This window comes from Anarrhichthys ocellatus, unplaced genomic scaffold (genome assembly GCF_004355925.1).
Source record: "Anarrhichthys ocellatus isolate YVR2014 unplaced genomic scaffold, GSC_Weel_1.0 scaffold6, whole genome shotgun sequence".
NCBI lineage: Eukaryota > Metazoa > Chordata > Actinopteri > Perciformes > Anarhichadidae > Anarrhichthys > Anarrhichthys ocellatus.
In genome coordinates, this window is record NW_022280036.1 from 398,779 (window position 1) to 470,867 (window position 72,089).

General features: G+C 41.8%; 1 protein-coding gene and 1 long non-coding RNA gene across 2 annotated transcripts; both read left to right on the plus strand.

The window, feature by feature from the left end:
* The first annotated feature begins 32,709 nt into the window (after positions 1-32,709).
* tssk6 (testis-specific serine kinase 6) lies at positions 32,710-36,692 on the plus strand. Its single transcript, XM_031846339.1, is given in 2 exon segments — positions 32,710-32,961; positions 35,973-36,692. Coding segments are annotated over 2 exon segments (972 nt in total).
* Positions 36,693-47,645: 10,953 nt separating this feature from the next.
* LOC116383116 (uncharacterized) lies at positions 47,646-49,242 on the plus strand. Its single transcript, XR_004212752.1, has 7 exons — positions 47,646-47,978; positions 48,055-48,156; positions 48,232-48,297; positions 48,384-48,473; positions 48,565-48,670; positions 48,922-48,998; positions 49,071-49,242. It is a non-coding gene; the product is annotated as an uncharacterized LOC116383116 (long non-coding RNA).
* The last annotated feature ends 22,847 nt before the right edge of the window (positions 49,243-72,089 follow it).

A 72,089-nucleotide genomic window follows, 5' to 3' on the forward strand; every position in this document is an offset into this window, starting at 1 on the left:
CACCGTTTCGCTGAAAGCAGGCTCTGTGTATGAAATGTTAAATCAAATTTCAGTGAAATAGATAAATCGATAAACTTGTTAGGGTGCGGCGCACATGTGACAGGGTTGACAACAAGTGGACAACGCCATCTAGTTCATGGCGAGAATACAATTGAAAAATAGAAACACCAAAGCTGATGCAGAGGTGTTTTGGGAGTGCCATGTGTTTGTCACAGAAAACTGTCTGCTGTGTCTTATTTAGCTAAGCTGCACATGGATGTACAGTGTGTCCGTGCCTTAACAGTTACATGATACTAGGTTAAATTAAGTAATGTTAGTTATGCTTTAACAGTGTTTGTGTCATTGATGATTAGTGCGGATTAATGGACCTAGGAGCTATGAGGCAAAGAACTGTAGAACACTTCAGGCTTACTTCCTCTATACGCTCAGTGCAAAGGAAAAGTGAGAGTCAAAGATCAGAAACTCTTTGATGTCCACAGAGAATTTCCAAATGGATGTTAGACCTTGCAAGAGTTGCCTGGGGAACGCACTCCAAAGACCAGGTGCTGTTCATGGCAATGATATATATTGAAGAGAAGATGGACCCAAACTAAGCTCCACTTATTTTATTCCAGACGTTTCCAAATGGCGTGGTGTAAAACCTTAAACTCTTCAAGCCATGCAACTATGTAAAGAAGTAAGTTGTAACATTGTTACACCAAAGTGTTGTAACATGAAGGGACAAGCTAAGCTAATTTGTGTCTGGTCTGACTGTTGGCCCAGCAGAAGACGGAGTCTGCCACGTAGCTGTAGCAGTACTCAAAGTACTAATACTTAGTTACGTTTAGGCAACGAAGCTACTTAGTTAGGTGTACGAAAAGATCAATCACTACGGAAGCGCCATTAATGACTCCTTCTTTCACATGGAGAACAAACAGGGGTCTCCTGAGTGAAAGGTTGCTGTTTGCTGGACCCATCCACGTCCACTCCCGCAGACAGCCATGAACACGCCAAACAGGCGGTGGAAGGGTACGCCCAGAGATGGGCAGTATTTCTATTACTTATATTTCAAATACGTATTTCAATTGCTTTTGAGTATTTTGTAATTTGTATTTGATCGGGCCGATAAAAATCTAATGTAATTTGTAACAAAATACTTTAGAGTGGAGTAATTTTGTATTTAAAATAGGCTACTCAAAATACTTTCTCCACGAATCAAAAAACAGTTCACGAGTTCAGTCTTCAGATCTTCAAATTCAATGGATTGTCTGATTGTCTGAGTGTGACAGATGTCAACTAGCTTGATGTATAATTTATGTCTGGGTCTGGCTACATAGCCTATTGTATATACATGGTGATGGTTATAATATCAAGCTAGCGATCGATGCTAACATGCTAATGATGCTAGCATGCTGTCTAGGCTAGTGCATAGCCAGTGTTTAGCAAGTTAACTTATCAGTCAAGTAGCTAGCTACTGTATATAGGAAGAGGGAGATTGGGAGCTTGTATGTTCATGATAACCTTATCAAGAGACGTCTGACCATCTAATCTTGCATTGTATTACAAGTTATAACCTGGGGACACCAGAAAAGACCTGCTTTCTCTTCAGCAGTACCCACTTATCAAGCTCCTTTTTGTTCAATTTAACACAACCCTCCCCTCTTCAGCTCCGGTTGAGAGACTGTTCTCGTTTGCAGGAATAATATTCCATCCGCACAGGAAGCGGTTAACACCAGAAATGTTTGAAAAGTTAGTTGTTCTTAAAGGCAACTAAACTGGCTACTCAGTGGTTGGGTCTCAAGAACCAAAATGGAAGGATTATTATGTCATAAAGATGTCAGTGTGAACCTGTATGAGACACTTAACACTGTAATATAGAACTATGTGGCCTACCATGCCACTGGCCAATGTAAGAGAGAAATGAGTAGGCTACCAGTCCACTGGCCAAGGTACAGTAAAAGAGAAGTAAGTAGGCTACTCACTTGTTAAGTTACCTGTTCGCTTTTGTATTGATTTACTATTTACCTTTTATTCTTATTAATTCTTCTGTGCAGAACTTGATGTACAGTAATTTATTTAGGCTCTTTACCTGTGTACAACTAGTTTTAATTCTATATTTTGCTTTTATAGTATACATAGGCCTAATGTGTGAGGCTATTCATATGTGATGAATATTTTCCTGTTGAAGTTTATGGGCTGTTAAGTCCCATTGATAAAAATATATACATACATAATCAATCAAGTTGTTGTCTTTTAATATCTTTGCTTAGTTACACAGACATTCTGTGACTGTTGTTCCTTTTTGTGGGCTTCACCAGAGCTTTCTGTCCATTATATAGCCCAAACCTGAATGCTCTGCTATACCAAATTGTGAGAAAACGGAAAATCCAGAAAAAAGTATTTCCTATATTTTAAATACAAAATACATGTATTGTATTTTGTTACATTTTCTGGCACCAGTATTTTGTATTTTATTTTAATACATTTATTTGAGGGGTATTTTGTATCAAAATACATTTTGATGTATTTTTGCCCATCTCTGGGTACGCCGAGCGTCATGGTTGGACACGTAGGGTCGCTGACCAAGCTGCTGTATTTGAAGAGTTGGAAGTGAGCACACGCCAGCTGGGTTCAGGTCTCATGTCGAACTCTGAACTGAGAGGAGAACAACTATACACGTATTAATAACTGGGACTGTTTAACGGTGGCTTGAAATCTTCTCAACAACGTAAAGATGCACAGCCAGAATGTAAAAAAAGATTTCTATCAGAATCCCACATTGCATTTGTTTTCTTGGTAAATCACTTGACGCTGATAAAACCTCCAGCACAACTTTGACGTATTCACAGACATCGGGTGGATAGCCTTGAGCTGGTGTAAGTGTTACGATTAGATAGAGGGACCCAAGAAGCCACAGAGCTCTATTGTACTCTTATGTCTTCTGTCAAAGCAGACTGGCCGGCCAAGGCCAGTTTCTCCAGGCGCAGGAAGGAAAGACAGTCAGGAATCAGAGGAGTGAATCGGGCGGAGGAGGGATGGGCTGATAAGGACAAGAACTGGAGGAAGGAGAAGGATGGAGGAGTAAACTATAAACAGAGAGGTGGTGCTTGTCTGCTGTGGTAACCGGCAGTAATGGCTGTGCCCTCTTTCATGTTGGTTGCATTGTCGGGAGAGGGGGCTTGGAGATTTATTTGGACGTCAGTATCAGGGGAGGGGGACCTTCAGGACATGGCCTGACAGGATGACCCCTGACCTCTCCTCTTGCCAGAGATCCCTGCTGATCCCATGAAATACCCAAGGGGCCTAGAGACTAGCCAGTGTGTGTCAGGGCCCTCAGCAGTGTCAGATAGCTTTGGGCCTTTTTCAAATGTATTTTTCAAAAGGGGGGAAATCAATAAGTTGGGTCAGAGAGAGGCGGCTGCAGAAACATGAGCCTGTGATATTTACTTTGCTGTAAGGCACAGCATGTTCACAGCACTTGTCAAAGATGTGCCTCCAAGAGCATGTTTGGTTGTGAAACAGAAATAAGTCGATAAATGGACCTGAAGTCACTATTTTTTTGTGGCTCGCAGTTTGTACACGGAAAAGCTTATTTTCAATATTTTGCCTGTACTATTCAGTAACTGATTTTAATGTTACTGAAATATATACTGAGTGAAAAGGCAGAATCCTGCTTTTCTATTAAGGTGGTTGGTTGTTCTTATATGCATACAGTGTAGAAACTGGTAATCCACTTTGTAGCACACTAGGTAGATGTGTTGCATATTTAAGGATAATACTGGTTTTATTCTGTATTCTTTTTGTCAAAAATCATAAAAAAAAACATCCAATGACTTTCCTTTAGTTTTGCTGAATACGAAATATATGGAATATTACCAAACATTTAAGTTAATTATATCCACAAAATAATCATATTCTTTAATTCACAGCAACAGTCACAAATAATAGCAACTTTGTTAGCATTATTGAAAAACAGAATCATGAAGCCAATTAGTCGTGGACTCCATGTAGCCCATACTGTATATCATCAGCTTTGTTCGGACCCTTTACATAACTCACTAGTGCCCTTCAACGCAAGCTCAAGGTTCATGATGCACGGCTGATGGCTACCATGCATGTCCTGGTAACCTCCGGCGCTTTGGTTGAGGCAGATACTAGTCCTTTAAATTTGGTTGTTGAAGAATTGTGACCAAATTCTGTTGAACTTGTAAAATCACAAGTACTCAAGAAAAATATTTTGGTGTCTGCCAGAGATGATTTGGTCCTAATCTTCCCTGTGTGGAAATACGTTTTAATCCTCCTGGTACACATTAAAAACTCAGGCAGGTAAATGAGCAGTGTGGCGGGCATTGCAGCCACTTGTCTATGCCTACACACTGTTAAAAGCAAGTATCTCAGTGCTGAGAAATTTTGGCCAGACTAACATGATCAAAATCAAATCTCCTCTCCACGTATTCACAGTGAAGATAGAAAACAGTTTAAGGTGGGTTGTGAAATTGCAATGACAGCGGTGTTATTCTTCCTCACCCAGGGTCTCCCCACCATGCATCTTGGATTGCACTCTGGCCAGAGACAAAGCGGGTAATTGGATTCACATTGTGTCTGCGAGGGGAAGCGGGGAACAAACTCAACCTCTCCCCAGGCTGGCCCATGGCGGCCAGTGTGATGGTGATATTGTACTGACCCCCGCCTATCGAGGGTCACGATGGGGAATTATAGTGTCAGCTGTCAAGCTGAGACCCATATTCTGCCCAGAGGTAAGGCACATTCACAGCTCCGGAGGACTAAACCCGGCTCTCTGACACACTCACGGAAACACAGACACTCTTTTATCTCTCTCTTTATTTGAGTACTCATTCTCTCTCACTGCACAGCCCTGCTCTCATTGGGTTTATGGGCCTATTGTTGCCCTCCAGGGGTGAGAGAGGGGAGAGAAATTACCAGCTACAGCAGAGCTTAGCCACTGAGTCAGAGTGACAGACACTGAGGGCCGATAGCTGCTGGTACATCAGTTCATACTCTGTATAACAAACAGAATACTGGCAAAAAGACAAAAATGGGCCCTCAAAGGGCAGTGGTAAATACTGTTAGTGGCAAACAGATCATTGTTATTTTTCTCCAAGCCACCACAATGTTGGTTGTACTTCAGTTCACATTTTTGTGTGGAGTTCCACACTTTTAAAGAATTACCGTGAACTGAAGATCAGATGCCAAATTCATTCATTTAAGAAAATTGTTTGGCAGAGGTGGTAAGCCACCCAGGTCCTACAAATTTTTCCAAAAATATATTCCATTTGTTGTATGAAAGAGCATCAAACAAGAGTTTGCTTCATCTTTCGTAGCAACACATCGATTCGGCACCAAGCTTTGTTCAAACACACCAGACTTCAAATTGAGACAAACGATGGCCCCTATAGCGGCCATTGTGGATATAGGATGACAAGATAATGATAACTGTAGCAGTAACACAAGTAAAAACATGAAGTGAGAGGACTAGCTGAATAATGTCAGTTACTCAGGAACATCTATCTGAAGCCCCTTTCCCTCATGCACCACAAAGCTGAACTTATCTCGATCATTAAATGGAGTTCACCCTGCCCGTTCCCTAGCGTGATGTGCGTGTAATGTTGGATGAGGCCCATGTGTGAATAGAGCAGGTCATTGTCCTGAGAATTCACAGGGAGCGAGTTGGCCTGTTGATGACGTTTCTATCATGCGGCTGCCGCGAAACCGGAAGAATACAAACATCCGAGGGTGAAGAAGAAGGGTCATTTACACAAAGGCGGCAACGAAAATGTCAGTAAGAAACTGGAGAGACCACATTCAGACACTTCTGTCAAAGAGTCTACGCAGAACAACCTCGCGGAGCGGCAAGAGGCTTGGAAAATGATGGACAACAAGATAGATGAATAAACACATAAACAACATGGTCCCTTGGGTATATATATATGTATGCATAAATGATCACCCACCTCTGCTCTGCCCCCCCCCCCCTCCCCAGCAAAACATTTGATATGCTTATATGCATGTAATACATGTATAGAGTTTTTAAAAACTCTCATAAATAAATAAGGCATGTCTGAGTTAACGGCTGACACCATAAATGTGGTGTCTCCCTTCTTTCAAAGCAGTCTAGCATTCGACCACTGAAATAAAGCCTGGAACACTTAGTGTCTAACTAGTGCTAAAAGTATATTTGTTGTGATTTAAGTGGGCCATGCCCATGAGGGTTAGTTAGTTAAAGGGTTAACCAACTTCTTTGTTTTACTCTCAGGGAACTTAATTACTTGAAAATGTATTTGAGTCATTGTCATACACAGACCTATTTAAATTTCAAATAAATCTTTCACACTAGTGAACGAGTATTTAATAATACATGGGCAGTGGTTGGTCTTTACATACGTATATATATACAGTTGTGTGAAAAAGTGTTTGCCCCCTTCCTGATTTCTTATTTTTTTGCTCGTTTGTCACACTTAAATGTTTCAGATCATCAAACAAATTTAAATATTAGACAAAGATAACACAAGTAAACACAAAATGCAGTTTTTAAATGAAGGTTTTTATTATTAAGGGGAAAAAAAAATCCAAACCTACATGGCCCTGTGTGAAAAAGTGATTGCCCCCCCTGTTAAAACATAAATTAACTGTGGTTTATCACATCTTTGGAAAGCTGAGTTCAATGTCTCTAGCCACACCCAGGCCTGATTACTGCCACACCTGTTCTCAATCAAGAAATCACTTAAATAGGACCTGCCTGACAAAGTGAGGTAGACCAAAAGATCCTCAAAAGCTAGACATCATGCTGCAATCCAAAGAAATTCAGGAACAAATGAGAAACAAAGTAATTGAGATCTATCAGTCTGGGAAAGGTTACAAAGCCATTTCTAAAGCTTTGGGACTCCAGCGAACCACAGTGAGAGCCATTATGCACAAATGGCGAAAACATGGAACAGTGGTGAACCTTCCCAGGAGTGGCCGGCCGACCAAAATTACCCCAAGAGCGCAGCGACGACTCATCCAAGAGGTCACAAAAGACCCCAGAACAACATCCAAAGAACTGCAGGCCTCACTTGCCTCAATTAAGGTCAGTGTTCATGACTCCACCATAAGAAAGAGACTGGGCAAAAATGGCCTGCATGGCAGAGTTCCAAGACGAAAACCACTGCTGAGCAAAAAGAACATAAAGGCTCATCTCAGTTTTGCCAGAAAACATCTTGATGATCCCCAAGACTTTTGGGAAAATACTTTGTGGCCTGACGAGACAAAAGTTGAACTTTTTGGAAGGTGTATGTCCCATTACATCTGGCGTGAAAGTAACACGGCATTTCAGAAAAGGAACATCATACCAACAGTAAAATATGGTGGTGGTAGTGTGATGGTCTGGGGCTGTTTTGCTGCTTCAGGACCTGGAAGACTTGCTGTGGTAAATGGAACCATGAATTCTGCTGTCTACCAAAAAATCCTGAAGGAGAATGTCCGGCCATCTGTTCGTGACCTCAAGCTGAAGCGCACTTGGGTTCTGCAGCAGGACAATGATCCAAAACACACCAGCAAGTCCACCTCTGAATGGCTTAAGAAAAACAAAATCAAGACTTTGGTCTATAGTCTATAGACTCCAAAGTAGCCTGTATAACCATCCAACTCCTGTCTTACTGTATCCAGTTTGTTCTTAAGTCAGTCAAATATAACTGCAAATTATCACATCACATATTTCCTTCTGTTATTAATTGTGTATGCATGATTTTAGTTTTCTTTTTGGACAGAAACTTGTGTTGCTGTTATATAGACTTTTAAGTATAAAGAGGCTCTACTTGTACACAAACATGCGTTCTCTCTCTCACACACACACACACTGCTGCGAGGTAGTTGACCTCTCCTCACAGCCAGCCATGTGCTTAAGAAGAACCTGTCTCCTGTCCAGTTTTTTCTATCAGCTCTCCCATCACACGCTGACACCACACTTCAAAGAGGCATGCTTTTGATGCTAACCATCAATATGCATTTCCTCCTGCACCACTTTCTCCCCAGCATTCCTCCTCTGTGTCCTCTCGCCGCAGTAATTGCCTTCAAAGCCAATTAGCGCAAATTATTTGCGACCGCGCTGGTGGTAAAAATCCAGCGCTTGTCGGCAGAGGTGTCCTGGAGGTCAGATGTATTAGCTCAGTGGCTCTCATTTTCTGTAAGCTCTTTCCGGTCTCTACTTGTACAAATAGGCTATCAGTATAACCCATGTCAACCTTCCTACATTAATCTCCAAATGTGGCGCAGGAGGGGTTCTGTAAATGCATTATTAGAAGAGCAGCAGCTCACAATTATTCAAGGCTCACAGGGCATGCTGCCCTAAACATGTGAGACTGGTAAGTATGTTTAGTTAATTTGTTGGGCTCTGTGTTGGCGGTTTGCATCCGCAGCCTAAGCCGATGTTTGGCTAATGCTGCCAGGGCCATTTCACTGCGGCGTCTGCCTGTATTCCCCCCTCGGAAAATACATGTTTTACTCTGTGAGCCAGATCAAAGCTGAGACGCTGGGATCAAAGACCAGCATCATGCCGCTTTGGTCACATCTGTGTTGTTTACATGAATGCTAAAGGCACTTATATCAAATATTACCAACTTTGAAAGATATATGTGTTGAATCAAAGTATTTTGATGTCACTTTTGAAGTACATCAGTGCATTCGGGGATAATTTTGAAAATCTCCCCACAATTTCACAACAATTTTGTAAGCCTTAAACAAGATCAGAGGACTGAGCCCTGGTAGAGTATGCATCTGTTTGCATCCCCCACCCCCCAACCCACATATTTCCAAATTCCGCCACATCTTCGCTATCAACAGCGCGGCCCCCTGTAGGTATGCCTCTGAAGAGCTTAGCCGGGCTCCCAGTGTTCATGCAATGGACTTAACTCTGCAGGATCAAACACTTCCCATCAGTCCTTAACCATATAAGATATAAGAATAATGAAACCGAAGGGTGGGGTGTGTGTGTACTGTACCTCGCTCAGGCTGTTGTTTATCTGTTGACCTCAGATATTCTCTCCTCGGTAATCTCCCCCAACGGGAGGCTGAAGAGGAGGTGAGGCAGCTGAGGGGGAGTGGTGGGTGGAGGAGGAGGTGCGGGGTGGGCTAAGGAGGGAGGAGGTGCAGGGGGTCCAATGACCTGTGAGCTGGCCTGCTGTTGGGCTGGGGGCTATACACCCACCCGACGGTCAACCCCCCTTTTACCTCTAACTGGATTATGGACCTTGCCATTCCCCTTGCAAAGCAGCAGGCCCAGACCAGACCCCCCCGCCCCCCCACACACACCCACACACATATAATTAGGGGTTCTTCTCTGAAACAGCAGTCACCCCTCCTTTGGTTGTTGGAGGTCTTCTCACTCTGTCTCTGAGCTCTCCTCGGTCCCCTCCAGGTACAGTGAGCCCCCCCCCCCCACACAACCCTCCCTTTCCCCTCTGTCTCTCTGCCAGCAGCTGACCCCTGCCAGAGTGGTATGTGTTGGAGATAAGTATGTCAGGACTCAGGAGGAATGTACGGTTCAGTGGTTTGTGTCTGGCTCTGTTTCACCACCGGGACTCACTAGTGAACCAACACCAAAAAAAAGTCCTTTCCACATACATAAAATGAATAAACTGACCACTAAAAATAACCTTGTTTCAAGTTTGATTGTCATGTTACTTATGAATGCAAGTTTAAATTGTAGTATTTCATCATCTCTTAGCATAACAAGTCGATGGATTAAAGAAACACTTCTACATCTTGGGAAATGTGCTTCTTCACTTTCTTTCCAAGAGTGAAATGAAAAGATGGATCGCAATCTTCTGCTGGAGTCAGGATGTGGTTAGCCTAGCTTAGCATAAAGACAGGTTTCACCCTGCTTCCAGTTTTCAGCCTCAGCTTCCAGCCACCATAAAACCGGAAAGTGTATCAAACCATCACAAAAAATAATAATAAAAAGAATAACATCACAAACAATGTCTTGAAATTACGCAGGATTTCTCAAAGAATCAAAAACAAATGCTGTTTTGACACTTAACAAAAGAACCCTTCAGTGACAGTCCTTTACCAAATGTATCACTTTGTCTGATAGTGGTATCAAGCCATGCAGGTGATTTCGGTTTTACAGTGCAACAGTTATAAAGTCATTCAATGTTGTGAGCAACACACAAAAAAAACCCGTCCGCCTCCATTGTATTAGGGTGGTAGATATCTCAAAACGTGAAACTATAAAATGAAAAACTTTTTTTCTGTAACATGGATTTACTGGCACTTTATGAAAACACGAACGAGGTAAATCAGGACTACAAATGAAGTCAAACAACTGCAGTATGAACTTGCCTCCTTCCTCCTCACTTCCCAGAGAAACTATGAGGAGAAATAAAACTGCATTCCCGAACGCAGGGATAAAAGATACTCAGACCGTATATCATATACTCTTACTACCCACTCCCGGCGCAGGAGAGGTGTGCAGCGTGGTTCAGTTCAGCAAGCAGGTCAGCGCTTCAAGGTCCTGCGCTGGCTGACTGACAGTTTGCTCTCACGGGGCTGAGTGGCCTGAGCATTTCATGTGTAAACCAGCGCTGGTCTGGCTAGTTTCAGATGTCATGAGGAGGAGCTGGCAGGCGGAGAGCAGCCGCGGCAGATGCGGTCCGACACTCCCGGGCCCCACGGCCAACGCACCAACACAAATGCCTGCTCAGGCAACCGGAAGAGGTGACAAAACACATCAGGTAACTTTGCCTTTCCGGATGGTTCCCACCCACTCCTGTCACAGAGGCCTTCACGTCAGACGATAATGGTCACTGAAAGTGACAGGCACCTTTTTCGAGGCAGGACGTGTGCAGTGGAGACGTTTAGCTGGTTGTTAACTGGTGCAGCAGATGCCAACTGGTAGCTACCAGTGAGAGAAAACAGAGCTGTAAATATTGATATTGTAACAAGGCTGTGCTCCGAGGTCATTAATGCGATTAGGTGTTCTTGTGCTCGACGGACAGATGTCAGCAGAAAAGGAGAGCATAATTAAGAAAGAAAAGCTCATTAGTGGCCCTGTTGATGTTAAACAGGACAACAACATAGGGTTTGACCACTTGTCATATTCAGCTGCGTGCAAGGCAATTACATATTACGGCTGGCTGAGAGGACCAAAAGTCAATATAATAGTATTCTATAATTTTTACATTTACCTCTGAAATGTTAAATGATACGAAAACTAAAATAATGGCTGAAACCTCAGAACGTGGCTTTAATATCCAACAGTGCAAGGAGAATATTGTTGAATATTGTTGTGAACAAGTAAGAGAGAACCCTAGTTGAACCCTAGTTGTGACATATTCACATCAAAGCCGAAAAACTAGCCTCTCCATTTGCCACTTTCTGTTTTTTTAAGATTTCTTAAGTAATTTAAGTGAGGATTCCAGGTTTTGGGGAAAACTTTGTATGTTAAAAAGTTGAAAAAAGCCTCACTGTAATGAATTGCTTTACATTTGCGGTGGATTTACAATAGTATCATGCAGTATTTCATAATAACTGTAACATACAGTTAAATATGTATTCTTTGCATGTAAATTAACAGTTAATGCCATCTGTTTTACCATAGCGGCAGATAACTGTAATTTATCAGCACAATAGAGTATTTTCTGTGAAGTGGTAGAAATACGCTTCTCCAAGTTCAGTGAGTCGCTTTTCATCAACATCGTTGATTAAAGGCTAATGTTTATGCTATGACAATGGCATATTTGTATTAATCAAACTGCTCATGGTCCACTAATCATTTTTGAATGACAAGATGTGACCGGCTGTTCCTGAACAGCTTCAGTAGTAATCCTCATGAGCACAGCCATGTGGATATCAACCGCAGAGCCGAGGTAAAGTCACGCTTATCACCATAAACTGACAGTATCCAGTATTGTTTTGTCGTCATGATTATTGAACTGTTAACATATCGGATAATGTTTCATTTGGTCTGTTTCAGTACATCAGGTTGCTAAAATTGTCGAAGCAAGCTCTGTGACGTTAGCTAGCTAACAGCATAGCCAGCCAAGTTAATGTTAGCTAGCTCGAGCTCAAGTAGCTGTAGTAACGTTAGCTTGCTAACAGCATAGTCTGCAAAGTTAACATTAGTGAAGTTAATCGCCAATTACAGATGTAACGTTGGTTACCTAACTTTATTTATTTGTGCTCTTATAGAGCCGACTGGGAAGAACGGGATGATGTTTAAAAGGGAGTGGAGACCTGGAAATGCTAAAGTGTGTCTCTAAGATGATGAAGAAGTGAGTCAGTCGAATCCTCTCTCACTGTTCGCTCTCTTTCTCCGTCTCTTCTGTTTTCACCTTCACTCTGTCATGTAGTAGTTCATGCTGGTCACATTTTCTGGAAGTTATTGTTCTTCTAAACATGTAGTACCTCTTCATTTTGGGATACAAATGTTCCTGATATTATTTGTCTTACAAAGTCAGCTGTATAAATGATTGAGTACAAGAAATAAGAGCATTTTTTGTTGTGGGGAATTAAATGCAAAAGCAGTAGATAAATAAACGGTAGCATGCTGGTATATACTGTAAAATTACCGTAATTCTACTATCACATGCTGTAATACAATATATTGTTAACATTAACTACAGTAGATGCGCTGTAAAATAACAGTAAATTACAGCTGCCAGTATGTTCCTGTTATTTTACAGTGAAATTGTTTGAAGTGATGTTTCAACTGCACAACTGGAGCTGTGGGAATTCTAATTACTTGACTCAAGTGATGTCATTTGAGCCAGCAGAAGAAGTGATCTTACTGGAACTCTGTAGCTCACTGCTCATCTCTGCTGCAGGATAGAGGCTCCAGGATACATCAGGCGCTGCTAGCATAACATATCCAAATCTGTGAACGAACTGTCTGTGGTTGAGTTGCACTGTGGGTAATGTAGGTGCCAGGTTTGACTGGGAAGAAGGATGAGGTGCAATAAAAAAGTTCTGGTTCTGCTGCATCGATTGCTTTCTTTTTGTCTTTTTACCTGTCGATCGAGTCTGAGTGCAATCCTAAATAGATGGAGTTTCTAAGTTTGAGACCTCTAGAGACTATGTTGTCTGTATATCGACACCATAAATAATATCAATATTTGATAAAAAAAAAAAATCTCAGGATCCATTAAATACAAATGAGTGGAAAAAAATGAATAGATCTCTTCTTTTTTTAATATTTCGTGAGCAGTTTCAATTCAAATAGGTCACTTTCTCATATCCAAATTGGAAAACTAACATATACTTATAATATACTTACAGAGACACAAATAATAAAAAATATCAATGTGCCAAAAGTATATTTTACCACATTAGTGTGAATAACTGTTAAGCAAATATGATCTATGGTCTAATGTTACACAACACATCAGGTCACAATGTTAATTCACAATTGTCTTAAACAGAATATCAAGTAAATATCTTTAAAAAAAACAACATATAACAAGCAAGAAGATACCAAACAAGTAAGAATGATCAAAATACCAAACAAACATGTCTTATTGTTGCTGATATTGTGAATTTGGTGCTTCACGGGGGTCCATGACTGAAACATTGCCTCAACTGCAAACAATATGATTTCCTTTTCCAACACACCTGTCTTAAAGGTGCCAATTAGACAACACGTATTACGATAAGCACACACTGACTGTGATTACTATAGTATGTACATGAGATTCATAATGTGAGTGTTGACAAATTTATGGTTTATTGACCAGCCCTAACTCATAATATACGTAACTGACAACATGCCTGAGCAGAAAAAATATTTTTCTCATAGCTGCAGAGGAATTTTGGAGGGCTTCATTTTCCAAATAGTTTAGTCATTTGTCATTTTAGATCACAAAATCAAATCTCCAAACAGCACCGAGCCTGTACAGCAGAAAATAAAGAAATGGGGGATATTAGATGATAATTAGCTACAGTTTTGTTCTCTCGTTGAGTTTACTAGAGGGGGATTACATGCTGGAGCAGGGGGGGGGCATACCAAATCCAGTCATTAATCCTGTTGGCTTCTTGAAATTTCACATCACAGCCAGGGCCGCGGCCGTCAGCGAATCCCCTCCGCTGTTGCAATTGGTGACATTACACTGAAATATTTAACACTTGTGCGCTTCATGCTTTTTAAATGCGCTGAAGCATATTTTGTGTAGTGCTTAGGAATATTAAAGCATAATTTATATTTCAGGAGTTTGACACTTTGACATTTTGGCACCTCTGTTTTGAATTTCAGCATGCGGTTTGACATGTTTGTATTAATAACATTGTGATCTCGGAGGGCCATGGCCTCAGGCTACTTGAACAAGACTACTAAAGAAAGGGATTTCAAAAGGAATCGTAGAGCAGCCTAGGGACTCGTCAAAATCAGCCCTGATACTGTTGCCCTGATAAAAATCCATTACCCACAAACGTGAGGGGGGATGGTGGTTTGTGTGTGTGGGTGTGTGTGAGAGAGAGAGAGAGAGAGAGAGAGAGAGAGAGAGAGAGAGCCTGTGAGTTTTTTCAGTATATTAATATATATTGTATTGGACCTTATTGGACATCTTTTTTATTCACTCCAGGCTCTCACCACTCCATTCTGGTAACATCCTCTATATTGCTTTTCACACACTTTTGTCATGAAGTAATCATTTTAAGCAAAAAACATAGGTGTCTCCCTGGGTGGCACACTACACAATCACTTCCAGTGCTGGTTTATTTTTCTCTGTTCGGCAATTTCTCTTTAGCCACTCTACGGCTGCTTGAATTTTGACCTTTTTCATTGGAATTGTACAGTTAAGAGATGAATCATTTCATTTCTACAAATATTTCTCAAAGGCAGAGCTGCTCTTGGGGGCCAAAATGGGAAGTCAGTATCAGGATTTTTGCAGAATTGTAAATTATTTATTTTTTTCACGCCTTTCATATGTAATAATATTGTAAGGTATATTTATTGTGTTGCTGCACATTACGTATCAGTCATTTTCCTTAAGCTCCTATTTCGGAATGTCTGAGATGGTTTCAGCTTGAAATCATAGTTACAATTACAAGTCTGGTTTTATAGCTCTGATCATTGTTTCTGTTGGTTATGATAACCTTGTATTTGTTGTCTTAACTCGTTGGACCTGTTTTTGCAGTCAGATCAGGTTGTACACAAGCAGTTCAGAATATTGTTTAATCCATTTTTTGAGAAGGACGTAAAAACGACAGAGCACACTCGTAATGTCACTAATAATCTCTCATTGCACAGAAAGAATACATACTACAATAAGTATTTAGCAGTACAATAAGTATTGTAGGTCAAAGTTGAAATTGAAGTTTCTGTGATAGATGTTTACTATGGACAGTTTGGGTCATATGACTTTTTTTTTCTTTTGAGATCATTTTGTGTACCAAATTCTATGTCAATCTATCCAATAGTTTTTGAGATATTTCAGTCTAGATCAAAGTAGTGGACCAACTGATATTTTCATTGCTTGAGACATGGCGCTAGTGTGGCTAAAAGCTGTTAATCACCAGTGCAATGTGAAAATGCAATGTGCTGTGCATGAATATGAAAAACCTGCATGCTAATGTTCTGCCTGACAACTAAGCACACCTGGTGAATTATCCAAAAGCCATGTTTCATTTTCATCAAAATAGATAAATAAATCCAGACAAAGCATGCCCAAGGGCTATCATTAACTACACAGTACAAAAACGTATATAACTTTTTAAATTTTAAGCTAACACTAGCTGTTGTGGCTAGCCCCTTTCCGTGACTAAAATGTTAGCAAGTGCATATCAGCTTGGCTACACTACCAGCTTCCTCGTATCCTACCTACTGGGCGATCTCAAGCCATATATTGTCCTTTATTTGGTTGTTGAGTTGACGTGGTGTTTGTCGTACAATATTGGATGTTGAGAAACCAAACTGATTGGACGTTACCAAATTTTTGCAGCAAGCTAACTATGACCTGGAGGTATGACATCAGGTGACACAAAGGATTTCATTGGTCAAACATATATTTCTGCAGGTGGAAATCAGCTGAAATCTGTCTGTCCCAACATTTTTTCCCCAGCATATATGTTCCGTAGGGGTGAGCTAGCAACGCTGATAACGTCGCTCGACCGTCAGCATAGTCCCAGAAATGTAGCACCCAGCCTCCGGTTCCCCTTCAGGTAAACACTGTGAGCCGTAGTTCGCACTGTTAGCTATGAGCTGCTGGCTCGCCGTCAACATGTCGGGAGCCATTAAGAAGCAATCCAAATGCTCCCAATCTCAGATCTTGCACCTTTAAATTTTTACTCAACCAGAGAAATGATTTCTGCCTCCAAAACAGCCCTGCGTCAGACAAATATAAAACCTCTTCATTCAGTTATTAACCCAGATATTCTTTCACTTTACCATTACCTGCCTATTATCCATTTACTGGCAGTGGGTATGTAGGCAGCACCGGTCCTGTAAAATGACTTGATCTGAAAGATGAAACATAAGAATTAATATGCAGTTAGTACTAGACAGAAGTGTAACACAACACATAGCAGCAGAGGGGAGTGCCAGTCAATCATTATTGGGTTATCGCCCTGAAGTTGTGGAGACATGCACTCTATACGTCAATTAAATATCATCAAATATTCCTCTGCCAGACACCTCTTGGGTGACATTTATCACCCAGACATGTGATACTTCCTCGGCCCAGTATTCATATTGGACTGAGGTGAGCATACTGATATGATTTTTGGATGACTTTATAATCATAGGAAAACTCATTTGTCTTATGCAATGGGAGTGAAAGGGGTATAACGCACTCCAGCTTTAGGTTTTAATCCATATATTAAATTCATTTTATTCACAGTTAATCAGTGCAATAGTGACTATTTCACATTTTAATGTTTATATTGTATGCAATGGGAATGTATGTCCATACATTCCCATTGCATACAATATAAACATTGTATGCAATATTGTATTGTATGCAATACAGTATCTCAGAACAACTCATAAACTATATATTATAATGATCTCATATGCAGTCGACAGTGTCATTTCTAAATTAAAATGCCATTAGTACTGTAAACAGGTGCTGTGTTGTGAGTACAATGGAACCAAATGGGCCTGCATCAGATATTTCATAATAAGCCATATTGGTCATTATAATGACATTTTCATGTTTGATTAAAAACTGAGCCTTTTGTTATACAAACAGTATTTCTGCTGGCTACAGTTTTCCCATTAAAGCAGAGTTTTTAAAACTGTGAGGGAAGCCGTAGTAGAGTTGGAGGGGGGGCACGGAGGGAGAGACATGGGGCAAAGATATGGCTACGTGAGGTGACATGAACATGTTCAAGCCAGTTTTTCTCAAAACAATGGGCAGTTAGTAAATGTAGTACGGCCCACTTACTCGGGCCAACCACCCACATGAACAGCTCATTTCAGGTACTTTTATTTCCGCAGTTTGTGTCAAAATCTGTCCTCCTCTGATACATAACCAAAGGTGTTGTGCTGCTGGAATGCAACAAAAGGATGTGCCGCAACTTTTTTTCTCAAAGTGAGGAAATATTCGCAGCCTGCGTAATACGGTTGAAATCATTATACATTTTCTTAAGCACTTGAAGATCCAATCATCACTGGCGCGTACATCATGCAAAAGAGCCAATAAGAACAAATGGATTGGTCAAAGTTGTTATGTTGACATTTAAGGTGTGTAGATTAATAATGGCGTAAATTCTAACCAGTGTGTGAAATACCCGGTGGCAATCGGGTCCTACGCAGACTCAGTACGCAGTACACTATATTAATGAATGCAAACCAAGCCAATCAAAGAGGTTATATTTTTCTATATTCACAATGTGAACAAATGTTCTGCTATTTCAATAATGAATTGTGAAAAGTAACATGTTTTAAATGTTTTTCGGCTTTCAGGGGGTCACAAGTGTTCGATTTCGCACACTGATTCTACCTTAAAAGTTGTGAGCAGCACAGAGAATTCAGCTCTTTTTTTCTCAGTCTACAGCTAGCTACCTGCCTGCACTGCAACTTTTCTTCAGAATGGATGTTTATGGCTCCATTTGCTAATACAGAGGAAAATACAGAGGAAAAGTTTAAGCTCCGATCTCAGAGGGTGCACAAGTAAATTAAATAATTCAAAACACAAACTACATGTGCTCTTTCGCCAAAATGGCTGAATTCCCAGCTAATATAACCTACAATATCCACTAGATGTTTGGCTGACTGACGCGTAATAAACTTGGTGGAACTTTTCAGTCTGCCTAACATTTGATCGTGAGCTCAGTTACTAATGTATGGTAACAGTGGTTACATAACCTTTAAAACGAGCCACAACATAACCGTGTGCGCCGCGGGGTCGGCTCCAGTACTGAAACAAATAGCGCATCGGTGGTCATAAATCAGAGAAATATGAACACGCAAACACAGTCCCTTGGATCTGTTGTGAATAAACGTCTATAGATATGCTTAGAAATGTTAAACAAAAGACGCTCCATACAACTCCAGAACTTGCCTGAGAATTGTCATGTTTGAAGTTTTTTTCCTGTATCAAAGTAATCCAGTTATAGCTGTCTGTACATTATTGGATACAATACAAGTTAGTGGTGGTTGTCTCAATTTTGAAAATCGCTGAATTAAAGGACAGGTTTGCATTTTTTCAAGGTGGTTAAAATAATGCCCACATGCCCATATGTATAAAGTGTCCATACATACATAGTGGCGAGAGAGATCCTTTTCTAAAGCTTGTTTAATGTAATGGGGGAGAAAATCACATCACCCCATCTGTGCAAAAATCAAGCAGCTATCTTTCTAAGTAGCGGCCTCTTTATTGCAGGATTCCCTCTTTGACGGTGTGTCCTTGCTGTGCAGCAAAAAGAGGGAATTCTGGACTGGAGAGCAAACTGACTTTTATGAATAGCTCAGTAGTGTCAAACATTACGTTAAAATATAGAATAGGGACTTGTGACACTGTGAGAGGAGTAGTGAAAAAGTAAATGAGTGTTGAAAGGTGAAACAGCAAATATGTCCTTCCAGCTGAAGCTACTCCATCCTTTCTTCCAAAGTGAACAAAATACCTTCATGTTCCAGTTTTTCTCTCACTACCTCAACATGTATCCAATCTTATTCTTCATCACTATAATCTAATAAATGTCAAGCTCACATAGATATTCTTGTTGCCATTTTGATCATGTGTGCTGCTGACTGACTACCCTCTGAATGTGAAACCACAGGGGTCTCAGACGGTCATGACCATCTGCACTGTTCTCCATCGCTGCACAAAGCGGCCAGCTCCACCTGATTGTCTCGTGGTTATCTCGGTCTTGGCGCTGCACTGAATTGTTAATGATTTACAAATCTCCCACATGAGGCAATAAATGGTTTGCCTGTGTAAAACATATAGCAGCTAACCGCGCTATCTGCCAACATGGTGAGTCACGACGCTGGCCCTGAAGTCCAGCTTTACATCCGACTCAAAATACCACATTAGCTCCTAACAAACCAAAAGTTTTTTCCTCGCTAACAGATTAACTCCCTCTCTTCTTGAGGCAGCACCTTTAACCCAGACAGGCTGCTGTAGACGTCAAAATCCAGCCTTACAGTCAGGACACGGGCTCTGGGTATTGAAAACATAGATTGGTTTAATTGAATTTCCACTGTCCTCCAGTCCAAGTCACCAGAGTAGAGATAATTCCCTTATCCACATCAATGCAGGCCCTCTGCTGGGCTCAGTGAAAGGGGCTGTGGACCTGCTGTTTGCTGGCAGGATCTGCCACAATCACTTACACAAGCCTTGTTAAATACCCCCACGATTTCCTGCCTCTGCTCAACCCGCACTTATGGTGAACTAAAGTTAAAGGAACCAAACAACAGAAGCGGAGACAAATTACCGTGGATCATAGTCCGACTACAGTGCAATTTGGAGTCTTAAAATGGCTTAAGCTGGCTGAAGTAATGCCACGAGATGCTGGACTTGTGCTCGTTAATTCCCTCCCACACACACACACAGCCAGCCTACCCGGCTGGCTCCTTCGTTATTTCTCCTTTACATGCAGTAAACTCTCAAGTGAGCACACAAACTACTTTTTTACTCCTGTGAACTCAGCTGACAATCACCAATGCAAAGAAAAACGCATAGTTTAAAAGCTTTGATATTACCAAATGTTTTTACTGCATCTGTTTATATTTTCCTTATTGTCAACAAATTCTATTAAAACCACCTAAACCAACTTGTTAGTCTGTCTCTCAGTACTTTCTGATTTCCCTGCCCTGTCTGTTGGTTCCTACCAAAGTGCTAAATCAATAATAATGGCTCACAAATAGGTTATGTTCATTTTCTTTTCTCAAAACGAAGCTGACTAATTTCCTTAAACAGCAGGCTGCTGTAGTTTTTAGCAATCAATACTAAAACAGGCTTAAATATGAAAGCTACTTATCAGCTTTAATACATATTAAGTGCACTTGTGAGGTAGACAGAAAAAAGGACCTTTGAGAACACGTTCGTTGCTTTTATGGAACTATAACTCTGCAAATAAGTAATACACAACCAACAAATTTGAATTTGTGTTGAAACATACATGGCATAAAGAAAATTCATACAGAAGAATACACAGCCTAATTACTGCAGTAAAGAAGTTTCCATGGGATTCTAAAGACTGATGAACAAGGGGTAACTTTCACTATGTTAAAACTAGTAATAACACTTTCATATTTTTAACAAAGGTGTGTCCCAATAGACACACATAGATGCAGGGATGAGGTTCTCTACTGGTCAACCTCGAAAGTAAGCATCGCACTGGTTTCCACGAAAAAAAGCCAATGGAATGTTTCCATTGGCTTTTGTATTATTGCTGAAAATAAGCTCTGTGGCAACACAAGTTTGGAATATTTGCACATTTTATTCAGCAAGATAATCTTTACAAATGAACACCACCTTTATGATCTTTGAAGTAAAAAGCTTTAATGTTAGGCTTTAAACAAACTACACCACGATCTCATAAGTATCAACAGTTTGTGAGGGTGGACTTTTCAGCGTGATGACAATTTGTATTCTCATTCAGCCACTCGTTTGCAACCGTTTTTTTTAAGACACTTAAAAATTCAGTTTTTACTGACATATTTTATATGTTACGACTCGTTACCACAAGGAATAAAATATTCTGTGTTCTGTTCATGCTCAATAGCACGACCAGAACACAGGATAAGGTGTAGGTGAGACAGTCTTCACTTATCAGTAGAGGTTCGGTACAAGAGGAGGCAAAGGAAAAACAGGCAGAGATCAGAGAAACCAGGAACATGAAGACGGGTAGCACAGAGGAAGACTAACTGGCCCAGGGACAGAAGAACACAGGGTTTAAATTAGGGCTGTGTATTGGCAAGCACCTCACGATACAATACGTATTGCGATATATTGCAATACGATACGATAGATATTGCAATACTCTGTTATTTTATGAAAATATAAAAATAGAGCTGGAAATACAACTTGCTGTGTACCACCTAGATAGTAATAGGTACATCACATATTGATAACTCAGCAGACGAATTGCGTCAAAACTACTTCAAAAGGTATTTGTATTGCAAATAGTCACTCAGCAGAGAACACACTATACTGAAATGCTCTTGCCATAAACCATTATATGAAAAAAGTACATATTGTATTCTCATTGTGTCACTGAACACTTTCTTTACTAAAATGCACTTTTTCACAACTTCATTTGAACATAAAATACATAGTGTATTATTTTCTCATTGTGTCATTGACCACTCTTAACTTAGATGTAGTATAAACATCCTCTGAAATAAAGTGCGTTGGTCCTTCCCATTTATGTCCCATTCCTCCAGGTTCAGTCTTTAGTAACTGCGATGTCACTGCCTGTTTGGCCCTCGTGCTGTGGTGTCGTGATGTGGTGTGACGTAATCGTAACATTCGACTCGGTGGTCTAGTCGTCTAATGTTGCACGTCAGGGCTACTCTCTCTGCAGGGGCAGCCATGTTTTGACACCTTTCTTCACCTCTTCGTAAACCCTGGGCACTACACCCATCATGTGTCGACAGGAATGATCATATAGCGCTGCTCTACAGTATACGGCCGCTTGCTTGTGAGACGCAATGTTGTCATTTTGGACAGATCATGTGACAGGCCGGGAGGTCGCTGGCCTTAGCTTAGAAGGCAATAGGGAGAAGCGGAAGTGCCTTCTGTAACAGGAGCTGAAGTGGAGATTGTTTGACACACATGGATTCGAGGCAATTTAACATATCAATACACTATCATTTAAAAAATGATCGCGATAGTAAGCTTTATCGGTATTTTTGAACAGCCCTAGAGGAGGCAAAGGAAAAACACCACTGGGGAAGTGTTGGTGATTAGACACAGGTGGATCCAATCGGGGGCAGGGCAGACAATCACAGTGGTGGGAAAACACACAAAGGGAACTGACCTGAAACGAGAGGAGAGGTAAGTAACACAAAATAAAACAGGAACCACAGACAAATGATGAAATAAGAAAACATAACTTAAGAGGCAGGACAAGATATGACAGTGTTAACCACAGACCTTATTTCAGGCATCCAACCTAAAACCCATTGACTTAGAGACTCATTCCTGCAGCACTCTATCAGTATATACTGTACACCATCTTTATAGTATAATAAATAACAACACTGTTTAATTGACAGGAACTACATAGTATTTGTGCCATCGGACATCAAATCAAACTGCAACTTTAGAAAATGCTACCGCCAATGAAACTTACTTAGATACAACTGTATCTGCAATTGTTTTTTTCCCCCCATTTCATTTTTCCATTTCTTATTACAGCATATATGTTGTCAAACTTCTGAAAGTGTTCTTTTTACAACGTAATTTCTATACTTTTTCCTTTTTTTAATGTGGCGACTGTGGCTCAGTGGTAGAGCAGGGTCGTCCTTCAGTCAGAGCATCGGTGGTTTGATCCCCGTTCCATCCCCGGCGATGTGTCCATGTGTCCTTGGGCAAGACACTTAACCCCAAGTTGCTCCCGTCTGTGCCTACGGTGTGTGAATGTTGTATGAATATTAGTTAGACTCCTGGTAGCCCCTGCCATCAGTGTATGAATGGGTGTGAATGGATGAATGATGACATGTAGTGTTAAAGCGCTTTGAGTGGTCGGAGGATAGGCTATACATACAGTCCATTTACCATTTAAATGCAACATATGTTTGGTCAAAATGGTTAAAATGTTTTCTACACATGCTTGCTGTTTTGTCTATTTGCAGGCACTTTCTTTAATTGTCCATTAATACCTCTCAAACACTGTTCACTAGTGAGTATTTGTGGCAGCAGGATGCTGATGCAGGTACATGTCACCTGTTTTTAATTGTAAGTTTAATGGAGCTCTATGGCTCAGAAGAAGATCAAGCAATACTTGTTTGTAGGATCAGTTTATTGTTGGTTTAATTAAACAATAAAAAAGGTCTTATCTTTCATATCCGGTATATTATCTTCATTTTTTTAAATGTATTAAACAATATACTGTATGTTCAGTACAATAACTTTGACTAGTAGAACAGATAACATTTTGATTCCTTGGTATTCAGTTTGTGGTTTTCGACACTTTGATTCAAGCCATCTTCCATTTGAACTTGTCCATTGATATACCTTTCAGAGTAAAACCTACCTAAGAAAAAGAAATGGCAGTAATTAAATTCTTTGAGCTGTGGCTGTATGAAATTATAAATAAAAGTTTTAGAAGTTTGAAAGAGTTCACTGTCGAAAGCCAATTTAGTGTATGTCACAGTCTTTCATGCAGACCAGTGGAGGCTCTTTGTGTGTCCAACGTTTTGAAAAGTGTCATGTCTTACAAAGTTTCTATGAAGCAGTGTCTCTCATTGGATATGCTATCGTCTCTGGTGTGCATGATGATTTCTCTCTTTTGTTGGCTGCTGTATAGAGACAGGTTTAAGTGCCTTGGTGGAACTCCTATTCACCCCCATGTTCAGCACTCTCCCATGGCCTCTTCTCCATTTCCAGTGCCCAGAAAAAAAGATGTCATTGTGAACCCTGACCCCACATCCACTCTCCACCAGGAAGCCAAACACATGCCTGAACAATTAACTCCTGCACTGCCATCAATTTAGCACAGAGGGAAGAAAAGATGAGTCAGTCAGGTTCAGGCAAAAAAGAGATGGGTAAAAACATGAGGATAAAAGGGTTTTCTTAAGAAAAGGAGAGAAAAAAACATGTTTTTAGTCCCTGAAAAGTAACTGTCACAGGAGTGACAAGGAGAGACTATTAAGAGCCTCCGTTCATTCAGCGGTTTGTCTGAACTGTTCAACAAACAATTACAGGGAGTCACGGGGGTTATGTTTATCTTGAGACCAGGCCTGTGAGGAGCTGCCTTAAAAGCCATGTTGAATTTAAGAGGCAAGTACATCTGTTTCATAAACTTGTGATTTTGTGTCTCACTATTGATTTCTGTTCAACGCAGCAGTTTATGGTCAGCAGGAGGCTGATGGCAACGTGACCCGCTGTCTGTGCAGGTCACACTGAAGCAGCGCCTACTCTCCGGATTAGACCTATGCTTTCAGCTCATATTGGTCTGTGTTAGAAATAAGATACAAGTTATAACCATCCATCTGGTGCAAAAGATGTATATAATGCAAGAAAATAAGCTCATTTCTATTGTGGGACGGATGCATGGGAAATTCAACCTTTTATCATGGTGCCCATACCAATCAGTAGTTGGTCACAAGAGCTAGATCAAATTCCTATTTACATTCAGTTTATTCATTTGAAACACTGTCTACCACAAATGTACGTATGTCTTGATTTTGATGTTTGATTTTCCTTTATTTATAAATATTGGCTAAATCCCTGTGCAGCCTGACCGACCCGGTACCGGCTGCACAGCCTAACAAGCTAAGTCTGAAATGTCCTAAATTTCCAGTGTACATACAAATTAAATATTATCTCTTCGGAAGCAACAGGTTTAACCTGACACAAAGCTTTTTAGTTTTTCAACTGAGCAACAAATTACTTATTTTTTTGTAAAAACGGTTAATATCGACACTAGCCCCATTGGTACCTGCAGCCCACAGCTATTCCAGCTCCTCCGTCTGCCTCTCTTGGATTTGCTTTTTCTTCTCATAACCCCCCCCCCCCCCACATCCCAAGCCCTTCCCCCACCCGCCCCACCCTCTGTTCCCCCTTGACCCCCCACCCCACCTGCCAATTAATGCCAATCAGGCCAGCGGTGGGCTGATGTGGTTGGAGGGTTTGGGACTGGGACCACCTGGCTATCGCTGACAGCTGTCCTCTCCTTCCTACCTGTCAGGACCAGGCCTCTCACAAACACCTTGTGTTGTACACCACAGAGGAGCCAGAAGACCGGTCCGCCAAACCTGCATTTGCTTTGGTTTATTAATGCTGGAACAGTCTTTCACTCAATTTGTGCGTGTGTGTGTGTGTGATCTTTTAATTTTTTAGACTTTTATTTTGAGGATATCTTTGAGAGGTGTGAGATCATCTGGACCAGTCGTCTTTTCACAGGTGGTTAATGTAGGTTAGGACTTGAAGGTTAGTGTGAGGTTACTGTAGTTACATTAAAGTTTAAGGTTAAGATTAATTAAGATTTCGGGTTAGATTCAATTTAGAAATAGTTGTAAAAACTAAAAATGATGATGTAAAGAGTTAAGGACGAAGGCGTAGGTGGAGGACGTAGGCGGGGCGAATACACCACTTAATTAACTATAAGGCAATTTTGCTTCAAACCTTTTCATACCAGCTCCAATGTGAATTTGCAACAGTTGTAGGCTCTTTTATATGACCTAAGCTACTCTAAGATATTTCATTGAGTTTCCTTTTAGCGCAATGTCCTCAGTGAATTTGAGTTCCCTCTTACATAGTACACTGTACATGTCTAGTGCTTTAATTGTGAAAGGTAAGAATGGAAGGACTGCATCTGGTATGCGCTGCATTTGTCAATGTTGAAAGACAAATAGTGACCTTATCCTTGGATATTTGAATTCTTGAATCCATAAAAGGAGTCTTGGTTCGAAGCCTCTATGTTGTTGTACAATATAGTGTGCATACGTCCGCTCACTCAGCACTGACCATCAGTGAGCTGTTGCCCTGGCAACTTTAGTCCAGCCTTGTGCTCAACTCTGATCAGTTATGTTATTTCATTAAGCTAAAAGCTAAGGAAGACAATCTGAACAGCTTATTTTAGGATATTCTATTCTGAAACAGTAGACCTATGTGTAATAGCTATAATAACCAGTTGTGTTGTGGAGCCATGTGAGCAGATGTGACTCTGATACTATGTGACTAGTGCACCACTCGGACCAACTGAAACTGGAACTGGTGAAGTGTGGCTACAAAATCCACTGCCGACAGATGTACACCCACAGGTCTTCATTCCACGGCCCTGCCCCAACTTCCTCAAGTCTGTGCACTTTTTAGGACTGACAAAAACAATAACGTGAACTCAGGCAACAGAGGAGTCAAATGCATACAAATGCATACAAGTACACACCAGGCAAGCAGGTAGGATTCAATGATCCAATCCAATGCAGGCAATGGTCAGGAACTGGACTAATAGCTGAAAAATACAGTGTGATGAATCAGATCTCGCCTAACGTCCGCTGTGTGAACAGCTGGAACAGGTGATGGCGAATGTTGGCTCATTAAATCAGTTATGGTTCCTTTGATCGCTCTAACGTTACTTGTTGGCAACAGAAAGGCAGTTTAAACGGCCAAAGAAGTCCAAGAGGGCAGGACAGGTGAGCAGGCTGGAAAGCAAAGACATGAAGCCACATTGACAATCTGGCGTTAAATCAAATGGAATGTGCATCTCCACCATCTACTACCGCAAACATAGGGAGTTAGTTCATTGAGATAATGATGATGGAAATAAATATTTGCAGAAAAACGTTTAGTAATAGAAAACCATGTTGAAGAAATCATGGAAATGAGACATGTATGTGTGTTTCATGTATTTATTTGAGGAAGGTTACAGTCATTTGTTCACACGGATCTGATATTTCATAAGCTGCTGAATGTAAAAACTGCATTATTTGGTGTGTTTTTTCTTTTTAAAACTTTTTAATGCGGAAATTGAAAAACCTAATGCAACATAGATGCAGGAAGTTTTAACTTCTATATACTATACTATACTCTCCCCAGTATTTATGTGAAGGCTATAACATGAATACCAGTGTTTGTTGCAGGAAATAACTTTTATTGTAGTTGTATTTATGTGATTATTATCAAAATGTCTCTCACATTTGCTGTTGGAAGTGATATTTATTCTAGTGCTACTGTCCACGTAAGGTCTACAAATAGATCTATGAACTGTAGATGCTGATCTAAAGTAATATTCATTCAATGATTTAAAACAAAAACCAGTCTTTCACCCAGGAGATCGCTGTTTGTGCACCACGTGAAACAAGAAGTCAATATTGATTTGTTTGTAACTTCCTGCTCAAATTCACCATCCTGCTCAAGCAACAAATGTATATTAATCTGTGGTAAAAAATAGTCCCCAACAAATGCGGTATTTCCTCCTGTTTGAGTAACGTTTGCTAAAAACTACAGCCCACTGGTTATAGAAAATTAATACATTTTTCTTGACTCATTTTTAAAGATGTATGTCTTCAGCAGAAACCCAATGGGCTTGGGGCTGAGAGCCACAGAAAGGATAGGGAAGTCAAAGTATTGAGAGACGGACTAATACAATACATTATACATTGTTTTAGTTTTTACATAAAATTGCTTGATAAATACAGAATAACTGCAGCTTTAGGACAGCAATAGAGTGATTTCTTTGAAATGCCAGAATAAAGTTATAATATTCCGTATCACACAGTACCATGTCACATGTATGTGTATGTTTGTGTTTGTAAGGGGGGAAAGAGAGAAAGTGAAGCCTGTCACAGTGCCTCACAGCCGCCTCACCATCACCCAGGAGTCTCTGCTGCGACCGTCCTTTTTAGAACTCAAGATCCTTCCAGAAATTGCACCTGATCTCAGTGTTAAATAATGCATCAACATTTTTTTTTGTAATGTAAAAAAGCTGGCTTTTAGCAGCGTTAGTGGGACAGTAATGCCACCTGACAATCACTCCCAGAAGTCTTGACTGTGGCCTGCAGGAAAAGAGTCAGGCTCCTCGTGATTGACAAGGACAAAAAGAGTAGTCCCACTTCTGTTTTTGAATTGTCAACCACAGCCATGGGATTTGAGAGTGGAGGATGAAACCGTGACTTTGACTACAAGAAGCAAAGGACTTAAAGCATGACAAGTGTGATTACAATATCCGTGGAAAGTCATTTAGGGCGCCAAGGTAAGAGACAGCCTCAACAAGACATTCAATTATTTATAACACTGGGGAGAGTGGGCACTTTCAAGGCCAAACAGCTTACAAGGTGTATTCTCAGATACTTTAGCAACACCAGCTTCACTATTTACACATGCGGTTACAATAAAACAATTTTATATAAATAGTTTGACACCCCAGCTATTTGAAGTTGGCCCGTCATGACACTGATGGATGATGTAGCTTCTGTCGTAGAGGTAAGTAATCAATGAAGATGAAGGTGCGATGCAGGCCTGATAGGAAACCTGTGAACTCCAATCAATAGCAGAAGATGCATTTTAGTTTAACACGGTGTATTAGCTTTGAAATCCAGAACATTTTCAATATGTGGGTTTAATTTGATAGCTGCTGGGGAGATGAACCCTGCTGCTTCCATTCTTAGCTCTATGATTAAGTCCCATGATTATTATGCCTCACTTAACTAGTCAGAAAAAAAACAATCAGCAGCAGCTTGAGTGGAAGGTTCAGTATGAAAATGGAGGATGGGTACTGGATTCATAGCAATAAATAACTTAAATGTCGTTATTATGAAATAGCATTGTGAAATCATACATTCAGGCATGCGTATTTATGCGTTCCAAATAATCTGAAGAAGCGTAAGAACACTTAAGAAGAAACCGGAAGTGTGAGTCCCAATCAGGAGGAAAGTCCTGGAGAAACACAAACTGCTTTTCATGGTTGATCTCTGTTCAGGCTCGCAGGGGTGCTGGAGCCGATCCCAGCTGACACTGGCCAGGCTATATAGACAGAAAACTCTTAATTGCTCATACGTGGATGAATGGTTATCAATTAACCTAATTAACCATATCGTTGGGCTGTGGAGAGAACCCATTCTGACACAGGCAGAACATGCAAACTCCACACAGAAGGCCCATCTAGCCCGGGACCTCCTGCTGTAAGGCGACAGGGCCAGCCTACACATCACCGTGCATACCCTTTTGATCGTTCAATCTACCTTTTTGTTCATGGTTCCAACAAATGTACCGCAACGACTTTGGTGACCAAGTACCTGCAGAATTATTCACATTGCCATGCCCTGACCTCTTTCCTGTGTGGATTTCCTCTCCCTATAACAACATCACCCGACTTCATTCTTTGCTCCCGTCATAATACCTACGGCTGCTCGAGCAAAAAAGATATTTTTTCATTTAGGGGCACTTGCTGAAACGACTGATGCTGTTGTGTGTCTCTGGAGGACAGGCTCCATTATGATAGATTCATTAAGGCCCTGTATACTCACTCAAGTGCTTCCAGTTATTTTGGCTGTTTAGACTAACTCAGGTTGGAGCTGTGCAAAGCCATGCTGGGAAATGGTTTATGTCACCAAACTCTATGTGTTGTAATCTGTTTTTCAACAATACTAGAGAGGCCTCCTGAAGCCCTGAAAGTGTGCCCTTAAAAGATCAGATATCGGATACAAATAATGTCATCTACATTATAAAACACTCTGAAAGATCTCTGCTTAATGAATGCTTTTACTGAGGTACAATTGTGAATGCAGGACTTCAAAGATATTATTTTCACATTGCGGTATTGGTACTTTTACTTAAAGGTCCAACGAGTAGGATTTTGCAATTCACTGCAAAGAAGTGGCAGCTCTTCCAAAGAAAACTATAAATTTGTTCCTTCGTACACGCACCTCAGCAACATTTTTTTTTCTTCTATTTGATCCACTTTAGTTTCTGTGCTGTGAAACCGAACCAGACTAAAATGAAAAGAACCCAAAAGTATCACTTTTACTCTGATTGAGACTAGCCACTATGCTACTAAAGAGATGTTAATGCCGATGAAAAAAGATTTAAACAAAACAGTTACCGTATACATGTTCTGTTATGAATGTCAAATTGGTCATCCCAGACCAATTTCCCAGCTTGAATTATTATCCCAGTCCGGCCTTGGACATCCGAGTTCTTGCACGCATGCACACATGAACACACATGCATTCATTCAGGCCCACTGTAGCTCAGTGGGCGGCAAATGCAGTGGGAGCAGATGTGAAAAGTATCACTGGTGTAGTCACACACTTTTACGGTGAGCAACATCGTGGACAGACATCCATACCAGATGCCGTGTGTGCCCTGGGCTCAGAGGCATCACGGCGAGGGGGAAAAGCCAGTGCGGGGAAATAAGCACCTGTCATGTGCCAACTGAAGTGTTAAGTGCACAAATTGTGGAGGCGAGGGTGATGTTTCCGCAGGGGTGACAGCTCTGGGTCTGGGTGCCATGTCAGGCCCTGGCATATCATGCAGAGACCCCCCCCACTCCCCTCCAGCCCACCCCCGGTCCTGCGCTTGCCGAGGGGCACAATGGCAACTATTATTTACTGGATGTCTGCCTCATTTCCTCATATTCATCCTGGCTGGCCATCGCAGGGCCCCAGGGGGTGTGTTGCCCCCCCCTTGTGTCATTGCTGAGGGGCGGCAGTGGCAAAACAATCTCTGGCAAGCATTTAGATCATTTATTCAGAGCGCAGGGTGTCAGCCGCAAACCAAATTGCCTACATTTGTGCGCCGGGATCCTATCCTTGCGCCTCTCCCTTCAGGTTGGACACGAACGCGAGCCGTGGAAGGTGTATCGGGCCGGGTGTCAGAGAGCCTCTTCACAAACTAACACTAATGCCACGCGAAGGTCTTTCTGTGAACAGTGTGAAAGTGCGAAATGTATGATAAATTGAGCGTGCCAGGGGGGGCTTTATGGCTGTGAAGTGCTGTGGCTGGTCGCAGGCATTGTTATGACTATAGCTATTTAGGATCATGGGAGTTGACAGTGCACTACTGGCAGCCATAGAGAGCCAGATTTATCAGGGTTTTTGTGCACCAATGAACAGCAGTCACAGCGCGAGGGAAGAACACAAAGTTTCAGAACATTTCTGAATTTAACAGAACTTCAAGGACATGATAAACACCAGTGGCCCGGGCTAATGCTATTATCTTAAAAGCCTCATCCAACAAGATGACAGCACCTCAGAAATACCTTTCTTTTCATCTGACCACCTGTTGTCAAGGTGTTAGCAGCTGAGAGGTGAACAAAAGAATAACTGGATGTATTCAGAGAAGAATCACAGGAGAGACAGATAGAAGGCAGGTAATCGTTTTGGACTAATGGTTTCCTGATGTTGAAATAGCGGAACATGACACTGACACAGCAGTCCACCAACATCTGCAGCAGACATATGAGACCCATGTGAGCTGGTGCAGGACAAGCAGTCTTGGATTTGTCCTTGCCTCTGCTGCCCCCCACAGTACACACTCCACCCGGGCTCACAGCAGCCACAGTGATCAGGCCTCTTTACTATATAGACATATGAGGTTCCATTTTCTCGACTGAATAATTATTAGAACACATGACATAGACTTGGATTAGTATTTAGTGCTTCTTCATACATATCGCTCAAATTACACGTTGCTAGCACAGCATTAATCATTCCAGTCATATTTCTTCTGACTTCACATGTGGATGGTTGTTTCCTGCCATCTGCTGGAGAATTATATGAAACACAGTCCTCTCACAAAACATCAGCTTTTTTTTAGAAATACTGCGGTCAAATAAAAATACTGATAAACCAATAAATAGATAAATAACCACAAATGATAAATAATGAATACAAGAGAAACAAAACCAAATAAATAAAACTCTCTAATAAGAAATAGCCTACAACTAAACACATGAATAGAGTAATCAATACAACAAAATCAATACAACTCCCAGAATTACTAAATGATTATTGTTTATACCAGTTATTTTTGTAAAAAGAAAGCAGTAAAGTTGGCAGATAGTTTCATTAATGATCAATTGACAAACTAACTTAATGTTTTTATTTTTCATCCACCTGTCAAGCGGTCACTTCCTGTATGTGCTATGAAGCTTTAAGTTTAAACAAGCCCAAACAGGTTCACAATAGACATTGGCAGTGGTCAATGTAGGAGGAGCTGAAACTAAATATTAACAAATAAATAGCCTAAATAAGGAACATAATTCATAACTTTGGACACAACATTGGAGATGAAACTACCAGGAGGCAGAACCAGCCCAATTTCAAAGGCACCTTTGGCTAGCTTGATCGATTGATAGTCTGAGCTTCCAGCAGTCGTAAAGTAAAGTCAAACTTTTATGTGTTTGCAGTCTTGTTGTGTGCATGACTACTGAGTTAACCTTTCCAACCAAACACTGCCTGTATGCTGCCCTGGTGTCTGGTACAGTTCAACTCCTGTCCATCAGGCTGCATGTAGTTCTGATGCAAAGTTCTCACAGCCATTGCTTCTAGAACATGATGTCATGTTGTTATGATTCCATACCCTGTTCCAAACTGACAAAATGTTCACTTCATTTCACTACAAAACTAGATTATGCTTCGGAGAGAATTCAGTAACTCAACATACTGCGGTAGTCACAACGTTCATGATGAATAAAAGGTTCATGGAGAGCCGTGGTTACACATTCAGGAGCAGCCTGGGAGAAGGCATGTTTGGCAAAGTTGCGAGTGCCTACTCAACCCGCCTGAGGAAAAAGGTTGCCATAAAGGTTATAGACACAAAAAAGGTGCCTTCCAGTTAGGTGGAAACGTTTCTGTGTCGGGAAATGGAGATCATCAGGACTTTGAACCATCCCAACATTGTCAAGACTCTTGAAATCTTCAAATGGCACACAAACAAGGTAATATATATATATATATATATATATATATATTTCTTTACTTATAATAGTTGTGTGAGAGTAAAATGTTAAACTTAAATATAAATGACTTGTTAAGGCTGCTTTTAGTCTGACCCAAAATTGAATGTACCGTACCATCTTGAGTTTTTTTTGTTTTTATACATCCCTAGACGATGTTTAGATATGATAGATATATGTCTTAGACTTTACTTGCAGTCAGAAAATACTGATCATACGTGTCTTACAGTATCATACAATTGCTAAGAACCTCATACAGTCCTGTTGCTTTACCATTTCAGAAACTTTCAGAATTTATGATCTGCTATGCTGCTTTAGAGCAGTTCTCTGGCTAAAGTTATGGCAATTATAATATGCTGTGTAACCCATAACTCTGACGCTTTGGCATGGAGGTATTAAGCATAATGAATGCTAAACGTATAATACAATATGTTCACCACTTCTAAAACTTAAAAGATCGTGTTCTAAGTTGCCATACATGATTTTAACATGGATACGTTGTATAAAGCCTTAAAAATATATTACAATATCTTATGAATATGTTTATAACATATTATAGACATGGTCTTCATATAAAGGGTTACCAAATATCTTAATTTGAAGGCAAACCAATATTACCACCAATATTATATGTAAAGAGTTTGGTTCATTTCAAAACACATTTAGTTGCCTTAGGTTCAAGATGATATAACTGTTCATATGATATTGGCTGTGTGTGCTTTTTGGAATTATGCTAAGGTGTTAATAAGGGAATATAACATATGATAGCCCTTCCACAGGAGCAGGACATTCTGTTAAATTACTTATATTGACCCTAAAAACTATTTAGTTTATGTTCCCCATTAATGTGATATCTGGTTTGGCCCAAGGACTATTTATATTGTAACATGTTCAAATCATTCACAAAAACAAGTCAGTTATTAAATACAAAGAGACAAAAAGTAATTATCAAGTTAACATTCAAGCGGTTATTGGAATTGATTCAGCGGAGCGATTGGTTCACCATCATTGACTTAAAGGTGCATATTTAAAGGTTGAGGTTGCTTCGAAACACAGAATATACTTGCGTTTCACCTTTCATGCCCTGGCCGTGCACGGCCAGCTGTGGTGGGGACATGGCGCTTGAGCTGCTGCATGTTTGAGCTGCTCCATCAAATTCGTCCCCTGTTAGAGAGTGAGGCGCTAGCATTTGTCAGACATTGTGGTAGGCTCAGATCGCTGCTCGGCATAGGAAGAAATTAATCGGATGACCCCAGGCCTGGGCTCTGTCCAATGAAGTGGGTGCAATAGGCGCACTACCCAGTACGGGCCATCGGCTTGGTGTATGCCGTTTTTCCTGCCACGATTTCAGCAACAGACTGGTCTTTGGTGACCCTCTCTTGAAGCGGTTCATGCATGGGGTCGGGACACAGTGCCCGGTAATGCATGCCTCCTTCCTGCAGTGACCCTGCAGTGCCACTGGGGCATATAGCTTTGGTTTAGAGTCCCTTTGAGCCTCTGGAGTGCTCTTCTCTGAAGGCTGTTCAAGACAGCATTGCTATACTCGCACTGACTTCACAACCACACAACTAGGTGGAGATGTAATATTTTTCCTTTGTAAAATGCTAAGTTGATGTAGTAATTATGATATACGATTTGTAAATGTGTGGGTGCAGATAAAGATACAGATTAATAGACACAAATCACTGCATTCATTTGTGAATTATGTTTTAAGAATAACGTAACTTGACATTTGTTTGTGGAGACTGTTCAGTCAATTTGGCTTTTTCAATCAACACCATCAATTTGGAGGATTTGTTGGGTATTTGTATGGTTTGGTATGATTTGTATGCAATGGTAGAATAAGAGGGAGTCCAGTAGATGGCTGCTGTTGCTTATACAATAATCTACAGCCATGCTAGCAGCTCTGTGAGGCTGTGCTTGGCACAGCAATGCTTTGAGCTAAATGCTAACATTAATGTCAACCTGCCAGTCGAGAGAGGAAGTCAGTACATCACCAAAATCCGTAGTATTCATCCTCTGGAAACCATGAATGTCTCTACAAAATGTCATGGCAATCCAACTGATAGTTTCAGTCTGAACCAAAGTAGAGGTCAAACCAAGAGACATTGCCATCTCTAGGGCCACTCGACAAGGATGGCTAAAACTGCTACAGTTTGTGTTGTTGGGTCCAATTCTATTTTTCTTTTTTACATCCATTGGACATTTCAATTTTACCATGTACTGTGGGTCAGAAGTCAAGCGGGTTGTCTTTCATGGACTTAACCCCAAAGGTTAGCAGGTGACACTAGGCAAACTAGAAAGGTGCTTCAGTAGACTCGACTACTGTAACGGTGTGTTTACAGGTCCCTGTAAAAGGTCAGTCAGAACGCTGCAGCTCGAGTCCTCACTAAGATCAAGAACGTGGATCACATCACTCCAGTTCTGAGATCTTTGCACTGGCTTCCTGTCCAACAAAGAATTGACTTTAAAATCCTGCTGTTGGTTTATAAAGCACTGAATGGTTTAGGGCCAAAACACATCTCTGATCTGCTGCTACCTTATGAACCATCCCGACCACTTAGGTCGTCTGGGACCGGTCTACTTTCTGTTCCTTGAGTCAGAACTAAACATGGAGAAGCAGCGATCAGTTTTTCTGCTCCACATATCTGGAACAAAGTCCCAGAAAGCTGCAGGTCTGCTGAGACCCTCAGCTCCTTTAAATCAAGATTGAAGACTTTTCTGTTTGCTGCTGCCTTTAATTGAACCAGATTCAAGGATATGAATCAATTTCTGCATTTTAGCATTTTACTGCTGTATTTTATTTCTTACACTGCTTTTTAGTGTTTTAATGACTGTTTTTAATGTTTCTTAATTGTTTTTAAATCTCCTTTTTTGCCTTGTGTTTTGATGCTTTTAATAGTTGTATGTGTTGTTGAAATGTGCTATACAAATAAACTTGCCTTACAATTACAAGTCCACTTACCATTCACCATCTACTTTTGTGTCTCTAGGTCTATGTGGTGATGGAGTTCTGTGTGAAAGGAGACCTCATGAAGCATATCAGAGTCAAGGGGGCCTTAACTGAAAATTCAGGCTGTAGGCTTTTCACACAGCTGTGCAATGCACTCCAATATCTTCACAACAGTGACGTGGCCCACAGAGACCTTAAATGTGAAAACATGCTGCTGGACACACATTTTAACCTCAAACTGTGTGACTTTGGGTTCAGCAAGAGGCTCACTTACGCAGACGGGCGGATGATGCTGAGCAAAACCTTCTGTGGCACCTCGTCCTATGCAGCACCTGAGATTGTGAGAAGTTTACCATACAACCCCAAAGTGTCTGATGTGTGGAGTTTGGGTGTTGTGCTGTATATGATGCTCCATGCTTCAAAGCCCTTTGATGCCACCAACATAAGGAGGATGTTGAGAATGCAAATTCAGCGTGATATCAAATTCCCCAACATTCCTTCTGTTTCGTCTGACGCAAAAGACCTCATCCAAAGGATTTTGCACCCTATTGTGGAGCACCGGATTACAATCACCGACATATTGCAGAGTTCCTGGATGTTGCGGGAAGGGAAAATAGAGGACAGTGAGGAGGCCCTCACATCAAACGCCGGCTCTGGAAAGAAAGGACCCCCAGATGAAAAGGCCAAAGAGGAAGAGAAACTTCCAAAAGCCAATTCAGAACCAGGGGAGGAACCATCATCTGCTGTCCCAAGACACTGACATTAGAGGCTAACAAAACTTAAATAAATACATTCATTAACACCGTTTTTGTGTTTTTGAAGCAACCAGTAGCAAAGTGTTTGAGTTTCCTCAATTGCATGTGTGACGATCCTCAAACTTAACAGCTTAAGGTTTGAATTCATGAAAATGCTCAGTTGTGTGTGTTTATGGACATGGGTATGGACCGGGTTATGAGGCTTATCCCTGTTTTGACCATATTCTGGATTTAATGTTTATATGGAGCATTTATTCATGGACAAACTAAAATCTACACTGCACATTAACTGTCACCTGACAACAAAATGACTGCCAATTTCTTCTCTGATCCGATCGACACCATCTGTCAGCTCTGTGCATCCACTGCCACTCGCTCGCTACATATACATCAGGTGAGCTATACCTGAAAGGAGCTATGCTACTCTCAAAAGTCATCTGAGGCAAATTTGTGATTTTGGACTATACAAAATAAATTGAATTGAATTAAAACAATGTCCTCCACTTTGAATGGACTGTGACTTTTTAAACATATTATTCCATTACTTTTTTAACCTTTTAACATACTATGCTCTGCCATATTTACCATACTATACTATGTCACTTCATGACTTCTTTTACATTTTACCCACACATATACTCACCTGCTTTCTCTGTTCTGGTTGGCAGATCGTTTTTGTTCTTCATGTTCTGGCTTTGTTCCTCCCCATGTGCTCATCGTGTCTCCAGAGTTTTCCCTCGTGTTGTCTCTAAGGTTTGTGACTTTGCTTTTTCCCATTTTTGTATTTTTGCTCGCTCCCTGTTGGAGTCGTTTTGAGTTCCTGTGTATGTTTGGGTCAAAGTAAAGAACCTTGTCTTCCTCCTTGGCTCCTGTGTCCGTGTCTGCGCCTCTGATCTGCCCCTTGGACGTGACAGAAATGGCTGATTTTTCAAGTCTCTCGGCAAACTTGCCAGAAAAATCTCCAAAAATGGGATGAATACCTCCAAGCAGCAATGTTTGGAATTGGAACAGAAAAGCAGTTAACTACCCAGCACAGTCGATACTATTTAATGTTTGGAAGAGAGGCAAGATACCCATCGGAGGTGCAATGGAGTATGAGGTAAGTGGCTCCATTTATTTTGGTGTGAAGGGGTTAGGGTTGCGATTGCTTGGATAAATGACTTGGAATATAATTATTATTGTGTTTTTACTTCAGGTGACAGACAAAGTGGAGAGTTTAGTTTTGAGGGAGGAAATCTTCAAAGGAAACGCAAGCGAAACGCAATGGATCCCTGGTCACATTTTGTGTACTTAGGACTTTATTGCGCGTTTGTTTACAAACTACTCAAGCTTCTTGATATTTTTAAATAAAAATGAATAAAATGTTTTACGCGTTACATGTTGTCCCTAGTAACATAAGCACAGTCACAAACCACATTGCACATTAGGCCATGCTATTGTTCCCCAGCTTAAGGGCTACTTGGGGAGGGAAAGGCTGGCAAATCCATTCTTCAAAATCCATTCTCAAAGGTTCCATTGCAATGTTGTGCTGTGCAGACGATTTCCATTGTGATCTTCCCCGACCTTCCCGAGCGTCCAATCGCGGAGCTGGCTTTCCATTGTGCGTCCAATCGCGAGGCTCGCTTTCCATTGTGAAGAGAGAATGGTTTGAAGCCGGGGGAGCTGGATGGACCAATCACGTCTGCACCTCCAGTCACGTTCTCGCAAGACCTCAAGTCCAAGTCTCGCAGCCACGTCCAGATCGCGAAGCAGAAAGATATCGGACCTGTTGACTACAACATATACTACAACTTTTCAAAAGTAAGTTATCCAAAAAAACCTTATATTTACGTCACACACAAGGTCATTTTTATCTTTTTTCTCGTCCATAAATGCGCGCTCGGCATTAGCGAGCGAGCGAGCTACCGCTAGCGATCGCTAGCTAGCGACAACGTAACTACATGTAATAACTGGTGTTGTCTTTTTTTCTCTCGTTCTGTCCGATATCACATTACGTTACACGGTAAATACGGTCGGCTCTTACACGGTAAATACGGTCGGCTCGGCGTCCGGTGTCACATTACGTTACACGGTAAATACGGTCGGCTCGGCGTCCGGTGTCACATTACGTTACACGGTAAATACGTTCGGCATTAGCGAACGAGCTAACGTTAACGGCCATGTATGAATACTACTGTAATGCGTCCAGTGGAAACACGCAAACGTTATTGTTGATATTGAAAGATTAATACATACAGATGTATTATAGATATAGTGTAATTACACAGTATACATGTAAATAATGCGTTTACATATATATGTATTGATTTGATTACATGTATTAATACGATGTATAAATAACTGAAAACATGTCTCGCAAAACTTCAGTCTAAGAGTTGCTGTGTTACTGTACTAAGTATGCACATCAATGTCATGGTTATGTAGATTTAGCAATTGTTATTATTACCCTGTCTGGATATATAATATGTTAATTATTTATACTTAGTTACTGTGGATTTTGCACTTTGTACTTAGTTGATATTCTTACTGTTTATTACTTATTTACTTATGTATATTACTTGTTGCTCTTGATTTTTTGCTCTGTATCTTGTGTGCACTATCCACTTTGCTGCTGTGATCCTGTGAATCTTCCCACTGCGAGACTAATAAAGGATTATCTTATCTTGTCTTATTTCCACGTTATCTTTAGATGAGCACAAAACCAAAGAGCCACAAGTCCATGACCGATGGAGAGTGGCTAGCAAGGCTGAGGGCATTTGCCAGCTCTGGTGTTTGGCCTGCTGGAGGAGGCAATAGGCCAGCCCCAAGGCAAAGGAAGTGGCATGACATCTATCAGAAGGTAAAGTATAGCAAACTACGTAGTTATTACTCATTACTGTCACTAGTATGCCACGCACTTGATTAAAATGATGCAATATGATGGTGCAGATAATGTTAATCAGACGTAGTACACTGACTGACTCACTCCAGGATAAATAGCAATTCTTATCATTTCAGATTGACAAATGCCCCATGCAGGCCCGTGGACAGACCACCCTCTTCGGAGGGTCCATCGCCTGCAAATGCGGATTCCACACCATTATCGTGATCTATTTACAAATGACATCTTTTATTGTTTATCTTGCATCGCATGTTTGTTACAATGTTGTTATGCTGTTGCTGTTACATCACATGTCGTAATGCTGTTGTTTTAGTCTCCTGCTGATGTCCCACAGTCTGTGGCCTCAGCCTCAGCCCCTCCTCGTGCTACCCCACAGTCTGTGGCCTCAGCCCCTCCTCGTGCTACCCCACAGTCTGTAGCCTCAACCCCTCCTCATGCTACCCCACAGTCCGTGGCCTCAACCCCTCCTCGTGCTACCCCACAGTCCGTGGCCTCAGCGCCTGGTGCGAGTGCTGCATCCCCTCGGTCTTTTCTGCGACCCACTCTGAATTTGTCAATGGTGAATTATTTTTTGTAATTCATACTTTGTATGACTTATTTTGTGTGTTGCATCTTCAAATTAACTTTGGTTCTCCTTTCAGTTTGCTAAATCACGCTTTGGTGGGTCACAGTCTGCCTCACTAAAGCCCAATTTAGTGGCTAGGTCCCCCAGCCCTTCTCCTCCTCCTTCTCCATCGTCTGTGAGGACACCCAGCCCTGCTCCTCCTCCTTCTCCATCCTTTGTGAGGACACCCAGCCCTGCTCCATCCCCAGTGAGGACCCTCTTTACGGCCCCCAGCCTTGCTCCTCCTCCTCCTCCATCCTTTGTGAGGACACCCAGCCCTGCTCCATCCCCAGTGAGGACCCTCTTTACGGCCCCCAGCCTTGCTCCTCCTCCTCCTCCATCGTCTGCGAGGACACCCAGCCCTGCTCCATCCCCAGTGAGGACCCTCTTTACGGCCCCCAGCCTTGCTCCTCCTCCTCCTTCTCCATCGTATGTGAGGACACCCAGCCCTGCTCCATCGTCAGTGAGGACCCCTACATCCTCTGTGAGGACCCCAAGCCCTGCTGCTGGTGGAAACACCAACATTGCTGTAGACGCTGTGAGTACTGCGTTTATTTATTGGTCTGGCTTTTTTATAAGTCATATTTAGTGTAGCTTTTATTTATGCAATACACTTCATTCTTATTTGTTGTTGTCTTCCAAACAGAATGTGCCTGGAGGAGTTCAGCCAACTGCTGCTGGGGCTGCATCTTCTTTCTGGTTGCCGGGTGAAATGAGCAAGACCCTCCCTTTGCAGGACCAGAGGTGGATTGCCAACACCGTCTTTCCCTCCAGCAAACTACGGCCAGATTTGAAACTGTGGTACGAGCCCCCTGTTCCAGCCCTGATCTACCATCAGACACCGACACCCGACCGCTTTTTCACCCATCGGCTGATGGTGTGGATGCCCTACCGCCTGTGGAAAGTGAGGGTGTTCTGCCTAGATTGTGGGAAGCAGCTGACAGGCTATGGTGTCCACAAGCGGTCTAGGAAAGTCCTGGACATCGACAGATATTACCTGATGGTGACAGAGACACTCAGATGCACTGTGTGTTCCTCAAACTACCTGTCCACAAGTCAGACTGTCCGGGACCAGCTGGACCTGCCTCACCAAAAGTTGTTCCGGATGATCTTGACCCGCAAGTGAGTAATACAGTTTTGACACGGCCTCCCATGAACATGTAACAAATCACTTTTTAAATAATTTCTCAAATCTATTCGTAATTGCTTGAATACAAGTGCATTATTTGAATAATCTGGTGCCATATATTTACTATACACTGTCCCTGTTTTAAATATACAAAAAAGTAAATGGAATGTTCATTTCAGATACGCTTGTGACATCCGTGTCATTCGGCTGCTTCGGGACCGGACTCTCGGCAACAGTCCAGCACGGCTGGTAAAGCAGCTCAGGGAGAACCATGGGGAGGAATGGCTGAACCAGGTGGCATACTATGCTAGCGAGTGTGGTGACTTTGCGGAGCAGCCCAGCCTCCTACCAGTGGTCTGGCAGAAGCCGCCACAGCACATAGAAGTTCCAACCAGTCGCTGGCTGCTGTCCGTGTACGGGATGGATATCCTCACCCGGATAGACCATATTAGGGCCAGCATCACCTCCGTATTTGGGTCCATCTTAAAGATGGACTCAACCAAAAAGGTAATAAATAATATGACTGTTTAATAGATTGCCATGTACATTATATTTATTCTCCTGTACACATTATCATTGTTGTCGGTGACAGCTTTACATATGCATTTACTATAAATGTGTGTAATAACTCTCTTACTGCTGTAGAGAGTGTGTAAAAACAAAAGTGTAATCTTAAAGATCTGTCCTCACAACACAGTTCACAAAGAAGCTGGCTGGTCACGGCAGGGCACAGCTCAATGGATGACCTCTATTGGCAATGAGGTCGGCCAGATCCTGATCAGTGTCCTGACGGTTGCGGAGGGGCCGGGACTGAACGCCATGGTCTCTGGCGTGATGGAGCGGTACCGGCAGGCAGCTGTTCCACCCCCAGTGCTGCTTTATGTTGATTGTGACTGCTGCAAAAGTGAGGGGTCGACTAAGCTGCAGGCAAGGTTTGCAGCGTGGCCAGACCTCCACATACGCCTGGACATCTGGCACTTTATGAGGAGGCTGGCCGTGGGATGCACCACCGACGCTCATACCCTCTACCCGGCCTTTATGGGCAGCTTGTCGGCATGCATCTTTGAGTGGGATGCAGGGGACCTCGCTCTGTTGCGGCAGGTAAAGCGCGAGCAGCTCAGGCAGGAAAGTGTGCCGTGTATTACCGATCACATGGTGGACTCGCGGATCGGCAAAAAGGAGCTGAGTCGGTACTGCCGTAGGAGGACACGCGGTGAGGAGACCACCATCAAGCTCATTGAGCAGCTGCTGCAGACACTGGGGGGGACAAATGGAAGAGACCTCATGGGGGTGCAACTGCTGGACGATGTAAGGATGGAGCACATATGGCGTGTGCAAAAACGCCACGTCAAGTGCATCCAGGACCTCCCAGATGTGGCACTGTACACAGTGGTAGGCACCACCACCACCAAGAGTGGCGTCATCCTGACCAAATACCGCTGTGCCAGAGGGTCCACATCCCTGGAGTCCTTTCACTGCCACCTGAACAGGTTCATTCCAGGTTGGTGTCTCTCTTGTGTTTTATATTTTCAATAACTTGTAGGTTATTTTGTGAAAGCATTCAGATTGAAAAGCAATACAATGTTGTTGTTTTGTTTTTGTTGTTCAGGAACTAGTGCAAATGCACTGAATTTCCAGCTGTACCTCCTGGAAGGCCTGAACAGGTGGAACCAGGATCGGGGGACAGCAGCGGTGACCGGCAGGCCGTCATCTTTCCTCACCTACTCCGGTGACGTGAGCCAGTCTATTAACAACAACAGCCTGAAGTTGTGTGGCGAGGCATTTGTGCCAACCTTCAGGCCACCTTCCATATACACTGGTATGTCTCGTTAATATCTGGCTCCATAAGTCTTTTGGTTTATTGTTTTTCAGTGTTCTAACTGAAGTTCAACAAGGCTACATTTGTATCATTTCCATTGCCAAAGCCATCCATAACATGATATAAATACAACTCGGACTTTTCTAAATTAAAGGTTTGTATATATAATGCTTTAACTACAACTAATGTGTGTGTGTGTGTGTGTGTGTGTCTTTCTGCTCTTATTCATAGGCGAGCTCATTGGCGTGGACTACCTTTTGAGCCAGACTGGAAAGCCCCTCAATGTGGTCCCTGGGTCAGAAGATACAGATGAGATGCTGGAGGATGTCGATGAGGGAGAGGAAGAAGAAGAAGAAGTAGACGAGGGCTTCCAGGAAGGCACAGTGGCAAGTCTCCTGGATGACCCAAGCCTCTCTTCCTCCTCTCTGCCTGGAGCCTCCCTTCTTGTTGCCTCCTCCCAGCCTGCTTCCTGGTCCCAGCCTGCTGCCTCCTCCCAGCCTGCTGCCTCCTCCCAGCCTGCTGCCTCCTCCCAGCCTGCTGCCTCCTCCCAGCCTGCTGCCTCCCCCGAGCCTGCTGCCTCCCCCGAGCCTGCTGCCTCCCCCGAGCCTGCTGCCTCCTCCCAGCCTGCTGCCTGGTCCCAGCCTGCTGCCTCCTCCCAGCCTGCTGCCTGGTCCCAGCCTGCTGCCTCCTCCCAGCCTGCTGCCTCCTCCCAGCCTGCAGCCGCCACCTTAGCTGCAGCCTCCTCTCTGCTTTTGTCCCTGCTCACCCAGCTGGCTTCCCTGTCTCCGACTCCTGCCTCCTCCCAAGCTGCGTCCTCCTCCCAGGCTGCGTCCTCCTCCCAAGCTGCGTCCTCCTCCCAAGCTGCGTCCTCCTCCCAGGCTGCGTCCTCCTCCCAGGCTGCGTCCTCCTCCCAGGCTGGGTCCACCTCCCAGGCTGTGTCCACCTCCCAGGCTGCGTCCACCTCCCAGGCTCCAGAGTCCGGGGTATATAAATACATCATTTTGTGTGAAGAAATAACATCACGGTATCTGGGTTTTGTCCCATTTGACTGTTCTCAAGTTGTGTTGCTCATCTCTGTATTTTTGTTTAGGCTGTGGATCGTGCCTGCATGCCAGGGATGGACAGGGTGGAGAGCTTGGCGGAGTGTCTACTGGAGCTGAGGAACCAGCCGGTCTTGGCAATAGACAATCAGACGGTGAGGAGCATTCATTGTCTTATTTTCCCTTTGTGCCATGTCATGCATATTCACACGCATAGATTTATTTTTCTTCTTCTCATGGGCTGTTGTGTTCTCTCTCTGCATAGGTGAGCAACATTGTTGCTCTGTGGCAGAACATGCTGGTGATGGACAGAGAGAGGGTGGTCTTCTCTGCCAGACACCAGAGCAGGCTGGACACGGGGAGGTTCAGGTCCCCAAAAAAGAGGAAGGACTTCACAGCAGGGGTGGACAGTGTGAAGAGGCACAGCCTGACCACCACTGGCACAGTGGCCAAACTGCTCCAGGTTAATGCAGGCGATAATAACCAGGCTCTGCGAGATCTACCGTAGTCCCCGGAGGATGGGGATGAGCACAGTCTCTCGGTGGGACCTCATCCTCGGGGGACTACAGGAGGATCAGGCAGCGGATTCTGGGGAACGGCATCATTATGCAGCAGACGGACCTGCAGCTGGTGGACGTGAGCCAGACGACCCTGGTGCAGTGGCACAATAAGAGGGTGAAGAGCCAAGACAATAGTACGGTCAGGCAGGGGCTGACCTTGCCGTCAAGTCACCTTCCCGAGGCTCATCAACCTCTGAACCCACCCACTGTACCGCCGGTAGCGACACCCACATCGACCAACCCAGCTCACCCGTACGACCTGCCCTCGTCAACTGGGAAGGCAAAACTGAAGAGGAAGCATTCAGAGCTGCGGCAGCTCTTCCCAGCTCCATCCCCAACACCTCAGCTGGTGATTTTGCAGCAGCCGTTCCCTGCTCCATCTCTGCCTGTTCTGGCCGTTGCTCCACAGGCCCTGGGATTCCCCTCTGCTGCTCCTGCTGCTCCTCCTGCTGCTGCTCCTACTGGTCCAGTCGTCCCCCGAAAACTGACCCGCAAAGTATTGCACAACACGTGCAAGAAATGCGGGCAGTTCCGAACGGCGGCGACTGGACACAGTCAGTATAAGGGGACGATATACTGCCCCTCAGTAGAGCGTGTCCCTAAGGAGCAGTGGTTGGAGGAGATGAAGAAAAGATAGACTGGACATTTGTATTTATTAAAGAGCATCGAGGAGGGAGCTTTGAAAGGAGCAAGCCTCTTGTGCAGTGAGTGCTGATGGTGGAAAAACAAAAGCTAAATATCGCCATTCAATTTAACATAGATAGAACTGACCGTTGTTGAGATCCAAACCCTGGATGACCACGTGTTTTTCCCATCCCTTTGGAAAGATAGTGGGAAACCTGATCATGACTTTGTGGTCAATAGCACACTGAGTCCGAGCAGCCGTAAAAAAAAAGCTGTATTTGAAACATTGAAGGGTTCTGATAATTGAGTGTTAAGAATGACCTCAGGTGTGCAGGAAATCCCCAAGTCCAGGAATGGAAAGCTTCCCTTGAATTGATCTGACGTGAGTCAGACTCTCTCAGTAAACTACTGCTCTGGACGGTTTCCAACGCCTGTGGACCCACTGACCGAAAAAACGAGAGAAATGGGAGAAGTTAAGGCGCTCTGCCCCGAGCAAACCTCCTGTCAATAAATGTTCTGTCACTTTAATGCTGTGAACTTTATGCTCTTGTTCTAGACTGAATCCACACATCCCTTTGGCTGTAGTGCAGCAGTTTATTAACAAAATAATTTATCCTTTTTTTTTTATTGGATTCATGCACAGGGCCCTGTTTCATATATATTTTTATATTCACTTGTATTCAAGTGTTAATCCCACAGTGCGTGTTTTCTTGCAAACGATACTCATTTCATTCTTTGATTTACTTGACATTTGTATTTATGTATATATTTATGTTGATTTTATTGTGTGGTGCTTTTATATTTTATATATATATATATATATATGTTATATATATTGTAGATACATTTTAATTATAGGATTTTATATTTAATTATAATATATTGTTATATAGATTGTAGAGTGGTGTTTTTAAATATTTTGTCCTCGATATTTCAATAAAAGTTTCCTTTTGTCATACATTTTCTGTGCAAAGTCTTGTTTTCAGGTAGTGACACATTGTATCACAGTTACCCAGGGCCTACAATAACCTTTTTCAAATGACAGAGAATAGAATTAAGATTTCTACATCAATACTGTCTCAGTTCATGTTCAAGTCAATACCTTGAAGAAACAAGGCAAGTTTTATTTAAAACTCATGTCTCAACAGGTAATTGCATTGTATGGGTCAACATCATAAGTAAAGTAGGGATGTTTCATTTAATACCAACACAACAATACGTAATTGCATTGCACAAGTCAATATCTTGAATAAATTCAAATGGACATGGGCAACACAAACACTTTTATTACGAATATCGTAAACCTCAATCCTGCCGGGGCCGGGATTTGAACCGGCGGACGATTTCTCTATGCACAAATGCACACAAAAGATCTTTTTCTTCAATAAGAATATAAATACGGTAAATAAGGACCTTAAAACACCACGGGAGTCTAAGTGGATGGCCCTGAAGAGTGTTTTCTCTTCCTTTTCTCCTCTTTTTCTCTTTTCTCTCTCATTTTTCCTTCTTTTTCCTTCTCCCCCTTCTTCCCCCTTTTTCCCCCTTCTTCCCCTCCTTTTTCTTCCCCCCCTTCCCTTTACCAGACTATTGTTCCCCAGCTTTGGCGCAAGCGGTAGAGAGGGTTGTCTGGTAACAGCAAGATCGGCGGTTCGATCCTTAGTTGCTACATATTTTATGCCGACTTGTACCTGAGCAAGACACTGAACCCCTAACTGCTGAACCCCGGGCGCTTCTCAGCAGCCCACTGCTCCCAATAAGCTAAGGATGGGTTAAATGCAGAAGTCAAATTTCGTATATGTATATGACAATAAAATCCTAACTTTAACTTTTTTTTACATTTCATGTCACTTATTTCTCCCAAATTTGTTTCCACTTTCCCTTTTGACCCCGCCATTGTATCATAAAGACGGACACCATATTAATAAGTTCATAAATTATGTATCACACATCACAAACTGCCTGTTTTACATTTATTGTCCACTTGATGGCGCAGTAGAGCAAATGAAACACCATGAAGCTTCGACCCATGAGTGAACCAATTGGATGGAAAGCTTCAACGTTTCATGAAGCTTCATCTCGCCATCGCTACCTCTCACCACAAATACTAACACGTTCAGTTCTCAGAATTGACAGGACGATAGAAGACCAGCCCCCGCTGAACTCCTGAGACCCTGTTCTTATCCGTGGCTCTCCATCCACCGATTGGCCAGCCTGCCGCTGGTGCCACCCACCAATCAGGACAACCGGCCCCCACAGGTGGAATCCATCTGCCTGATTGCCAGGATAGGAGACTGAGGGAGAGAGAAAAAAAAGGAAGGGCAGGAGGGGAGAAAATGCAACACGTAACAAGCAGTGAAAAGGGGGGAAAATGGAGACATGATTTACCATCACGCCATAAAGGGGAAGCCAACATTTAGCCAACAACACCACCAAAACAGTGGCCAATATTGATGAATTAACTGTTTTTACTGAACCAGAGGAGAAGATTCCAGCAAAGCTGAATAAAGTTCAAGGCTCCCCCGTCTCCACTACCACGTCTAGCCTCTCCACCCCTGACAAACCTGCCAACCTTACTCCTCTCGACAGCTCTGACCCTCCACCAGCCAAATCTCAGTCAACCTCAGTCAGAGTGAGGTAAGTGTTGTTTGTAAGCTAAAGATTGTACCTCTTAGAAATGCAAGTTCATTTAATTTATATATTTTATTTTTAGATCATAAATGCTTACCTTGTGTGGGTAACAAACAAGGTCAAAGTTATTGACACATATGCAATGATGGCGATTTGGAATGGCAAATCGAGGGGGTTGAGAAAGGTAAGGATAATGGTTGCTTTTAAAGGGTGTCTGTTACAGTTGTACAATCTTACAAACTATAATGTCACTTTGCAGCTTGATGTGAGGGAGTGGGACACTCTTGTTGGAGCTGTCTGCAAGAACCACCATTGGACTCTAGTGGTAAGTGTACTTAAACCAATGCAATTTATGCAACTAAATATCAAACTGTGAGAATCTTGCACAATAAACTATCCTTTCTGTAAAAGGCCATGTATCCAAAGGAAGGGCGGGCTCTGTTTTTTCGATCCATTTGGAGCCACTTCTGCTCAGCTGAATCATTGTAGGGACTGTACAAGGTAAGCGTATCTGGATTTATTTTCATTTGTTTCATGTCTTATGTATGTTCAATGGTTTCTAATGTGCAAGTAACAATGATTTTTGCTTTAGGGCATTCATGCAGAAGAAAAATGTGAACTTATCAAGATGGATGTGTGACACTGTCTCATATCCCCTTCAGCAGGATTCCACGTCCTGTGGAGTGCTGGTGTGCAAAGTAAGTTTATGAACTCTAGTAGGCATTTAAAAACTGTCAAAAGGACACGCATAACACTAACCTGGTAGTCGAGCTGCTGTTAAAGGGAGGCAGCATTGATTTCGCTGTGGATGAAGTTGCCATTAACTCTATGCAAAGAGAAATGTCTAGGAGACTGTTAGATGACTCTGGTAAGCTTCAATCAACTGTATCTAACCCTCACTGAACATTTTCCTATACTTAACCCACTAATTTGGAATATCTTTTAATAGACAACCAGACAGAACTGTGCCGCATGTGTGGTGAAAGGAACTCTGCGGACACCTCGGAGCCACCTGTTTATCACTGGGTAGGAAGCCTTAAAGTTCTGTATATGGAGATTGCATCTATTTACAAAAAAGCTAATTTCTCTATCTTTCAGATTGAATGCACATTGTGTTCCCGGTGGTTCCACTGGGTTTGTGTATAGCACAGCCCAGCACAGATGAAGACTATCTGTGCCCATCTTGCAATTGAAAATTAATCTAATCCATGTTAAACTTTTTGACAAATTGAACGTGATTGTCTTTTTTGGCTTATTAAAGTCAAATGAACTCAACTTGACATCTGTCTTCTTGGCTGGTTAAATTCTTCATTTTATGGCATTGCCATTTATGGTTTGCTCTGATGCGTTATTGTCCACATTGTGTATTTTCACCTCATGACAACATCACAAATGTTTGCCTCATTAATTTGCAGCGCTACAAAGATTTGTTTCGGAAACCAGCTGTATCCAAAAGTCCTCCGTGGTACACTTCAGAAGGCTGCATGGTAAACGCGCAGTGCGGTCACAAGTTGATCTGGTTTTCCCCTGCTCTTAGGAGTGACTGCTGACTATTTTACATTTTATTATGCCGCCAACAGTACCGTTGTGCCAATCGTGGTGTTGTGGCACTGCCTCTGATCGCCAATTATTTTCCACTCTGAGTTTGAATCCCGTAAATAACTTTTTTTTTTTTTTTTTAATGATTTTTTATTTTAACTATGCTACAGAGTTCTTCTACGTGACACGTTTCCACAAAACAGGCTCCAAAGACTGCTCCAAAGACGATTATGTGTTTGTTACCAACTTTATTATTTCACAGGAAGGGCAATTTGCTCTCTTCCTGTTTCAACACATGAACAAGCAAGCGACGTTTCAAACTAGAGTGGACTACTTTCCTCAAAATACTCAAACGTCGAATCCGATATGTTTTGACCATAGACTGTAAATGAGAAGGTTTGACACTGTATTGCAAAATTAAACAATGCGGCATTCACAAGGACAGCTAGCTACGTGTTCTCTTCCCATTTGCAACAGCTGCCGTAACTACAACAGACTCATTCGGCTAAAGGTCGCCAGATAACAGGGTCCCTGGTTAAACCGTAACACCGGGCACTCTTAGAGGTCCGTGGCACTCTCCCGGTGAGTCTGCGAAATAATTGCTAAAATCAAGAATAATTGTGCTGTCTCATTAAAAAGTGCACATCTACAGATGGGGACCATCTAAAAACAAGAATTTTGTCTTTGGACCGATAGAAACTCCGATAGGATTGGTACACTGTCACAAGTGACGCTGAGCCCAAACTTGCTAAACTGAGAAAATATGACGACAGTTCGAGTTTGTTACAATTGAGAGCAGAGCAGGCAGACGACAAGGTGTCTGGTGTATATAAGAAATGGATATAGTCGTGCCGTCACCTATTGGTTTGTGGACTGCGGTTTTGCGAACGCCGTCTTGGATTTTGGCTGTCACCAGCTTGTTTTTTGCAACCAGTGAAGGGAAGTGACCATATTTGGACTGATGGGAAGTGACACCGTGGTAGAGACGCAAAACAAAGTAGTGATAACATGAAAAGTGAAAAAACAAAACTTGGAATTTTTGCTTAATGCTTGGAGTTTTTTTTTTTTTTAGTAAGAGTTCTGGAACTAGAATCAGAAATGCCTCCAATGCAGCCTGAAACGCCGGATCGCGTATAGGTAAGTACGCTCCGATATCACGTTCTCATATCATTTATTGCCTCATTTATGCTACACAGGAACAAGAACAACCACACGGCAGAGGTGAGATGGCTCACTCGTCGGCTACAGGAGAAAACTATCGCTGCCTCCGAAATCGATGATTCAAAGTTGCTAAGGAGGGAGTCGTCTCGCTTCCCGCTTATCTCAGTTGAGTTGCACATGTGCAGTAGCGATCAGGCAGGTGTTTGCTGAGTGCCAAGTCTGCCAAAGGAAGTAAAATGTCTGCAACCTGGCAATATTTTACACTGGAAAACGGCAACGTTTTTATTTTAACGTGCCGTTTGGAATATCTATAATATAATGTATAATAAGCATATCAGTTAGCTATATTTAACAAAAAAGAAAAAAACATGGCGTAGATAAGTTTGCAGTTTTCAAGAAGTATATTTCAAATTGCATCTATTACACATGAAGATAAAGTTGTGAACACCGGCTGAATATCTATCATAACTGCTACTGTGTAAAGGGAATACTGCTGCTAAAAAGAACCTTTTTTGTTTAAAGTGTTTGCAAACCAAATGTTATTGTACTTTTGTTCATATAGCAGTACTTTTAAAATAAAAGTGCGCAATACACTACTTTTGTATTCATTATTGAATTTTGTGCAGAATCATGCGATTAAAAATTGTAATCGTTGCCCAGCACTAATGTGTATAATCTGTGTATATATATATGATCTGAGTTTTATTTGCCTCTATTTTCAGATTGATTCAGGACTTCATGGAACCTTGAATTAGACTTGTAGATTTCCCAACAAAATGATTCATAAATTAACAGTCAATGAATGTAAAGAGTGTTTGAGATTAATGACTGTGTGAATAGATGCTCCCATTCACACACTCCCTTGTCTGTCTGTCTGGAGGAAGGTAACTGTAGGCAGATGTAGGAGAGTTTCATTTGAATATCCCAGCACCAAGTTTCAGTCTGGACACTTGACCTGACAAGTGTTACACTTCCTGGGGTAATTTAATCCCCTCCACCGCCCCAGGACCGAGCCCAAGCAAGGGTTAATGCTTTCTGCACATTGACAAGGGAGGACAGGGGGAGGTGAGGAAGGAATGTGGAGAAAGATGTGAAGAGGACATGGAAGAAAAGTTGTAGGAGGAAATGTAAGAGAAGGTGGCAGACATGCAGTATGACAAACACTGCAAGCTGACAGAACATTTGAAAGAGTGGGAGAAGGAAATGAGAAAAGAGAGAGGAGGATGTGGACTAAAGAATATTGATGTCCAACCCCTTTACGATGTGTGTATCTCAGCAGCAGCAGTGGGTTCAAACTAAAGATGACGGGAAATCAGCAAGAAGACTTGGGGAAGTACCACAGCCCTGACCTTGACGGAGAGAAACCCCTCGCAGCAGGAGGCTGACGGGGAGGAAAAGGGAATGTGGGACAAGAAGGAATTCACTCAAAGACACTTTACATTAAAATCATTATATATAAAAGCAATACACTAAAAACATAAAATACACAATATTGGTCACACAGTGCTGTGAGCGGAAACCGGATTGAAATGGCTCGAACAGATCGTTGGAGATGAGGTGGGCTTTGAGTTGTGTGGCGACAATGTGTTCCAGTATTTTTGACAGAAAGGGAAGATTGGAAATGGGACGGAAATTGCTCATGGTGTCAGGGTCAAGTCCAGGTTTTTTGAGGATGGGGGTGACAGCAGCCAGTTTAAGTGTGTCAGGGACTGAACCGGAGCTTGAACCGGAGCTTGAGATCCCGGCAGGGTAAACAGGTGTGCTCGTGCAGGCCGCTCGTGTTGGCAAGCGATGTGGCAGGCAGGGAAGACCGACAGCTCCAGTAGCAGGACGACGATGTAGCGCTGTGGACCACACCCGGGAGTCCTGGGGCTAGCACGGAGGTAGCTTTGGCAGATGGAGACAGTAGGTTGATCTGGTGTGGCTAATCCAGTGAAGATGTTTGAGTAGATTGGATGGTAGACGGCAATATCTAGCCTCAAACAAGCAGCTCAACTTTATCGTTCAGGTTTTTAGCGTTGGGATCCATTTAAACAGCAAAATTTAACAAAACTTAACAATCAAGTACGGAGAGGCAGCCAAGAGTTTTGCCAGCATCCGCCATCTCAAAATGAGTGGTGTATGGTAGATGTAACGCTTCTGAAACCGCTCATGGTACAGCAGTGATGGTTGGCACCACTGAAGCAATTAGAGCCAAGCAAATATCAGCCTTTTAGCTGACTCATGTACCTCTGTCCAAACCTGCTTTTTCCCTACTTCTCTCATTGGTTTTCCTTTTTGTGTTCGGTTCTGCAGAATTATAAAAGAAGTGTCCTAAGGCACGTCAGATCAAACTCCCGTTTGAAATCATGTATTTTTGCGACTTCGATTGTGTTCAAGATCTTTGAAGTCTTTGAATACAAGCTCTTCTTAATTGTCATTTGATAGTTTCTTAGATTTCTCTTTTTAAAGGGACATGCCTGCAAACATGCTTTTTGGACACATACGTATGAGCACCAACGTTATCAAGGAGCTAGTGGACGAAGTGGAGTATTTACCAGCCAAAGAGCCTAATGTTTCCAACAGGAGTTGGTGGAGACCAAACTAGAGGTAATTGGAGAGTGAGTATATTGGCCTCAGGGCAGCCTGGTGGCCACATTCAAGACTCCAAACTAATGCTAATGGTGCTCTTTGTCTACTGGATTTGTATATCTGCAACTGTTCGCTGACATGTTTGGCATAACAACTTTATATGATGATAGTCTGTCAATGCTGTGTGTCAGCTTGTTACACTGTGGTCATGACTGTTGTGAAAGTTACTTCAACATGTGTTCAAAAGCACACACACTATGTCGGTCTTAGAGGAGGTATTTGCTTTTTTGTTGTCACGGGCCGTGTTGTGTCTGCTCTCTGCTGACTCTCTGCTCTGTCTCCCAAGTGTCCATTCAGGTGCCACCCTTATCCCTGCCTAGCAGCTGCAGTGTGTGAGCGTAGGTGGCTGGGTTCAATCACTGATTAGGGCCATGGTGGTTAAGAGGCCGGGAGAGAGAGTTCAAGCTGTGTATGTGTTGTGGATTTGGTGATCTCCTTTGCTCGAACCACGTGTGCTGGTGTTAGTTTGTTGAAACAGTTAGTTTGTTTCATATCGTGGTCTTTTGAGTTGAATTATTACTGCTGTTAATCAGTGTCGCTTTCCTTTCTAGAAAGTAGTTTTCAGTTGTTGCATTGTGAGCATTTCAGTTTATTGTTAATAAATTACTATTTTGTTTCTTCATCCGTTGCCCATGACTCTTTTTCCCTGGGTTTATTTATCATCCCCTGGACCTTAATAGGGGAACGTAACACTTATTATTTCATATTTTAACAAACAACCTGCTGGAATGCAAACTGTGAACACATGTGACAATTTAAAAAACAAACCTAACAGAGGCTTTACCTTTGCCTCCTCCTGCTACTAACTACTGTACAACCTGCACAGCAGCTGTTTTACAGCTGAACTTCCACCTTTTCTAGAGCTGAAATAGCTAAGCTTGCCCTCCGACCTGTGTGGTCAAACAGGGTCTCGCACATACAGTGTGCCTTCAATAGTATAGTAGGAGAAAACATTTTTAAAAAAATCCGGTCAAGGTCCAAGTTCTGTAAACTGCAAAAAAAAGAGAGCAAATCTTGTATTCAGTATTATAATTTAGTCTTTTTCTAAAAAATATGTGAGAAATTATGGGCGAGATTGACATTATTCCACTTTCAATTCCTTTCAAAGAAAACAACTATCAACATTTGCACTCACTGTAATAAATTGCTGTAAATTGACAGTGGATTTGCAATAATATCTAACAGTATTTCATAATAACTGTAACATACAGTTAAAATATTCATCCTTTGCATGTAAATGAACAGTTAATACCGTCGCTTAACCGTCATTTATCATCTTAATACAGTATTTTCTGTGAAGTGGTCGGATTACGCTTCTCTAAGTGCAGTGAGTCACTATCCATCAACATCGTACTGTTGATTAAAGGCTAATGTTTCTGCTATGACGATAGCATATTTTTATTAATCAAACTGTTTATGGTCCACTAATCATTTTTGAATGACAAGACGTGACCGTCTGTTCCTGAACGTGACTTTGGACAGCACAGCTTCGGTAGTCATCCTTCTCAGCACAGCCATGTGGAGATCAACTGATCTGAGATAAAGTTAGGATGAAGAAGTGAGCCAGTCAAATGCTCTCTCACTGTTCACTCTCTCTCTCCTTCTCTTCTCTTTCTCCTTCACACTATCATGTTGTTCATGCAGGTCACGTTTACATGTGTTAATGTGTGTGTAATTATGTATTGTTCTTCTAAACATGTAGTACCTCTTCATTTTGGAATACAAATGTTCCTGATATCATTTGTCTTACAAAGTCAGCTGTATAAATGATTGAGGAAAAGTAATAAACTTGAAGTTTTCTGTTTTCTACTTTTTTGTTGTTGTTGTGGGGAATTAAATGCAAAAGTAGCAGATTGTATTAACCTTTGTAAATAAACGGTAGCATGCTGGTATATATTTTAAAATTAGTTATTCTTCTATCAGATACTAAAATCCAATAAACAATAAAATACCATTTGAATAAATTACAGTATCTTCACCGTAACATAACGGTAAAGTACTGGCGTCTCTGCTGCCGTTATTCTACGGTGAAATTGTTTAATGAAGTGTAGAATTACTAGTAGAAAGAAAAAAAGAAAAAAGGACAATGAAAGGTTTCTGGACAAGAAAAAAACAGCAGAGTCTGGAGTCCAGTTCAGTGTGCACACATGTGTGGTGCTGAAACGAGGGACTTCACCCTGCCCTGACCGAGCAGTCAGTCTACCTTATAAATCAGTCTCGCCCTGGGGCAGGACGGGCTGTCTGTCTTCCACGACACCCACCGGGTAGTGCAGCTTCAAACGGCGTCACATCTGCTGGTGTCATGTTGGTGCTTGACCAACACCATAAGCTGATCATAGCTCTATCACTTCCACTTCCTGTCTTATCCTCAGCATCTTTATCTCTGCAGGCTGGTCTAATCCATCTGTCTGCACCTGGAAGACTGTCTGTCTTTCTGCTTCACTGTCTAGCTCCTTCTCTATCCATTGTATTTATGGTTAGGATGAGATATCATAATATTGTACTTGAAAAATTAAGTGCAGCAGCAGCGGGGGTAAAGCAAAAAAAGGGACGGTAAGGGGAAAAATAGAATACAAAGATAAGTTAAATGAAGGAGCTGCATGACAAAATATTATCAAATACAGTAGCTCTGTCATCAATACTACTTTGTAGTTTTGTATGCACATTTAACTACTAGAACATGGGATCACATGAACATTATAGAGCTCCTGGCAGCACCAAAGCAGGCCACAGGATGGGGCTAGACAGCCACAAATACAGAAGACACAGACGGACAGACATTTGTCTGACAGCTTTAGTTTTGTTTCAAGTTACAATTTTCATTCCCATCCCAATGAAAAGCACGTATCTCATAGATATGTTGATTTTGAATGCTCGTGATAAACTGAAGGGTGAAGTGTTCCTTTATGGGTATAGAAAGTTCTCCTACACCTTAAGCTAAATAAACTATTTTCAAAGCCTCTTGGATCAGCTGGAAAATGCACCGCCACAAAGCTGAGAACAGGGCTCTATTTATAGATATGTGGTTCTCACAGGACAGAGCAAACATATGATGATCCTTTAGAATATGATTCATTGTTGTAGACTAAATTACCAAACAGAATGTAAAGGTGGTCAAACTAACTCATAACTTTTAGTGGAGTATTTTCATAGTGTGATATTCATATTTTACTTAAGTAAAATATCTGAATCCTTCTTTCAGCACTGCTCCTGACATCACATTACCTTCAGAGACCCGAGGACCTGATGTACACAGAGGCTTCTCCTTCCAGCAGGAATCAGTCCTTTCTTCTACCACAACCCTTTGTCTTTTGGTGAGATGTCATCTTACTTATATGTACTGTGTCAGTATGTGCACGAATTATACTATTATGCTGAGTTTACAGTTAAAGCTTGCACGTAAACAAACTTAAAGTGTGTATCACCATGTTCGACTCACTGAACCCTCGCTAACATCACTTCTTCACAAAGTTCTCTTCATTATCTACTATTTATTTTGTGACAGAGTTAAATCACCAAGGGGTTAATTAAACTCTGTTTGTACACTGGCCATATTTTGGATGACACTTTTTTGGTTCTTTATGATGTTTAAAGGTTTGTATGTAGTCCTTGGATTACATTTAAGGGGAAACAGGGTGATCTCTCAGGTAAGGCTCCCAACTAACAACATGATAATAATAATATATATGTACAATTATTATATATCTAAATTGATACCTCCTCCTTTCAGAGAACCCAACTGTCGGATTATTATTGTAAATGTAAACTGTAACTCTGACATCAACACATGGAGGGTCAATAACATCCGCCGTCTAAAAGATGAATCCAAAATGAAGTCAAGTCAAATCAAAGATATTTAAACAGTGTATCAGAAACAAATATATGCTGTATTTTTTTAAGGCATTTCACCTTTCAAAATATGAAATAAAATCTCTTTATATATCACTTGAAAACTGTTGGTTAGGTCAGACTGTTTCTTGACAGTGACGCTGCAAAACTAACATTAATCACTGACTTCAGCTACAGTAAACCTGTCCTCTCTGGGTCCCTGGAAGCTGTAAATGTACCACAATTAGTAGTTCATACTGCTGCAAGGATACTAGGACAGAGAAAATGTCGTTTTCAAAAGTGTCTTTTTCTCTTTCTTTAAATTAAAAATAAAATGTTTGAGAAGTGGAGTAGAATACACACTACTGATTCTGTTGTTCAGATGAAAGATGACCACAACTTCTTCATTTGGCTTCAGAGACTCTTTCTTCAGAAGCTACTGTTCACTTTCTAATCAGTTGTTTAATTAGTCAGACACCAAATTCCCAGAGTGGGAGTTTTTTGTCCATGTGTGACCACTTTGACCTTTTTTGTGGACAGGCAAATGGCAACCAGTGGATTAGGGGAGAGGACAAAGAATGAATTGCTCTGCTCTGTAAATGTTTGTCAGAGGCCCTTCTACCCCATGTTCTCTCACATCCAAAACCTTATGGGAGAACATTTCCCAAACTGCAAGTTAAGCTCCAATATCCTGACGTCCACATGGCTAAAGACTGACGGAACTGGGTAACAATAACTCATATCATTTCTGGAGCTTCAGTATTACAAATAAGAGTTTGAGAAGTAGTTCAAACTTCAGTTGATGACTCATAGTAAAAGTTAAGAGAATATATTTTACCATATTAATCCAAAATCCCAAGAGCAAAAGTGACTTCCTATCAAACAATCAAGTGCATATTTAAGACCATATTTTTCCCTTTCACAGATTCCTGTATGAAAAGTCAGCAAGTCAACAACTTATGGCACCAATGTTAGCTTAATTAGCTAGCAAGCTATATTATAATCAAATCTGCTGGCAAAGTTGTCATTTTAGCGCACAAAGCTGAATTCCGACAGAGCTGAATTAAAAGATAGAACCGAGAGTCGTAAATCTGCTGCTGTCATTGTAAACTATACGTGGGCCATGCAAGATCAGGGCGGGCCTTTGCGAACGTCTATTCTGTTCCATGTCTACATTTTTTGCATGATTCCATGTCTGTATTTGCAACCCAGTCTCACTCCGTTAGTCATGTGACTCGTTTGTCAGTCAAGTTAAGGTCAGCAGCGCTCTTTTCCTAAACCTAACTGAGTGGTTTTGATGCCTTCACTTACCTTAAAGTTTATTTTGAAAAGACACTACATGTAACATGTGGAAACTGACATGCCATCCCTAAACTAATGATAGATGGGTACTTAGAGCTTTGTAGCCATGAAGTTGGGAGTAAGAATGTGTTGGTTTTCAACTAGAAAGGTTTAAGAATATGTTTGTGCGAAATCTACTACTAGGTGTCTTGTGAGGAAAATTTGAAGGAAGAACTTGTAACTAGCATAACTTTGTATTTTAAACTTGTGATTGGCTAAAAAGCTTAAAGTTGTTTGTGAACCCGTGGTCAAATGCAGGCCTTGGTAGATACTTATAACAACTAAGGACTTTACTTTGGCGGCAGATGTATGTGTACAAAAAAGTAGAATTGAGAAATAAACTCCATAGTGAAAGCAAATGGATGTTTTCTTCAGTAATACGTGTGATAAACGACTGATAAACCCCGGCGTCTCTCCGTAGTGAATATTATGGAATGAGAAAATAAGCCACATTTGCATCTCTTGCTCGCCTGAACGTTTTAAGTGCTTTAATTTCCTGGTCCTGTGCACCCAGAGAATTGTCTGCTGCTAATTGGTCCTGTAGTGTGTATCAAGAGCGTAACTGCTGAATACATGCTCTAATAACAGCTTCATTATACACTGGCCTTGAGGCAGCAGAATGCTATGAATAACCGATTAAAGAGCCATGTTGTTCTCACACTGTACAGCTGCTTGTACTCTGCCAACACTGTGCATGCACTGTGCTTTTGAATGAAACAAAAAAAGTAATACAATGCAGTGAGACTCTAGTTTGTTACAGCCCCTCTCTGCCACTTATAACTCATCTAATGAATCATTTATTTGTGAGTAGGTTGTTTTATTTGGTCCATACAAAGAATTCCTCAGAAATAATGGTGCTTACATTTTGTTGCTTTTTCAGTTTTCAGTACATAACATGACATTGGTGTGGGAAAAAAATGTGCCTTCTTTGAAGTGATGGATGGACTCAGGTAGATTGTTAAATGATGATTCTTGCTTTCTCTGCACTGAGCACTCAGTTTGACACATGCTCAGTAGTGGGGCACCACTCATCTATTTACATCTACACTTGTTGTGAGTGATCAGCACACATAGCAGGGAATATAAAACGTAATGCACCACTTGCAGTTTTATGCGAATCTCGATTCATCAGTAATCACTTGGTTTTACATACTTTTTAAGCTGTAGCCTATTTAACTGTATGCATGAGCAGTAATGATAATAGCAACATAAATGGTCATAAGGAGTTTAACGTCCTCCCTGAGCCAGCCGTCTGCCTGCACACTCGATGCCGAGAAAATATATGTTAATATGACTCCTTTGCATTTAAAGAGTTTCTGTTTCTGCTCACCACCAGTGGTTTAACATCTCACCTTGCTGCAGTGATGTGAAACTGTACGCCAGTGTGCAGTGGTGTATAGTAACGAAGTAGAAATACTTTGTTACTGTACTTAAGTCGTTTTTTTGGATATCTGTACTTTACTTTACTACATATATTTCTGTTGACTTTTACTTTTACTTCACTACATTTTGCAAAGAAAACTGATACTTTTACTCCAATACATTTCCCCTGAAACCTTCGTTACTCGCTACAAAATCAAAATCTATCTTTAGAAACAAAATGAATCATGAGACCAACGTCGGGGACTGTGGTGGAAGAGAGACTGCAAGCAAGCAGGTTTGGCGAATCAGTGGTCCTAGCTTGCAAGTTAAATCATTGGTTAATCACGTTAATGCGCAATTGCAAACAAGTGCTCTCAAAGCCGCGGTGTTTTGATTCCCAGTGATACCCAGGATGCTATATGCTATAGCTAGCGTAGAATCCCACTCTACGATGACTGATTTCATGACGGAAGCAGAAATGGAAGCACCTGCTACTCCCGAAACAAACGACGGTGGTGACGAAGACCAACACCCGTGGACCGCTAGCGAGTTAGTGAGCTGAGGAAGTGTTAGCTAGCCACCACACCATAGGATTGACAGGAGCCGCGAGAGCGCAGCATTAGGGAAATCCTTCCCAGCTGTGCGCAAGCTGTCTGTGAAGCTGAACACACCTCTACCTGCCTCAGCGGCCTGTGAAAGGCTATTTAGCATCGCAGGACTAGTCTTCAGCCCAAGAAGAGCGAGACTGAATTCTCGCAATTTTGAAAACCAACTTCTGGACTTCAGGACGTTTTTCAGGTTCAAGTAATGACTGGGTTGTTACTTTCGGTGCTGCTTTAGTATTGATCATGTTTTGATATTTGAGTCATTTTGTGGATGATCAGATGGAGTTATGATGGTAGCAGTCGCCCAATTGCAGATTCAGCTTGAGCAAAACCTTTGCCTATTGTGTTCAAATCAGTTTACAAGGCAGGCATCCTTTCTCACAACACTGACCTGATGCATCAAGTGGATATTTTTTGCTGAACACAATATTATGCATTTGCCCTCTACATCCTCTAGTCGGAATGAGCATACTTATAAACGCACTGTTACAACTCCTTCATAGTGTCATATTGCTTTTTGGAGAATTATGATGATAAGTTCATAGTAGATGCAAAAGTATACTTATGTACAATATATTATGTTGAACATTGTTGCTCCTGGATGGATCACAGCCAACCCAATTATTTTCAACACAGCTCCATGTCCTTGGTGATGGTGGCCACAGCACTTAAAAGAATAAACTTCATAATTCTCAAAATTCTGACCCTTTGCTTTTTTATTAACAGCATTTACTTATACTTTTACTTTCAATACTTAAGTACATTTAATATCAGAAAATTACTTTTGATACATAAGTACAATAAATATCAGATACTTTAAGACTTTCACTCAAGTAGTATTCTAATCACTAGACTTTACTTTTACTAGAGTAGTTTTCCAGTAAGGTATCTTTACTTTTACTCAAGTATGGCTTTTGAGTACTTTATACACCACTGCCAGTGTGTCAGTACACTATGACATCTCTGATGAGTGTGGTCAGAGGTGCAACAGTCTTGAAACTGATAGGGCAGTGAAAAATATCCCATACAATGAGACTGCATTATCATTTACTTTTTTCACGATTACGTTGTTTTTGACGTATTACAAATATGTTTCTATTCCTCGGATGTGCGCTTAGGGAGGTCGCGGTAGACGGGTTGGTCAGCCCAGGTCTCCCAGGAGACCGCTGCTCCTGTCCCGTGTGAAACGTCCAAAATTATGTATTTCAGGTTTTGCACATACAGTGTCACACAGTGAGTGGCAGCCAGCATCAGGACAGCGACCTGCTGAGAATAAGCGCTCTGACAGCAGTGTCAGCCACAGAACATCACAGTTCAATTTAGGGATTTCCCACATCATGCAGTCTCCACATGAGACCATGAGACCATGGCAGATATTTCATTTGAAACATTCTGCCTTTGAAGGTAACCCCCCCCCCCCCAGAAAGAAAGAAAAAAAGAATACAACATGACATAAAACTGAAATGGCATCAATGAGCAATCTATTCAGTCTGTTTCCTTATGTCTCACTGAATTTATGTTGCTCCAGCTTTTGTTTTAATGTTTGCGTCTCAACACAACAAAGAATAGACGACTGAGTGTGTATTGTACCGTTCGCTCATGTGCTAAAAATGTGCAGTAGAGATCAGCCTGTGTGGTTTAACTGTATGTGTGTGTTTGTGTGTCTGACATGATGCATGGCGCTCGTGTGTGGGAGGATGTGAGCGGACACGCTTGCCAGAGCCCCCTCAATCCATGTAACCTCTCACTTTTGGCCCTCCACCTCCAGCGGAACTTATACATAGAATATCTGTTTCACCGTTTTCCGGCCAAGGACTTTGCAAAGGCTCATTATCGTATTTGTTCTTTGCTGAAGAAAATTAGCAAAAGACCCGGGGCAAGGGATACGAGTCTGGGCGTCAACGCTCCCACTAAACAGACTGAGCATTAAAAAAAAACCTTGCTGTAAAACAGTGTAAACAGTCATTACCTCGGGTGATGATTGATTTTCATTTGAAGAGATATTAGAGTGGAAGTCTGGCATATGTAAAGTCAATCCTTGGTTACAGTGAAAACTAAATCGTAAAATCTGTGCTGCACACACACACACAAACACACACGCTACAAAGTGTTCACCATCAAGACCCCGCATGTCCCGATGTATACAGTCATTTAATATGAGTTGCTGCAGGCAGCAGCTTAGTTGAAAGGAAGAGCGCTGATTTGAAAGAAGAGTTCCCGTCCTGTTAGATGTAATGTATAAGTGGGGCTGCATTATGAGAGAGTCAGAGGCCGAATTCAGCTTCTTCTCTTCTTTACAGTTCACACTGACGGATCACTGCTGCTACATGAACAACAGAACAGTGATCATCACTGCTTTAAAATTTTTGTGAACTTCTGACAGATAACCTTTTCCTCTCAATTATAAAAGACTTTACCATTATAACACCATTATTAGTGAGTTTTTTTCTGCATCATTAACTAATGAACCCTTTCACATCATTGAGGAAATGTCTTTATTCATTCAGAAGGTTAAAGGCTTTTCTTTATTGTTATGGTACAACAGGGTTGTGCAACGGAATTTAGATTGCAGTCCCATTTTGTTACAAACACAAAAAAACAACTATCATATGTGGAGGGGGAGGATGACTTATGGACTCTCAAAGCCTGAGGAAAGAAGCTGTTCTGAAGTCTGGTGGTTCGGCAGCTGATACTTCTGTATCTCTTTCCAAAGGGCAGCAGGGTGAACAGCAGGGTACCCATCTACTGATGCTCAGTAGATGGGTACCGATGATGATCTTGGCGGTTTTAATCACCCGCTGTAGAGCCCTCTTGTCCTGGTCCTATGCCAGTTTGTAATATTTCCAGTCAGGATGCTTTCTATTGCTCCTCTGTAAAAGTTAACAAGAACTTTGGACAGAAATTTTGCCTTCTTAGGTTTCCTTAAAAATACAGCCGTTTATGAGCTTTCTTCACCAGGATGGAGATGTGTGATGACCATCTCCGGATATTTGTGATGCTGATTCCCAGGAACTTAAAATGAGCATCACATCTCCATTTACAATCAAAATATTATTATATTTTATATACTTATGATACAAACTCCATCCATTTTCCTCCGCTTATCCAGGGTCGAGACGCGGTGGCAGCAGGCTGATTCAGACTTTCCTCTCCACTGCAACATTTTCCAGCTCATTCTGGGGGATCCTTAGGCGTTCCCAGGCCAGCTGGGAGATGTAATCCCTCCAGCGTGTTCTGGGTCTTCCCCGGGGCCTCCTACCAGTTGGGCGTGCCCGGAAAACCTCCAGTGGGAGGCGCCCAGGAGGCATCCTGATTAGATGCCCGAACTACCTCAGCTGACTCCTTTCGACTCCTCTGGTGTGGTCAGAACAACCTGGAGCTGAACAAGCTCAAAACTGTGGAGATGAGAGTGGACTTCAAACCACCAGACACAGGAACAGCTTCTTTCCGCTGGCCGTCACGCTCATGAACAATTAATCAGTCATACTGCACTATTACCTCCATTGTGCACTATCACCTTAATTCCATTGACACTGTTGTTGTATATATGTTCATATATATAAATATACATTTTGGATATATATTCATATTTATATTGTACATAGTCATTAAATGTTTATGCTTACATCTGTTCTAATTTATTTTCCTTTTTTTCCCTTTTTTTCAAATAATATTTAAATTGTTTCCTGTTTATTTGTAAATTCTGTGTATGTACGCGGCGAGCAACGAAAAACCGGAGTCAAATTCCTTGTATGCGTACGCGTACAACCATCAGGCCTGTGATGATGTCACGTCTCGATTTGTAAGAGTGTGTGATTTTGCCTCCTCACTGTGAACTCAAAGAACACGAGAGACGGTGAGATTCAGCTGGGCAACAGAACGGCCACTCATTCACTCCAATCAGGGCGGAAAATCGAAAGACAAGAGACCCCTTCCCTGCTGGAAACACTCATGCACACACACTCCCCCCCCACACACACACACACTTGCACACTGAGCATGACTGGCTTCCTGTGGCCCTGGCAGCAGTTGAAAGCTGTCGGTGGGATCAGACGAAACCAGCCGGGCCTCTATTGTAACAGATGACTGGGACAGCCGTGTCACCGCTCTGAAGCTCCCCGCCACTCCGCTGAAGGGCAGTCGGGGCTCGTCAAAGGATGAGCTCATGTGCGTGGCGGTTGCTCTTGTTGTCATTATTTACTGCTGGTGTTTGGTTGAGCTGACATGCAGCTTCTTTGTGGAAAGGAGCACAGATCAGTATGTATCTGTCACGGTCAGAAGCTATTATTGTCAGGTTCACCTAATCCTTTAGATGCCTATTGTTCTCAGCACGGAGATACCGTACATATTGCTGGAATACATCATGTTGAGCCATTGCATTGTTTAGCTCTGATCATGGGACCAATCAGTATGTCTGTCAGTCCTGGAAAAAACTGTTTAATTGTACTATGTACTATGCATGCGCTGATCAGATAAATACTTTATGTCTAACACACATAAGTTGGTTAAGCAAAGCTGCAGTTCCTCTCCCCTCTACGGAGCGCTTTTACTGTTGGTTCACTCTCTCACCACTCATACTTGTGCTGTTTCCAGATCCTCTTAACAGTGAAAAAGGCTCTGATAAACCCAATATATTCTTCCTGCCCCTCACCAAGGGGTTTTAAATACATGGTCAACATTGTGAAGATTTTAATGAAACACAACAAAACTACTTGGTCAGGGTTTGGCTTAAAATATGTAATAAGTACGTATTAAGTGAGTAGTTACTGACGTAAATAAAAACAAGTCAACATTGACACAAACAGGGGTCTACTGGGTGAAAGTCCTGTGCATGTTTGACCTGCCCCTCCACCTTTCTGTGATGACTTCAGTGGACTATGGTTGGAAACGTAAATGTGATATGTTTAAAACAAGGGTAAACCGTGGGAAAATATGTCTCCCTCAAAGCATAACTGACAATCCAGTTTTGTTGTGCGGGAACGTGATTGGGAGTCCAGGCTGAAACTGTTGGCAGATAGGTAACAAATAGCTGGTGAACAGCTAAAATGCAAGATATTTGCATCCAGAGTTGGTGGAGAACAAACCAGAGCTAAAGGACGAGTGAATATTACTATATTACTAATAACTTACATTCACGTGGCCACGACTCCAGACGAATGTTTTTCACTGTTGATTACCAATGTTTTACTTTTGCTAACACGATCACCGTGTACAACATAAGGCAATGCCATATACATGTGTTTGCAGCACGTTGCACTAACCTGAACTGGACAAAAAGTCAACAGTTTCAGGTTCTCTTCACAGTACATCCGGCAGAAGAGAACTGTTTCTGATTGCGATTATTGCATTATGAAGTCACGTCAGGACAAAAAGTGTATGTCATATTTAATTTGATGCATGATGTTATCAAAGCAACAGTAAACCGTAAACTTACTGTATTTGTTTAAACGAATAGCTTCTGGCTGCATCATAGATGAGTGTAGATGCTTCATATGGTGATAAAGATTCATATTTAAATTACACTGTACTTCACAGACAGCTTGCAGCTAGATTGTGGCGTTCTTGCTCTGGTCACAGGGCATCAGAAATAATGAGCCATTGTCACAATGATGACTATATTACCTCCATTAGTCAACCTTATGAAAGATTATGAAGAGAAGATCTGTGCTATCTGCAGTTGACTCAGTTGTAGTGTGTATGAATGAGCCTCACTTCTCCGTCTCTTTGACACCGATTTTCAATGACTTTCGTCTGAGAGATGAAACCTCACACAATGTAGAAAACTCTTAAATCCTGAACAATAACTCACTGAACATCCTCTGAATTCCTTTTAAATCTGAATGCCAATGTGTCAGATTTTATGTTAACGTACTTCACATCGTCACGGGCGAATGGCAGAGTAATGACTAGATTAAGAAGGCTCAAAATGTTTTAATGCTTTAATGTTCAGTCTATTGGTGTCCTGGTGCTGGTGTTAAACTGGGAGTGAAATGGCTTTTGAATCTTCTGTAAAGTGTGCTTTTACAGTTGCCTTGGCTAGGAGCGTTACAGTGATTTACAGATGAGTGAAAGACATAATTTTCTTGTTCTAAAACATGACTTTCAGATGTGCTCTCCAACGGAGACACAAACTGAATGAATCACATGGGACAGAATATCACTAATGCCACAAAACAAATGTGTTATGGATACAACAATGGATGGGCTATCATAACTTTCTTTCCTCTGTCAAGCAGCGGTCTCATTAAAATGACAGACAAGTCACTGTGAAGGCAGAACTTACTGGCCATTGAAAACAGCACTCGGATAAAACAGCGCTAGAAGCTACATTTGTGGTGGCATGTTTTGTCAGATATTGGTCGGACAACATAAGTCAACCCAAGCAAGATGGGTTAAGTTACAGATCTACGCGTTTGAAGGCTTATCAACCACATGGTGGTTTGGATTAGACTCGTGATTGATGCCACTAGTCTGAAACGTTTTGTGATCATATGGTAAACATTTTGGCCACCAGGCCGTCCCACAACTATGGAAAGCTGTCAGGGTGACACCTTTTATTCAAGATCACAACAATAGCAGGCTGATCGTGAGGTGATTGTGATGTCACAACATTTTCGACCAGGAATGTGTGCTTGTGTGAATTTGGATCGGCAACGTATTGACAGTGCATTGCGCTGTAGGAAAAATGTAGTTCAGTTCGCTGGAAAACCTTATGAACAAGTCACAGTTTGAACATAGCGTTGGAGATTATAGAAGGTAAAAACATTGGTAGCACTTTATAATACACACTATGAAGCATTAGTTAAGTATGAGTTAACACTTAATTCATCATTTATAAAGCATTGTTCCTACATTAATAATTCATTAGTATGCAGTTCATAACAGTTGTAAATGGTTTATTCTTGATTAATAAGCTCATCTATTATGTGTTTCATTATTGCGTTTTCATACTTTATAAATTATGGATTATGTATTATATATTTTACAAACCAATTATTAAGGAGTTGTAGATGATTAATAAGATAATTTATGAAGTGTTAGTAAATGAATAATAACTTATTTAGATGTACATTATTCATGCATTTATATACATAATGGTTAGGGACTATGTTAATATATGCTTTATAAACACATATTAATACTGAAATTCATGATTAATTCATGATTTATTAAGGTAGTTACTCGTTAGTAAAGTGTTTTGTGTGACCTCATCTAAAGTGAGGACTATTTATGCCTTACAAAGCATTTATAAATGACATTGAAAGGCCATCATTGCCTCAAAACACATTTTGAACAGAACAGGCAAATAGACACAACACAAAGTGATCAAAAACATATTAATATTTATTGCAAGATGCAAACAATATACTGTTAAATACAAACCTCTCAGCCATTAATTCATGTAAGAAACAAACAAACAAAGACATTCTCCTTCAGGAGAACATGGCTGCATATAAAACGTTTGTAAATATATGACTGGAGCTAACCAGGAGCTTTGCCTATTAGTTTATCGTCATCAATGTTAGACGGACAAAGGAAAGGACCACTTCATACGTAATCAACGTGGGACAAACGTTTCCCTCCGGAACTGGTACAGAAGTGCACTTACGCGATGTAAGACTCCGACCTAAGTTGAAAGGGCTCGCGGACCCGGGCCAGAAAGAATGACTGCTGACGGGCCTCCAATGGCCGTCTGTTTGTTTCTTAGTTTGCTGGCATGTAACGTTACATATTAGCCTTCCAGCTAACACTAGAGGTCCTGAGATAGGTGCACGCTAACACATCACCGCCGTTGTAAATAGAGCAATCCAGGTGACAGATGGCTAACTAGCTGTTATATGTGGAGTGAATTTGAATGAGATCGATATGATTGGTATGAAATTAATAATTAAATAAGTAAATGTAAACTAATATGCAAAGCTCCTGGTTAATGGATGAGAGGTTTGTATTTAACAGTATATTGTTTGCATCTTGCAAAAAATATTAATATGTTTTTGATCACTTTGTGTTGTGTCTATTTGCCTGTTCTGTTCAAAAACTGTTTTGAGGCACTGCTGGCCTTTCAATGTCATTTATAAATGCTTCATAAGGCATAAATAGTCCACTTTAGATGATGTCACATAAAACACTTTACTAACGAGTACTAGCTACCTAAATAAATCATGAATTAATCATGAATTGCAGTATTAATATGCATTTATAAAGCATATATTAACATAGTCCGTAACCATTATATATATAAATGCATGAATAATTTACATCTAAATAAGTTATTAATCATTTACTAACACTTCATAAATTATCTTATTAATCATCTACAACTCCTTAATAATTGGTTTGTAAAATATATAATACATAATCCATAATTTATAAAGTATGAAAACGCAATAATGAAACACATAATAGACGAGCTTATTAATCAAGAATAAACCATTTACAACTGTTATGAACTGCATACTAATGAATTATTAATGTAGGAACAATGCTTTATAAATGATGAATTAAGTGTTTACTCATACTTAACTAATGCTTCATAGTGTGTAGTTATTATAAAGTGCTACCAAAACATTTGTAGACATTAGTGGGTATGAACCTGGGTTGTCCATGTACACCGCAAAGCTTTGCACCCACTGTACTAGTTCAATAGTTCAGAGTATATAAACATCATGTACATTTTTCATGCACTGAGCATGTTGGCCCACAAAGTTTTCATCCACAAAAGCGGATATGGAGGCGGGTCGTCCTTCAATCAGAAAATCAGCAGATCGATCCTCAGCTCCGCTAGTCCATGTTAATGTGTCCTTGGGCAAGACACTTAACCCCAAATTGCTCCCGTAGGTGTGTGAATGTGTGTGAATGTTAGTTAGTCTGATGGGAAGGTGGCACCTTGCATGGTAGCCCCTGCCATCAGTGTATGAATGGGTGTGAATGGGTGAAAGATGACATGTAGTGTAAAAAAGCTTTGAGTTTTCGGAAGACTAGAAAAGCGCTATACAAGTACAGTCCAGTTACCATTTATTGCAAAACACAAACAGGCTCATCAGCCTTCATTGTCTCTTGAACGTGTTTCTCTTTTGGCTAACACGTGTAAAATCTACTGCCATCTTTTGAACCCCAAACCTTGAAACAACCAGGCTTGTTCTGACAGTAGTTTGTTCCACTACATTTGGATTTGCTCGAGCATGCCACATGTATCTGCAAGCGGGGGAAAAGTCTATCAGCTGATGATCAAGTGTGGCAGGTGACATGGCTGAAGCTGTGGCAACACTGCCTGCTGAGGATGACACGAACAAAAGTGTGCTAGAAACAGCAGCTGCCTAAGAAGTCGGTCCTCCAAATGGCAAAGTCAGCACAGTCATCTTCCCATTTGGATCCAGCCATGCAGAGCCAAATGGAAAATATACCAGTCTTCATTGTTTATTGGGAAGCCAACAGTTGGCGCTTTGTTTTCTTGCGGCACAAGCCTTCAATTCAGGTTTGTGAACACCACGTCCATCCTGCACGAGTCAGCACTTTGTGTTTTGAAGTCTCTCACTGCCACCGCCAAGCTTCATCAGCATGCTGCCCTACCACGCAAGTGTCCATGTAACTGCCCAACTCTGTGACGTCACTCATGTCACGTGATGCTACACCTGTTAAATGACGCGTTTGTAAGAGCTGCATTACTTGCCCAACCTTGAAAATATTTAACGTTAAATGTAGAAAAAAGAAAATCTAGTGACAAGTTTCCCTGGGAGGCCAAACAAGCATCTCATGTGGCAGTTGCATGATGGGTGTTTTGATACGTTTTCTTCGGAACGAAGCATCCCGTTGTCTCACTGACACAAAAACTAACTTTTCAGATTTGTGGGATCGTCTCACAAAACAAAAAGCAAAGAAGGGAGAGGAGGAGGGGGCTCCATGCACCAGGGAGATGAAGATGAGGAACACTTGTTGCCTGTTGCTGCTCTCACTGTTTTGATCGATTCATTATGCTAACCCTGGGGGCTGCATGCACATCGTGAAGCTTACATGTTTTCTAGAAATCTGTCTGAAAGTCTGACTTAACCTCAGTTATTTCAGAAAATTCATGAAAATATACAGTTTTCTACATGCACTGTGCTTCATCGCTGACTTTAATTAAGAGAACTTTCTGTGCTTGCCGACCCTAAAAACCTTGAGCTTTAGCTTTTGTTAACTCAGCAGGCTTGAGACTACATAGTGAAAAGACTGCATGGTGCAGCAATATCCTGCTCTGTGTTGTGTAGGTTGAGTAGAGTCAGGGACAATGAAGCTAGTGTGTGTGTGTGTGTGTGTGTGTGTGTGTGTGCGTGCGTGCGTGTGTGCGTGCGTGTGCGCGTGCGTGTGTGTGAACCCATTTGAAATGATCTCACCCCTCTTCAGGTCACTTCATCATTGAGGCCCTCCATCTTTTGTCCTCTCCTCTCTCTCGCTGTATTTCCTTCTGTGTTTTTCTTTTCATTGAAAAGAAAATGCACGCACACACACACACGCTAGTGAGAAGAGAGGAGATAGAAAAGTCAACATCGGCAGCAATAATCCAGCGCTCTCCCCCTTGGAGGACGGGGCATCAGGGGTTTGTCTTTGCCCATTGTCCAGCCGTGGAGGCCAGAGACAGGGGAGGGTTTCCAGCTTCTGCCCCCAGACAATGGGGCCCTTAGAGGGGGCCAGGGCTGACCAAGTACAAGAAGGGCCCTGGGTTCAGATAGAGGAGGTCAGAGGAGTCATTGGACTTCCCACCTCAACTTGTTGGACTTTTGCTTTTGGCTGTCAGTAAGTGTCAAAACTTTTCGTGGACTCCAGTGTGAAGTTGGCTCTTAAAGTAGCTTCCCAAAGACGTTTCACATACAGCACTTCTTCAGTTCTCAAGCTGTGAAGGTCTTGCCAGTGAGACACCATTCACCATAAAGTAAATGACCTCCCTGTGGTTCAAAGTTCTCTCTTGCTCTCAGCTTCCTTTCTACTTTGTGGTGCATTTTACAAACAAGCAATACATATTTATAAATACATCAAAGGGTGGCCCTTCCACGCTCGGTCAGTCAGAGAAGCCACAAATTGAGATCCATGCGTAGAAGTCAGCGGATGAGGATTATCCCTCGAGAGACAGCGTCTAAATACAGCAGGCCGACGTGCCATCCCAACCGTCGTGCCCCGGTGGACCTGCTGGTTTCGCTGTTCCTGGCCGCTTGGTCTATTTTTACAAGAGATGTTTATCCTCAAAATGCCGGTTGAGCTGTAATTTTGGGCCGTTCCATCCGTCTCTGTGTCTGTCTGTTGCTCTCTGGGGGAGGAAGGAGGTTGTGGCTGCTGACCACTAGCACAGACTTGGGGCCTAGCTGCTCGCACAGCTTCCCCTCTGTCTCATACAGCGACTGTCGTGCGACGTGCATCACCTCTGACGTGGTTAGGACCCGGCTACTGGAGAACAACTGCTGCTTGTTTACTGTTTCATTTGAATTTGTGCTTTGAGGGCTGCAGTTCTGAAAAGAAGTATTTTGGTCTTATAACATACAGTTTAGCTATTACTCATGGCGCATGAGTCACTTGCAGTGCCTTCAAATCAGCTCCTTTAAATCAAGATTGAAGACTTTTCTGTTTGCTGCTGCCTTTAATTGAACCAGAATCAAGGATATGAATCAATTTCTTAATT